The sequence below is a fragment of the Oncorhynchus clarkii genome, unplaced genomic scaffold (genome assembly GCF_045791955.1).
Source record: "Oncorhynchus clarkii lewisi isolate Uvic-CL-2024 unplaced genomic scaffold, UVic_Ocla_1.0 unplaced_contig_6721_pilon_pilon, whole genome shotgun sequence".
Lineage (NCBI taxonomy): Eukaryota > Metazoa > Chordata > Actinopteri > Salmoniformes > Salmonidae > Oncorhynchus > Oncorhynchus clarkii.
Genome location: NW_027260976.1, coordinates 741,706 through 808,821, shown reverse-complemented (window position 1 = coordinate 808,821; position 67,116 = coordinate 741,706). Strand labels below are relative to the sequence as shown.

The following is a 67,116-nucleotide window of genomic DNA, read 5'->3' as shown; positions in this document are numbered from 1 at the left end:
CGACAGAGAGACTGCGATAGAGAGAGAGACAGAGAGACTGCGATAGAGAGAGCGACAGAGAGACTGCGATAGAGAGAGCGACAGAGAGACTGCGATAGACAGAGAGACAAAGAGACTGCGATAGAGAGAGCGACAGAGAGACTGCGATAGAGAGAGAGACAGAGAGGCTGCGATAGAGAGAGAGACAGAGAGACTGCGATAGAGAGAGCGACAGAGAGACTGCGACAGAGAGAGAGACAGAGAGACTGCGATAGAGAGAGCGACAGAGAGACTGCAATAGAGAGAGCGACAGAGAGACTGCGATAGAGAGAGAGACAGAGAGACTGCGATAGAGAGAGCGACAGAGAGACTGCGATAGAGAGAGCGACAGAGAGACTGCGATAGAGAGAGCGACAGAGAGACTGCGATAGAGAGAGCGACAGAGAGACTGCGATAGAGAGAGCGACAGAGAGACTGCGATAGAGAGAGAGACAGAGAGACTGCGATAGAGAGAGCGACAGAGAGACTGCGATAGAGAGAGCGACAGAGAGACTGCGATAGAGAGAGCGACAGAGAGACTGCGATAGAGAGAGCAACAGAGAGACTGCGATAGAGAGAGAGACAGAGAGACTGCGATAGAGAGAGCGACAGAGAGACTGCGATAGAGAGAGCGACAGAGAGACTGCGATAGAGAGAGAGACAGAGAGACTGCGATAGAGAGAGCGACAGAGAGACTGCGATAGAGAGAGCGACAGAGAGACTGCGATAGAGAGAGCGACAGAGAGACTGCGATAGACAGAGAGACAAAGAGACTGCGATAGAGAGAGCGACAGAGAGACTGCGATAGAGAGAGAGACAGAGAGGCTGCGATAGAGAGAGAGACAGAGAGACTGCGATAGAGAGAGCGACAGAGAGACTGCGACAGAGAGAGAGACAGAGAGACTGCGATAGAGAGAGCGACAGAGAGACTGCTATAGAGAGAGCGACAGAGAGACTGCGATAGAGAGAGAGACAGAGAGACTGCGATAGAGAGAGCGACAGAGAGACTGCGATAGAGAGAGCGACAGAGAGACTGCGATAGAGAGAGCGACAGAGAGACTGCGATAGAGAGAGCGACAGAGAGACTGCGATAGAGAGAGCGACAGAGAGACTGCGATAGAGAGAGAGACAGAGAGACTGCGATAGAGAGAGCGACAGAGAGACTGCGATAGAGAGAGCGACAGAGAGACTGCGATAGAGAGAGCGACAGAGAGACTGCGATAGACAGAGAGACAGAGAGACTGCGATAGAGAGAGCGACAGAGAGACTGCGATAGAGAGAGAGACAGAGAGGCTGCGATAGAGAGAGAGACAGAGAGACTGCGATAGAGAGAGCGACAGAGAGACTGCGACAGAGAGAGAGACAGAGAGACTGCGATAGAGAGAGCGACAGAGAGACTGCAATAGAGAGAGCGACAGAGAGACTGCGATAGAGAGAGAGACAGAGAGACTGCGATAGAGAGAGCGACAGAGAGACTGCGATAGAGAGAGCGACAGAGAGACTGCGATAGAGAGAGCGACAGAGAGACTGCGATAGAGAGAGCGACAGAGAGACTGCGATAGAGAGAGAGACAGAGAGACTGCGATAGAGAGAGACAGAGAGACTGCGAGACTAAGACAAAGAAACAGATTGTAAAACAGTGAAACAGAGAAGTTTTCTGTGGCTCCTCAGTGTATTCCCTGCCTCACTAAATCATTCTGTTTAATCTCTGTTCTTCATCCTCTCTGTTCTTCATCCTCTCTGTTCTTCTTCCTCTCTGTTCTTCTTCCTCTCTGTTCTTCTTCCTCTCTGTTCTTCTTCCTCTCTGTTCTTCTTCCTCTCTGTTCTTCATCCTTTCTTCATCCTCTCTGTTCTTCTTCCTCTCTGTTCTTCATCCTCTATGTTCTTCTTCCTCTCTGTTCTTCTTCCTCTCTGTTCTTCATCCTCTCTGTTCTTCATCCTCTCTAACGCAGGCAGCTTCTTCGGTGGGGGATTCTAACACCAATCAGGGGAAACTTCCTCCTACTCCAAAAACTCCAAATGCAGATGCGCACGGACACGCAAAAACACACACACACGCACACGCACACGCACGCACACGCACACGCACGCACACACACACACACACACATAACAATCAGCTTGGATCAGAAGCAGATCTCAGTGTCAGGAGGTTTTCCTTCTGTTCAATGAAATTCAAAACTTCTGTCACATCCCTTGGTTTCACCAAACGTAGGAAGCTCCACACGGACAGCAGGCTTTGAGGACATGCCGATCTCCTCCAGGGAGACCAATCACATCAGAGGAAATGACAGCAGAACGTTCTATTAGAGGATGAGGTGCTTGTGGGTTCACTTCAGAGATCTCCTAGCTCAGTCCTCACAGGCCCTGCCAGGAGGATACAGGCCCCGCCAGGAGGATACAGGCCCTGCCAGGAGGATACAGGCCCTGCCAGGAGGAAACAGGCCCTGCCAGGATGAAACAGGCCCTGTCAGGAGGAAACAGGTCCTGCCAGGAGGAAACAGGCCCTGCCAGAAGGAAACAGGCCCTGCCAGGAGGATACAGGCCCTGTCAGGAGGAAACAGGCGCTGTCAGGAGGAAACAGGCCCTGCCAGGAGGAAACAGGCCCTGCCAGGAGGAAACAGGCCCTGTCAGGAGGAAACAGGCCCTGCCAGGAGGATACAGGCCCTGTCAGGAGGTGATGGAAACAGATTACCTGACTGAAGTGGAATAACAGGTGAGAACCAACAGATTACCTGACTGAAGTGAAGAACAGGTGAGAACCAACAGATTACCTGATTGAAGTGGAATAACAGGTGAGAACCAAAAGATTACCTGAATGAAGTGGAATAACAGGTGAGAACTAACAGATTACCTGACTGAAGTGAAGAACAGGTGAGAACCAACAGATTACCTGATTGAAGTGGAATAACAGGTGAGAACCAACAGATTACCTGAATGAAGTGGAATAACAGGTGAGAACTAACAGATTACCTGACTGAAGTGAAGTGAGGTTGAGCACTGATGTTGGGCGATTAGGCGTTCAGGCTCTCAGTCGGCGTTCCAATTCATCCCAAAGGTGTTCGATGGGGTTGAGGTCAGGTCTCTGTGAATTCCAATCAAGTTCTTCCACACAAACCATTTCTGTATGGACCCCGCTTTGTGCATGGGGCATTGTCTACATACCTGTCTCCCTCTACCTACCTGTCTCCCCCTACCTACATGTCTCCCTCTACCTACCTGTCTCCCCCTACCTACCTGTCTCCCACTACCGACCTGTCTCCCTCTACCGACCTGTCTCCCTCTACCTACCTGTCTCCCCCTACCTACCTGTTTCCCTCTACATACCTGTCTCCCTCTACATACCTGTCTCCCTCTACCTACCTGTCTCCCTCTACCGACCGGTCTCCCTCTACCGACCTGTCTCCCTCTACCGACCTGTCTCCCTCTACCTACCTGTCTCCCCCTACCTACCTGTTTCCCTCTACATACCTGTCTCCCTCTACATACCTGTCTCCCTCTACCTACCTGTCTCCCTCTACCGACCGGTCTCCCTCTACCGACCTGTCTCCCTCTACCTACCTGTCTCCCTCTACCGACCTGTCTCCGTCTACCGACCTGTTTCCCTCTACATACCTGTCTCCCTCTACATACCTGTCTCCCTCTACCTACCGGTCTCCCTCTACCGACCGGTCTCCCTCTACCTACCTGTCTCCCTCTACATAACTGTCTCCCTCTACCTACCTGTCTCCCTCTACCTACCCGTCTCCCTCTACTTACCCGTCTCCCTCTACCTTCCTCTCCGTCTCCCTCTACCTACCTGTCTCCCTTCCTCTCTGTCTCCCTCTACCTACCTGTCTCCATTCATCTCTTTCTCCCTCTACCTACCTGTCTCCCTCTACCTACCTGTCTCTTTCTACATACCTGTCTCCCTCTACATACCTGTCTACCTCTACGTACCTGTCTCCCTCTACATACCTGTCTCCCTCTACCTACCTGTCTCTCTCTCAATACCTATCTCCCTCTACCGACCTGTCTCCCTCTACCAACCTGTCTCCCACTACCTACCTGTCTCCCTCTACCGACCTGTCTCCCTCTACTGACCCGTCTCCCTCTACCGACCCGTCTCCCTCTACCGACCCGTCTCCCTCTACCGACCCGTCTCCCTCTACCGACCCGTCTCCCTCTACCTACCTGTCTCCCTCTACCTACCTGTCTCCCTCTATATACCTGTCTCCCTCTACCGACCTGTCTCCCTCTACCGACCCGTCTCCCTCTACCGACCCGTCTCCCTCTACCAACCCGTCTCCCTCTACCTACCCGTCTCCCTCTACCTACCTGTCTCCCTTCCTCTCTGTCTCCCTCTACCTACCTGTCTCCTTCTACATACCTGTTTCTCTCTACCTACCTGTCTCCCTTCCTCTCTGTCTCCCTCTACCCACCTGTCTCCCTTCCTCTCTGTCTCCCTCTACCTACCTGTCTCCCTTCCTCTCCGTCTCCCTCTACCTACCTGTCTCCCTCTACCAACCTGTCTCCCTTCCTCTCTGTCTCCCTCTACCTACCTGTCTCCCTTCCTCTCTGTCTCCCTCTACCTACCTGTCTCCCTTCCTCTCTGTCTCCCTCTACCTACCTGTCTCCTTCTACATACCTGTCTCCCTCTACCGACCTGTCTCCCTCTACCTACCTGTCTCCCTTCCTCTCTGTCTCCCTCTACCTACCTGTCTCCCTTCCACTCTGTCTCCCTCTACCTACCTGTCTCCCTTCCTCTCTGTCTCCCTCTACCTACCTGTCTCCCTTCCTCTCTGTCTCCCTCTACCTACCTGTCTCCCTTCCTCTCTGTCTCCCTCTACCTACCTGTCTCCCTTCCTCTCCGTCTCGCTCTACCTACCTGTCTCCCTTCCTCTGTCTCCCTCTACCTACCTGTCTCCCTTCCTCTCTGTCTCCCTCTACCTACCTGTCTCCCTCTACGTACCTGTCTCCCTCTACCTACCTTTCTCCCTCTACCTACCTGTCTCTCTCTCAATAACTGTCTCCCTCTACCGACCTGTCTCCCTCTACCGACCTGTCTCCCACTACCGACCTGTCTCCCACTACCGACCTGTCTCCCTCTACATACCTGCCACTTTAATAATGGGAATTGATGGGAAATGATGTAAATATATCACTAGCCACTTTAAACAATGCTACCTTATATAAATGTTACTTACCCTACATTATTCATCTCATATGCATACGTATATACTGTACTCTATATCATCGACGGTATCCTTATGTAATACATGTATCACTAGCCACTTTATACTATACTATGCCACTTTGTTTACATACTCATCTCATTTGTACATACTGTACCCGATACCATCTACTGTATCTTGCCTATGCTGCTCTGTACCATCACTCATTCATACATCCTTATGTACATATTCTTTATCCCCTTACACTGTGTACAAGACAGTAGTTTTGGAATTGTTAGTTAGATTACTTGTTATTACTGCATTGTCGGAACTAGAAGCACAAGCATTTCGCTACACTCGCATTAACATCTGCTAACCATGTGTATGTGACAAATAAAATTTGATTTGATTTGATTTGATTTGTCTCCCTCTACATACCTGTCTCTCTCTCAATACCCGTCTCCCTCTACCTACCTGTCTTTCTCTCTCTCTCTCAATACCCGTCTCCCTCTACCTACCCGTCTCCCTCTACCTACCCGTCTCCCTCTACCTACCCGTCTCCCTTCCTCTCTGTCTCCCTCTACCTACCTGTCTCACTCTACCTACCTGTCTCCCTTCCTCTCTGTCTCCCTCTACCGACCTGTCTCCCTTCCTCTCTGTCTCCCTCTACCTACCTGTCTCCCTTCCTCTATGTCTCCCTCTACCTACCTGTCTCCTTCTACCTACCTGTCTCCCTCTACCTACCTGTCTCCCTCTACCTACCTGTCTCCCTCTACCTACCTGTCTCCCTCTACCTACCTGTCTCCCTCTACCTACCTGTCTCCTTCTACATACGTGTCTCCCTCTACCTACCTGTCTCCTTCTACATACCTGTCTCCCTCTACCTACCTGTCTCCTTCTACATACCTGTCTCCCTCTACCTACCTGTCTCCCTCTACCTACCTGTCTCCCTCTACCTACCTGTCTCCCTCTACCTACCTGTCTCCTTCTACATACATGTCTCCCTCTACATACCTGTCTCCTTCTACATACCTGTCTCCCTCTACCTACCTGTCTCCTTCTACATACGTGTCTCCCTCTACCTACCTGTCTCCCTCTACCTACCTGTCTCCTTCTACCTACCTGTCTCCCTCTACCTACCTGTCTCCCTCTACATACCTGTCTCCCTCTCCCGCAGAACCAGAAAGAAAAAACAAGTGTAGGTGTGATTGCAAGATGAAAGTCATCCAGACAGAAAGCTTTATTGCCTCGAAGGGGATGTGTGAGGAAAATAATCATGAAACAACTCATGTCATAAAACAAAACAGTCATTTGAGCGAGACACCTAACCTTAACCTCTAACCTCTAACCCTAATCTCTAACCTCTAACCCTAACCTCTAACCCCTAACCTCTAACCCCTAACCTCTAACCCTAACCTCTAACCCCTAACCTCTAACTCCTAACCCCTAACTACTATCCGTTAATCCTAACTCCTAACCCCAAACCCTAACTCCTAAACCCTAATCCTAACCCCTAATCCTAACTCCTAAACCCTAATCCTAACCCCTAACCCTAATGCCTAACTCCTAGCACCTAACCCCTAGCACCTAACTCCTAACCCTAATGCCTAACCCTAACTCATAAACCTAACTCCTAACCCTAACACCTAACCCCTAATCCTAACTTCTAACCCTAATGCCTAACCCTAACTCCTAACCCTAACGTCTAGCCCCTAACTCCTAGCCCCTAACTCCTAGCCCTAATGCCTAACTCCTAGCACCTAACCCCTAGCCCCTAACTCCTAACCCTAATGCCTAACTCTAACTCCTAAACCTAACTCCTAACCCTAACACCTAACCCCTAATCCTAACTTCTAACCCTAATGCCTAACCCTAACTCCTAACCCTAACTTCTAACCCCTAACTCCTAGCCCCTAACTCTAATGCCTAACCCTAATTGTAACTCTAAGCCTAAACCTAACCCCTAAGTGTAAAATAGCCATTGTCCTCGTGGGGACGTGGCAAATGTTAATTTGGGGATCATGAGGAAAGAACAACAAGACCACACACACACACCAACAGAAACATTTTCCCCTCCATCCTCTCAGTGTTTAACAGTGATGGTCTTCACCTCCGTAAAGAAGTGATAGCTATCCCTCCCTCCTTCCCTCCCCACCCCTGAGTTCTTCATGCCTCCGAACGGTAGGTTCAGGTCTCTGACCAGCCAACAGTTGGTCCAGACAAGCCCCGCCTCTAACCTCCTCGCCACCCGGTGCACTCGCCCGACATCACGCGTCCACACAGTCGCCGCCAGGCCATAGCGTACCCCGTTGCCCTTAGCGACAGCATCGTCTTCACCGTCGAAGGGGTTGACGCAGACGACGGGGCCGAAGATCTCGTCCTGCATCACACGGGACGACTCAGCTACGCCGGCGATGACGGTGGGACGCATGAAGTAGCCGCTGGTGTTACGTTGCGGGAGCACCAGCGGGTCCTCGCCTTCCCCACACAGCACCGTGGCACCCTCCGACCGAGCCAGGGTCACGAAGCTACGTACCTGGATGGGGGAGGGACAGGTTAGACAGGTGTATATGTTAATATAACCATAACACAGACCAGGGTCAGGAAGCTACGTACCTGGATGGGGGAGGGACAGGTTAGACAGGTGTATATGTTAATATAACCATAACACAGACCAGGGTCAGGAAGCTACGTACCTGGAGGGACAGGTTAGACAGGTGTATATGTTAATATAACCATAACACAGACCAGGGTCAGGAAGCTACGTACCTAGATGGGGGAGGGACAGGTTAGACAGGTGTATATGTTAATGTAACCATAACACAGACCAGGGTCAGGAAGCTACGTACCTGGAGGGACAGGTTAGACAGGTGTATATGTTAATATAACCATAACACAGACCAGGGTCAGGAAGCTACGTACCTGGATGGGGGAGGGACAGGTTAGACAGGTGTATATGTTAATATAACCATAACACAGACCAGGGTCAGGAAGCTACGTACCTGGAGGGACAGGTTAGACAGGTGTATATGTTAATATAACCATAACACAGACCAGGGTCAGGAAGCTACATACCTGGATGGGGGAGGGACAGGTTAGACAGGTGTATATGTTAATATAACCATAACACAGACCAGGGTCAGGAAGCTAAGTACCTGGATGGGGGAGGGACAGGTTAGACAGGTGTATATGTTAATATAACCATAACACAGACCAAGGTCAGGAAGCTACGTACCTGGATGGGGGAGGGACAGGTTAGACAGGTGTATATGTTAATATAACCATAACACAGACCAGGGTCAGGAAGCTACGTACCTAGATGGGGGAGGGACAGGTTAGACAGGTGTATATGTTAATATAACCATAACACAGACCAGGGTCAGGAAGCTACGTACCTGGATGGGGGAGGGACAGGTTAGACAGGTGTATATGTTAATATAACCATAACACAGACCAGGGTCAGGAAGCTACGTACCTGGAGGGACAGGTTAGACAGGTGTATATGTTAATATAACCATAACACAGACCAGGGTCAGGAAGCTACGTACCTGGATGGGGGAGGGACAGGTTAGACAGGTGTATATGTTAATATAACCATAACACAGACCAGGGTCAGGAAGCTACGTACCTGGATGGGGGAGGGACAGGTTAGACAGGTGTATATGTTAATATAACCATAACACAGACCAGGGTCAGGAAGCTACGTACCTGGAGGGACAGGTTAGACAAGTGTATATGTTAATATAACCATAACACAGACCAGGGTCAGGAAGCTACGTACCTGGATGGGGAGGGACAGGTTAGACAGGTGTATATGTTAATATAACCATAACACAGACCAGGGTCAGGAAGCTACGTACCTAGATGGGGGAGGGACAGGTTAGACAGGTGTATATGTTAATATAACCATAACACAGACCAGGGTCAGGAAGCTACGTACCTGGAGGGACAGGTTAGACAGGTGTATATGTTAATATAACCATAACACAGACCAGGGTCAGGAAGCTACGTACCTGGATGGGGGAGGGACAGGTTAGACAGGTGTATATGTTAATATAACCATAACACAGACCAGGGTCAGGAAGCTACGTACCTAGATGGGGGAGGGACAGGTTAGACAGGTGTATATGTTAATATAACCATAACACAGACCAGGGTCAGGAAGCTACGTACCTGGATGGGGGAGGGACAGGTTAGACAGGTGTATATGTTAATATAACCATAACACAGACCAGGGTCAGGAAGCTACGTACCTGGATGGGGGAGGGACAGGTTAGACAGGTGTATATGTTAATATAACCATAACACAGACCAGGGTCAGGAAGCTACGTACCTGGATGGGGGAGGGACAGGTTAGACAGGTGTATATGTTAATATAACCATAACACAGACCAGGGTCAGGAAGCTACGTACCTGGATGGGGGAGGGACAGGTTAGACAGGTGTATATGTTAATATAACCATAACACAGACCAGGGTCAGGAAGCTACGTACCTGGATGGGGGAGGGACAGGTTAGACAGGTGTATATGTTAATATAACCATAACACAGACCAGGGTCAGGAAGCTACGTACCTGGATGGGGGAGGGACAGGTTAGACAGGTGTATATGTTAATATAACCATAACACAGACCAGGGTCAGGAAGCTACGTACCTGGAGGGACAGGTTAGACAGGTGTATATGTTAAATATAACCATAACACAGACCAGGGTCACAAAGATACGTACCTGGATGGGGGAGGGACAGGTTAGACAGGTGTATATGTTAATATAACCATAACACAGACCAGGGTCAGGAAGCTACGTACCTAGATGGGGGAGGGACAGGTTAGACAGGTGTATATGTTAATATAACCATAACACAGACCAGGGTCAGGAAGCTACGTACCTGGAGGGACAGGTTAGACAGGTGTATATGTTAATATAACCATAACACAGTCCAGGGTCAGGAAGCTACGTACCTGGATGGGGGAGGGACAGGTTAGACAGGTGTATATGTTAATATAACCATAACACAGACCAGGGTCAGGAAGCTACGTACCTGGATGGGGGAGGGACAGGTTAGACAGGTGTATATGTTAATATAACCATAACACAGACCAGGGTCAGGAAGCTACGTACCTGGATGGGGGAGGGACAGGTTAGACAGGTGTATATGTTAATATAACCATAACACAGACCAGGGTCAGGAAGCTACGTACCTGGATGGGGGAGGGACAGGTTAGACAGGTGTATATGTTAATATAACCATAACACAGACCAGGGTCAGGAAGCTACGTACCTGGATGGGGGAGGGACAGGTTAGACAGGTGTATATGTTAATATAACCATAACACAGACCAGGGTCAGGAAGCTACGTACCTGGATGGGGGAGGGACAGGTTAGACAGGTGTATATGTTAATATAACCATAACACAGACCAGGGTCAGGAAGCTACGTACCTAGATGGGGGAGGGACAGGTTAGACAGGTGTATATGTTAATATAACCATAACACAGACCAGGGTCAGGAAGCTACGTACCTAGATGGGGGAGGGACAGGTTAGACAGGTGTATTTGTTAATATAACCATAACACAGACCAGGGTCAGGAAGCTACGTACCTGGAGGGACAGGTTAGACAGGTGTATATGTTAATATAACCATAACACAGACCAGGGTCAGGAAGCTACGTACCTGGAGGGACAGGTTAGACAGGTGTATATGTTAATATAACCATAACACAGACCAGGGTCAGGAAGCTACGTACCTGGATGGGGGAGGGACAGGTTAGACAGGTGTATATGTTAATATAACCATAACACAGACCAGGGTCAGGAAGCTACGTACCTAGATGGGGGAGGGACAGGTTAGACAGGTGTATATGTTAATATAACCATAACACAGACCAGGGTCAGGAAGCTACGTACCTGGAGGGACAGGTTAGACAGGTGTATATGTTAATATAACCATAACACAGACCAGGGTCAGGAAGCTACGTACCTAGATGGGGAGGGACAGGTTAGACAGGTGTATATGTTAATATAACCATAACACAGACCAGGGTCAGGAAGCTACGTACCTAGATGGGGGAGGGACAGGTTAGACAGGTGTATATGTTAATATAACCATAACACAGACCAGGGTCAGGAAGCTACATACCTGGATGGGGAGGGACAGGTTAGACAGGTGTATATGTTAATATAACCATAACACAGACCAGGGTCAGGAAGCTACGTACCTAGATGGGGGAGGGACAGGTTAGACAGGTGTATATGTTAATATAACCATAACACAGACCAGGGTCAGGAAGCTACGTACCTAGATGGGGGAGGGACAGGTTAGACAGGTGTATATGTTAATATAACCATAACACAGACCAGGGTCAGGAAGCTACGTACCTGGAGGGACAGGTTAGACAGGTGTATATGTTAATATAACCATAACACAGACCAGGGTCAGGAAGCTACGTACCTAGATGGGGGAGGGACAGGTTAGACAGGTGTATATGTTAATATAACCATAACACAGACCAGGGTCAGGAAGCTACGTACCTGGATGGGGGAGGGACAGGTTAGACAGGTGTATATGTTAATATAACCATAACACAGACCAGGGTCAGGAAGCTACATACCTGGATGGGGAGGGACAGGTTAGACAGGTGTATATGTTAATATAACCATAACACAGACCAGGGTCAGGAAGCTACGTACCTGGAGGGACAGGTTAGACAAGTGTATATGTTAATATAACCATAACACAGACCAGGGTCAGGAAGCTACGTACCTGGATGGGGGAGGGACAGGTTAGACAGGTGTATATGTTAATATAACCATAACACAGACCAGGGTCAGGAAGCTACGTACCTAGATGGGGGAGGGACAGGTTAGACAGGTGTATATGTTAATATAACCATAACACAGACCAGGGTCAGGAAGCTACGTACCTGGATGGGGGAGGGACAGGTTAGACAGGTGTATATGTTAATATAACCATAACACAGACCAGGGTCAGGAAGCTACATACCTGGATGGGGAGGGACAGGTTAGACAGGTGTATATGTTAATATAACCATAACACAGACCAGGGTCAGGAAGCTACGTACCTGGAGGGACAGGTTAGACAGGTGTATATGTTAATATAACCATAACACAGTCCAGGGTCAGGAAGCTACGTACCTGGATGGGGGAGGGACAGGTTAGACAGGTGTATATGTTAATATAACCATAACACAGACCAGGGTCAGGAAGCTACGTACCTAGATGGGGGAGGGACAGGTTAGACAGGTGTATATGTTAATATAACCATAACACAGACCAGGGTCAGGAAGCTACGTACCTGGATGGGGGAGGGACAGGTTAGACAGGTGTATATGTTAATATAACCATAACACAGACCAGGGTCAGGAAGCTACGTACCTAGATGGGGGAGGGACAGGTTAGACAGGTGTATATGTTAATATAACCATAACACAGACCAGGGTCAGGAAGCTACGTACCTGGATGGGGGATGGACAGGTTAGACAGGTGTACAGTGCCTTGCGAAAGTATTCGGCCCCCTTGAACTTTGCGACCTTTTGCCACATTTCAGGTTTCAAACATAAAGATATAAAACTGTATTTTTTTGTGAAGAATCAACAACAAGTGGGACACAATCATGAAGTGGAACAACATTTATTGGATATTTAAAACTTTTTTAACAAATCAAAAACTGAAAAATTGGGCGTGCAAAATTATTCAGCCCCCTTAAGTTAATACTTTGTAGCGCCACCTTTTGCTGCGATTACAGCTGTAAGTCGCTTGGGGTATGTCTCTATCAGTTTTGCACATCGAGAGACTGAATTTTTTTCCCATTCCTTCTTGCAAAACAGCTCGAGCTCAGTGAGGTTGGATGGAGAGCATTTGTGAACAGCAGTTTTCAGTTCTTTCCACAGATTCTCGATTGGATTCAGGTCTGGACTTTGACTTGGCCATTCTAACACCTGGATATGTTTATTTTTGAACCATTCCATTGTAGATTTTGCTTTATGTTTTGGATCATTGTCTTGTTGGAAGACAAATCTCCGTCCCAGTCTCAGGTCTTTTGCAGACTCCATCAGGTTTTCTTCCAGAATGGTCCTGTATTTGGCTCCATCCATCTTCCCATCAATTTTAACCATTTTCCCTGTCCCTGCTGAAGAAAAGCAGGCCCAAACCATGATGCTGCCACCACCATGTTTGACAGTGGGCATGGTGTGTTCAGGGTGATGAGCTGTGTTGCTTTTACGCCAAACATAACGTTTTGCATTGTTGCCAAAAAGTTCAATTTTGGTTTCATCTGACCAGAGCACCTTCTTCCACATGTTTGGTGTGTCTCCCAGGTGGCTTGTGGCAAACTTTAAACGACACTTTTTATGGATATCTTTAAGAAATGGCTTTCTTCTTGCCACTCTTCCATAAAGGCCAGATTTGTGCAATATACGACTGATTGTTGTCCTATGGACAGAGTCTCCCACCTCAGCTGTAGATCTCTCCAGTTCATCCAGAGTGATCATGGGCCTCTTGGCTGCATCTCTGATCAGTCTTCTCCTTGTATGAGCTGAAAGTTTAGAGGGACGGCCAGTTCTTGGTAGATTTGCAGTGGTCTGATACTCCTTCCATTTCAATATTATCGCTTGCACAGTGCTCCTTGGGATGTTTAAAGCTTGGGAAATATTTTTGTATCCAAATGCGGCTTTAAACCTCTTCACAACAGTATCTCGGACCTGCCTGGTGTGTTCCTTGTTCTTCATGATGCTCTCTGCGTTTTTAACGGACCTCTGAGACTATCACAGTGCAGGTGCATTTATACGGAGACTTGATTACACACAGGTGGATTGTATTTATCATCATTAGTCATTTAGGTCAACATTGGATCATTCAGAGATCCTCACTGAACTTCTGGAGAGAGTTTGCTGCATTGAAAGTAAAGGGGCTGAATAATTTTGCACGCCCAATTTTTCAGTTTTTGATTTGTTAAAAAAGTTTGAAATATCCAATAAATGTTGTTCCACTTCATGATTGTGTCCCACTTGTTGTTGATTCTTCACAAAAAAAAATATATAATAAATAAAATTGTAGAATAATATTGAAAACATCAAAACTATGAAATAACACATATGGAATCATGTAGTAACCAACAAAGTGTTAAACAAATCAAAATATATTTTATATTTGAGATTCTTCAAAGTAGCCACCCTTTGCCTTGATGACAGCTTTGCACAGTCTAGGCATTATCTCAACCAGTTTCATGAGGTAGTCACCTGGAATGCATTTCAATTAACAAATGTGCCTTGGTAACTTTTTTAGGATAGGGGGCAGCATTCAGAATTTTGGATAAAAGGCGTGCCCAAAGTAAACTGCCTGCTACTCAGGCCCAGAAGCTAGGATATGCCAACTCTAAAGTTTCCAAAACTGTTAAAATCATGTCTGTGAGTATAACAGAACTGATATGGCAGGCGAAAATCTGAGGAAAATCCATCCAGGAAGTGCCATTATTTTGAAATGGCTGTTTTTCCAATGAAAGCCTATTCACCATTTAATTGGATAGGACCCAGATTCTGTTCCCTATGGCTTCCACCAGTTGTGAACAGTCTTTAGACATTGTTTCAGGCATTTTATTATGAAAAATGAGGGAGAATGACCACACTGAGTGGACCCTGGGATGTCCCCAGAGCTGTTTCCTGCACGCGACCGAGAGCCTTTCTTGTTTTTCTTTTATATTGACGACGATATTGTCCAGTTGAGATATTATAGATTATTTAGGCTAAAAACATTATAAACATCGTTTGACATGTTTCTACAAACTTTACGGATAGTATTTGGAATTTTCGTCTGCCTCGTGTGACCGCATTTGAGCCATTGGATTACTGAACAAAACAAGCCAACAAAATGGAGGTTTTTGGATATAAAGACTTTATGGAACAAAACAAACATTTATTGTGTAACTGGGAGTCTTGTGAGTGCAACCATACAAATATCATCAAAGGTAAGTGATTAATTTTATTGCTATTTCTGACTTTTGTGACTAATCTACTTGGCTGCTAACTGTTTGTAATGTTTTGTGTGCTGAGCGCTGTTCTAAGATAATCACATGGTTTGCTTTCGCCGTAAAGCTTTTTTGAAATCTGACAGCGGCTGGATTAACAATAAGTTAAGCTTTATTTTGATGTATTGCACTTGTGATTTCATGAAAGTTTAATATTTATAATAATTTTATTTGAATTTGGCACTCTGCAATTTCACCGGAAGTTGTACGCTAAATTAAAAGTTCATTTGTGTAATTTCTTTCCTTCTTAATGCGTTTGAGCCAATCAGTTGTGTTGTGACAAGGTAGGGGTGGTATACAGAAGATCGCCCTATTTGGTAAAAGACTAAGTCCATATTATGTCAAGAACAGCTCAAATAAGCAAAGAGAAATGACAGTCCATCATTACTTTAAGACATGAAGGTCAGTCATTCCGGAAAATTTCAAGAAAAACACTGGAATGAGTAGGTTTGTCCAAACTTTTGACTGGTACTGTATATATATATATATATATATATATATATATGAAGTAGCTTGACCACTGATTGGCCAGCTTATTTCTCTCAATTTCGGGAACAAATTTAAAAACACAGAGATAGCGTGACAAGATCCTGAGGCCCTTTCTCGTGCCATTCATCCGCCGCCATCACCTCTTGTTTCAGCATGATAACGCACGGCCCCATGTCGCAAGGATCTGTACACAATTCCTGGAATCTGAAAATGTCCCAGTTCTTCCATGGCCTGCATTCTCACCAGTCCCCCATTGAGCATGTTTGGGATGCTCTGGATTGATGTGTACAACAGTGCGTTCCAGTTCCCGCCAATATCGAGCAACTTCACACAGCCATTAAAGAGGAGTGGGACAACATTCCACAGGCCACAATCAACAGCCTGATCAACTCTGTGTGAAGGAGATGTGTCACGCTGCATGAGGCAAATGGTGGTCAAACCAGATACTGACTGGTTTTCTAATCCACGCCCCCCAAAACAATTTTTAAAGGTATCTTGTGACCAACAGATGCACATCTGTATTCCCAGTCATGTGAAATCAATAGATTAGGGCCTAATACATTTTTTTTCCAAATTGACTGATTTCCTTCTGTGAAGTATGTAGATAATGATTTTTTAATAACATGATCTTCGAGAACTAACAACCACTAGAATAAAATCCAGACAGTCAGGGAGAAGTAACAACGTCATGGCATTGGGCCATTGATTTTGGTTATAATGTTTGAGTCACTCAGATAGCATAAGAACACAGCAATAGCCATGGCAGAATGAGCTTTAAAGTAACTGTTCAGTATTTCCAGATTCATATTAAATGCATACCTTATAATCACTTACAATATTAGTCAAATAACAACAGAATGGTGTGGGCGTATATACCGGTCATTAAAAATATGAATACAAGTAGACCGCTGATTGGCCAGCTCATCCTCCTCTAGACCACTGATTGGCCAGCTCATCCTCCTCTAGTAGACCGCTGATTGGCCAGCTCATCCTCCTCTAGACCACTGATTGGCCAGCTCATCCTCCTCTAGACCACTGATTGGCCAGCTCATCGTCCTCTAGTAGACCGCTGATTGGCCAGCTCACCCCCCTCTAGACCGCTGATTGGCCAGCTCATCCCCCTCTAGACCGCTGATTGGCCAGCTCATCCCCGTCTAGACCGCTGATTGGCCAGCTCATCCCCCTCTAGACCGCTGATTGGCCAGCTCATCCCCGTCTAGACCGCTGATTGGCCAGCTCATCCCCCTCCAGACCACTGATTGGCCAGCTCATCCTCCTCTAGTAGACCGCTGATTGGCCAGCTCATCCCCCTCTAGACCACTGATTGGCCAGCTCATCCTCCTCTAGACCACTGATTGGCCAGCTCATCCCCCTCTAGACCACTGATTGGCCAGCTCATCCCCCTCTAGACCACTGATTGGCCAGCTCATCCTCCTATAGACCACTGATTGGCCAGCTCATCCTCATATAGACCACTGATTGGCCAGCTCATCCTCATATAGACCGCTGATTGGCTAGCTCATCCTCATATAGACCGCTGATTGGCCAGCTCATCCTCATATAGACCGCTGATTGGCCAGCTCATCCTCATATAGACCGCTGATTGGCCAGCTCATCCTCATATAGACCACTGTTTGGCCAGCTCATCCTCATATAGACCGCTGATTGGCCAGCTCATCCTCATATAGGCCGCTGATTGGCCAGCTCATCCTCATATAGACCGCTGATTGGCCAGCTCATCCTCATATAGAACGCTGATTGGCCAGCTCATCCTCATATAGACCGCTGATTGGCCAGCTCATCCTCATATAGACCGCTGATTGGCCAGCTCATCCTCATATAGACCGCTGATTGGCCAGCTCATCCTCATATAGACCGCTGATTGGCCAGCTCATCCTCATATAGACCGCTGATTGTCCAGCTCATCCTCATATAGACCGCTGATTGGCCAGCTCATCCTCATATAGACCACTGTTTGGCCAGCTCATCCTCATATAGACCGCTGATTGGCCAGCTCATCCTCATATAGACCGCTGATTGGCCAGCTCATCCTCATATAGACCGCTGATTGGCCAGCTCATCCTCATATAGACCGCTGATTGGCCAGCTCATACCCCTCTAGACCACTGATTGGCCAGCTCATCCTCCTCTAGTAGACCGCTGATTGGCCAGCTCATCCTCCTATAGACCACTGTTTGGCCAGCTCATCCTCATATAGACCGCTGATTGGCCAGCTCATCCTCATATAGACCACTGTTTGGCCAGCTCATCCTCATATAGACCGCTGATTGGCCAGCTCATCCTCCTATAGACCACTGTTTGGCCAGCTCATCCTCATATAGACCGCTGATTGGCCAGCTCATCCTCCTATAGACCACTGTTTGGCCAGCTCATCCTCATATAGACCACTGTTTGGCCAGCTCATCCTCATATAGACCGCTGATTGGCCAGCTCATCCTCCTATAGACCACTGTTTGGCCAGCTCATCCCCCTCTAGACCACTGTTTGGCCAGCTCATCCTCATATAGACCGCTGATTGGCCAGCTCATCCTCCTATAGACCACTGTTTGGCCAGCTCATCCTCATATAGACCGCTGATTGGCCAGCTCATCCTCCTATAGACCACTGTTTGGCCAGCTCATCCTCATATAGACCGCTGATTGGCCAGCTCATCCTCATATAGACCACTGTTTGGCCAGCTCATCCTCATATAGACCGCTGATTGGCTAGCTCATCCTCATATAGACCGCTGATTGGCCAGCTCATCCTCATATAGACCGCTGATTGGCCAGCTCATCCTCATATAGACCGCTGATTGGCCAGCTCATCCTCATATAGACCACTGTTTGGCCAGCTCATCCTCATATAGACCGCTGATTGGCCAGCTCATCCTCATATAGACCGCTGATTGGCCAGCTCATCCTCATATAGACCGCTGATTGGCCAGCTCATCCTCATATAGACCGCTGATTGGCCAGCTCATCCTCATATAGACCGCTGATTGGCCAGCTCATCCTCATATAGACCGCTGATTGGCCAGCTCATCCTCATATAGACCGCTGATTGGCCAGCTCATCCTCATATAGACCGCTGATTGGCCAGCTCATCCTCATATAGACCGCTGATTGGCCAGCTCATCCTCATATAGACCGCTGATTGGCCAGCTCATCCTCATATAGACCACTGTTTGGCCAGCTCATCCTCATATAGACCGCTGATTGGCCAGCTCATCCTCATATAGACCGCTGATTGGCCAGCTCATCCTCATATAGACCGCTGATTGGCCAGCTCATCCCCCTCTAGACCACTGATTGGCCAGCTCATCCTCCTCTAGTAGACCGCTGATTGGCCAGCTCATCCTCCTATAGACCACTGTTTGGCCAGCTCATCCTCATATAGACCGCTGATTGGCCAGCTCATCCTCATATAGACCACTGTTTGGCCAGCTCATCCTCATATAGACCGCTGATTGGCCAGCTCATCCTCCTATAGACCACTGTTTGGCCAGCTCATCCTCATATAGACCGCTGATTGGCCAGCTCATCCTCCTATAGACCACTGTTTGGCCAGCTCATCCTCATATAGACCACTGTTTGGCCAGCTCATCCTCATATAGACCGCTGATTGGCCAGCTCATCCTCCTATAGACCACTGTTTGGCCAGCTCATCCCCCTCTAGACCACTGTTTGGCCAGCTCATCCTCATATAGACCGCTGATTGGCCAGCTCATCCTCCTATAGACCACTGTTTGGCCAGCTCATCCTCATATAGACCGCTGATTGGCCAGCTCATCCTCCTATAGACCACTGTTTGGCCAGCTCATCCTCATATAGACCGCTGATTGGCCAGCTCATCCTCCTATAGACCGCTGATTGGCCAGCTCATCCTCATATAGACCGCTGATTGGCCAGCTCATCCTCCTATAGACCGCTGATTGGCCAGCTCATCCTCATATAGACCACTGATTGGCCAGCTCGTCCTCCTATAGACCACTGTTTGGCCAGCTCATCCTCATATAGACCGCTGATTGGCCAGCTCATCCTCATATAGACCGCTGATTGGCCAGCTCATCCTCATATAGACCGCTGTTTGGCCAGCTCATCCTCCTCTAGACCACTGATTGGCCAGCTCATCCCCCTCCAGACCACTGATTGGCCAGCTCATCCCCCTCCAGACCACTGATTGGCCAGCTCGTCCTCCTCAGAAGTATGACATCGTACTCTAGGAAATAGACAGCATTTTTCAAAACGGTCTGTTTGAGATACAAGATTGAGGTGGGATTGTTGAAGTATTTTGTTCTTTAATTTATGCTTTGGCCACAAATACGAGTATAGGATGAGTCAACAACATTATTTGGGTAACAGAGTTAACAGAATATTCACTTTTAAAAGTTACTTTAAAACCACACATTTTCTCTCTGCCCAAGGGGAAAATGTGTGGAATTGCAGGAAATTAGTTTTAAATTAGTTTTAAGGTCCAAATCAGCCATTTTTTTCCCTTCTCAATGTCAAATCATTTCTGGGTAATAATTAACTACCTTACTGTGATTGTTTTCAATTAAAATGGTCAAAAAAGAAACAGAAATGTTTCTTAGCAAAGAACAAGGCTTCTGCCAGGACTGTAACTTAGTGGGGAGAGGAAAACTGAAAACTAGCTGCTACTGGCAGACAGGTTTGGTCCTCCATCTTATTGGTGATGTCACAAGGCAGGCCAAAACTCCATCCCACCAGAAACTAAATCCTAGGGGAAACACTGTTAATACCCTGTATATTATGTGACGTCATACCTTCTCCAGGTGTTCCCTGCTGACCAGAGCTCCGTTATTGTTGTCGGGGTCGGAGGGAGCACCAGTTTTCCATTTCCGCGCGGCCGCCACAAACCTCTTCAGGAACTCTGGGTAAATACTCCTCTCTACGTAGATCCTACTGGTGCACAGACAGATCTCACCCTGGGGAGGAGGAGGAGGAAGAGGAGGAGGAAGAGGAAGAGGAAGAGGAGGATGAGAATGAGGAGGATGAGGATGAGGATGAGGAGGAGGAGGAGGGGGAGGAAGAGGAGGAGGAGGGTCACCTTACTGTCAGCTAGCAAAAATGTGAGAAATGTCACCACCATGTGGCCAACACATGAACTTGCAACATCTGTTATAGAGGGTCATTCAGAAGGGTTTCATGTATAAAACGGTCATGAACACAGCCGATATGATTCCTCATTCTACATGATAGAGAACATGACACTTCTACCAATGCATTTATTTTATCTAAGCATTCTATAATGTTTCATCATCTCACTCAACTGCAAACTCAATATTCCACGATTGGCCAGACTTTTATTTTTTACCTTTATTTAACTAGGCAAGTCAGTTAAGAACAAATTCTGATGATGCTCTCGTACTATTGGCCCATCCATCCTGAGTCCCCCTCTTACCCTATTGGCTCACCCTGAGTCCCCCTCTTACCCTATTGGCTCACCCTGAGTCCCCCTCTTACCCTATTGGCCCATCCTGAGTACCCCTCTTACCCTATTGGCCCATCCTGAGTACCCCTCTTAACCTATTGGCTCATCCTGAGTCCCTCTCTCACTCTATTGACCCATCCTGAGTACCCCTCTTACCCTATTGGCTCATCCTGAGTCCCTCTCTCACTCTATTGGCCCATCCTGAGTCCCCGTCTTACCCTATTGGCCCATCCTGAGTCCCTCTCTCACTCTATTGACCTATCCTGAGTCTTACTCTCACCTGATTGGAGAAGGAGGATCGTACGGTGGTGGTGACAGCTTGGTCTAGGTCAGCGTCTGAGAAGACGATGGCGGGGTTCTTCCCGCCCAGCTCCAGGCTCAGCTTCTTACAGAACGGAGCCGAGCGCTCTGTGATCCGCTGGGCCGTCGCCGTGGAGCCCGTGAAACTGACCAATGGGACGTCAGGGTGGCCCACGAGAGCATCGCCCGCCCGCGGGCCGGTGCCGAACACCATGTTGACCACACCCGGAGGAAACCCTGGGGGGAGAGGGAGGGGAGAAGAGGAGAAGAGGAGAAGAGGAGAGGAGGAGAAGAGAAGAGGAGAAGAAGAGAAGAGGAGAAGAGGAGAGGACAAGAGGAGAGGAGAAGGGATGGAGAAGAGAGAGAGAAATGGGGAGAGAAAGAGGAGTTTGCTTTCACCAGTCTAGTTTTTCACCAGTGTCATTGCTGATCAGTTGAAATGAAGTGAGGTGTCTTGCATTGTGGGTAGCGTAGTCCTACCGGCCTCCTCCAGTAGTTTGCACATCATCCAGGCGGTTACCGAGGTCATCTCGCTGGGCTTAGCAACCACCGTGTTGCCCGTAGCAACAGCCGGAGCGATCTTCCAGGTGAGCAGGTATAGAGGCAGGTTCCAGGGACTGATCAGACCAGCTACACACACACACACACACACACACACAGAGAATCAGAAAGAGTTGGTCAGTTAATAAAACCACCCCTATATAAACCTAGTAGTAGAGACCTTCACTCTCTATCTGTGTCTCAAATGGCACCCTATTCCCTATATAGTGCACTACTGTTGACCAGGGCTCTATGGAACCCTATTCCCTTCATAGTGCACTACTATTGACCAGGGCTCTATGGTACCCTATTCCCTTCATAGTGCACTACTGTTGACCAGGGCTCTATGGTAGCCTATTCCCTATATAGTGTACTACTGTTGACCAGGGCTCTATGGTACCCTATTCCCTTCATAGTGCACTACTGTTGACCAGGGCTCTATGGTACCGTATTCCCTTCATAGTGCACTACTGCCTTCCTGAAGACAAACAATGTATACGAAATGCTTCAGTCTGGTTTTAGACCCCATCATAGCACTGAGACGGCACTTGTGAAGGTGGTAAATTACCTTTTAATGGCATCGGACCGAGGCTCTGCATCTGTCCTCGTGCTCCTAGACCTTAGTGCTGCTTTTGATACCATCGATCACCACATTCTTTTGGAGAGATTGGAAACCCAAATTGGTCTACACGGACAAGTTCTGGCCTGGTTTAGATCTTATATCTGTCAGAAAGATAACAGTTTGTCTCTGTGAATGGTTTGTCCTCTGACAAATCAACTGTAAATTTCGGTGTTCCTCAAGGTTCCGTTTTAGGAACGTTTTATTTTACCTCTTGGGGATGTCATTCGAAAACATAATGTTAACTTTCACTGCTATGCAGATGACACACAGCTGTACATTTCAATGAAACATGGTGAAGCCCCAAAATTGCCCTTGCTAGAAGCCTGTGTTTCAGACATAAGGAAGTGGATGGCTGCAAACGTTCTACTTTTAAACTCGGACAAAACAGAGATGCTTGTTCTAGGTCCCAAGAAACAAAGAGATCTGTTGAATCTGACAATTAATCTTAATGGTTGTACAGTCGTCTCAAATAAAACTGTGAAGGACCTCGGCGTTACTCTGGACCCTGATCTCTCTTTTGAAGAACATATCAAGACCATTTCAAGGACAGCTTTTTTCCATCTACGTAACATTGCAAAAATCTGAAATGTTCTGTCCAAAAATGATACAGAAAAATTAATCCATGCTTTTGTCACTTCTAGGTTAGACTACCGTAATGCTCTACTTTCCGGCTACCCGGATAAAGCACTAAATAAACTTCAGTTAGTGCTAAATACGGCTGCTAGAATCCTGACTAGAACCAAAAAATTTGATCATATTACTCCAGTGCTAGCCTCTCTACACCGGCTTCCTGTCAAAGCAAGGGCTGATTTCAAGGTTTTACTGCTAACCTACAAAGCATTACATGGGCTTGCTCCTACCTATCTCTCTGATTTGGTCCTGCCGTACATACCTACACGGACGCTACGGTCACAAGATGCAGGCCTCCTAATTGTCCCTAGAATTTCTAAGCAAACAGCTGGAGGCAGGGCTTTCTTCTATAGAGCTCCATTATTATGGAACAGTCTGCCTACCCATGTCAGAGACGCAAACTCGGTCTCAACCTTTAAGTCCTTACTGAAGACTCATCTCTTCAGTGGGTCATATGATTGAGTGTAGTCTGGCCCAGGAGTGGGAAGGTGAACGGAAAGGCTCTGGAGCAACGAACCGCCCTTGATGTCTCTGCCTGGCCGGTTCCCCTCTTTCCACTGGGATTCTCTGCCTCTAACCCTATTACAGGGGCTGAGTCACTGGCTTACTGGGGCTCTCTCATACCGTCCCTGGAGGGGGTGCGTCACCTGAGTGGGTTGATTCACTGATGTGGTCGTCCTGTCTGGGTTGGCGCCCTCCCCTTGGGTTGTGCCGTGGCGGAGATCTTTGTGGGCTATACTCAGCCTTGTCTCAGGATGGTAAGTTGGTGGTTGAAGATATCCCTCTAGTGGTGTGGGCGCTGTGCTTTGGCAAAGTGGGTGGGGTTATATCCTTCCTGTTTGGCCCTGTCCGGGGGTGTCCTCGGATGGGGCCACAGTGTCTCCTGACCCCTCCTGTCTCAGCCTCCAGTATTTATGCTGCAGTAGTTTATGTGTCGGGGGCTAGGGTCAGTTTGTTATATCTGGAGTACTTCTCCTGTCCTATTCGGTGTCCTGTGTGAATTTAAGTGTGCTCTCTCTAATTCTCTCTTTCGCTCTCTCGGAGGACCTGAGCCCTAGGACCATGCCTCAGGACTACCTGACATGATGACTCCTTGCTGTCCCCAGTCCACCTGGCTGTGCTGCTGCTCCAGTTTCAACTGTTCTGCCTTATTATTATTCGACCATGCTGGTCATTTATGAACATTTGAACATCTTGGCCATTTTCTGTTATAATCTCCACCCGGCACAGCCAGAAGAGGACTGGCCACCCCACATAGCCTGGTTCCTCTCTAGGTTTCTTCCTAGGTTTTTGGCCTTTCTAGGGAGTTTTTTCTAGCCACCGTGCTTCTACACCTGCATTGCTTGCTGTTTGGGGTTTTAGGCTGGGTTTCTGTACAGCACTTTGAGATATCAGCTGATGTACGAAGGGCTATATAAATACATTTGATTTGATTTGATACTGTTGACCAGGGCTCTATGGTACCCTATTCCCTTCATAGTGCACTACTGTTGACCAGGGCTCTATGGCACCCTATTCCCTTTATAGTGCACTACTGTTGACCAGGGCTCTATGACACCCTATTCCCTTCATAGTGCACTACTGTTGACCAGGGCTCATAGGGTTCTGGTCTAAAGTAGTGCACCTATATAGGGAATAGGGTGCCATTTGAGAGATTCCCTGACTGCAATACCCATAACAAACAAGGCTCCTCTAACCTATAAACATTTCCCAGGCTTTAAACAGGACTGTAAAGGGTTTGCACACATTTCAGCGAATGTGGATGTCTGAGTCAAATACTGAGTCAATCACTATTGGTGTGTCTGAGTCAATCACTATTGGTGTGTCTGAGTCAATCACTATTGGTGTGTCTGAGTCAAACACTATTGGTGTGTCTGAGTCAAACACTATTGGTGTGTCTGAGTCAATCACTATTGGTGTGTCTGAGTCAATCACTATTGGTGTGTCTGAATCAATCACTATTGGTGTGTCTGAGTCAATCACTATTGGTGTGTCTGAGTCAATCACTATTGGTGTGTCTGAGTCAAACACTATTGGTGTGTCTGAATCAATCACTATTGGCGTGTCTGAGTCAATCACTATTGGTGTGTCTGAGTCAAACACTATTGGTGTGTCTGAATCAATCACTATTGGTGTGTCTGAGTCAATCACTATTGGTGTGTCTGAGTCAATCACTATTGGTGTGTCTGAGTCAATCACTATTGGTGTGTCTGAGTCAATCACTATTGGTGTGTCTGAGTCAAACACTATTGGTGTGTCTGAATCAATCACTATTGGTGTGTCTGAGTCAATCACTATTGGTGTGTCTGAGTCAATCACTATTGGTGTGTCTGAGTCAATCACTATTGGTGTGTCTGAGTCAATCACTATTGGTGTGTCTGAGTCAATCACTATTGGTGTGTCTGAGTCAATCACTATTGGTGTGTCTGAGTCAATCACTATTGGTGTGTCTGAGTCAATCACTATTGGTGTGTCTGAGTCTGGAGACAGCTTTATAACTTCAAAAGCTTTTAGTTCATCAAGGCCTGGTCTTACACACACACACACACACACACAGACCCCCCTCCCCCCCACACACACACACACAGACCTCCCCCCACACACACAGATCTCCCCCCACACACACACACAGACCCCCCCCCCACAGACAGCTAGGACTCACCCACTCCCACAGGACTACGGACAGTGTAGTTGACACAGCCCAGATGGTCCATGGTAGTACAGTCGGTGGTGTGGTGGAGAACAGAAGAGGCAAAGAACCGGAAGTTATCGACCGCCCGCGGGACATCCACCGTACGGGCGAACATTACGGTTTTACCTGGAACACAGACAGACACACAGGAGGAAACTGTTTTACCTGGAACACAGACAGATACACAGGAGGAAACTGTTTTACCTGGAACACAGTCAGACACACAGGAGGTAACGGTTTTACCTGGAACACAGACAGATACACAGGAGGAAACTGTTTTACCTGGAACACAGACAGACACACAGGAGGAAACTGTTTTACCTGGAACACAGACAGATACACAGGAGGAAACTGTTTTACCTGGAACACAGACAGACACACAGGAGGAAACTGTTTTACCTGGAACACAGACAGATACACAGGAGGTAACTGTTTTACCTGGAACACAGACAGATACACAGGAGGTAACTGTTTTACCTGGAACACAGTCAGACACACAGGAGGTAACGGTTTTACCTGGAACACAGACAGATACACAGGAGGAAACTGTTTTACCTGGAACACAGACAGACACACAGGAGGAAACTGTTTTACCTGGAACACAGACAGATACACAGGAGGAAACTGTTTTACCTGGAACACAGTCAGAAACACAGGAGGTAACGGTTTAACCTGGAACACAGACAGACAGACAGGAGGAAACTGTTTAACCTGGAACACAGACAGACACACAGGAGGTAACGGTTTTACCTGGAACACAGACAGATACACAGGAGGTAATGGTTTTACCTGGAACACAGACAGATACACGGGAGGTAACTGTTTTACCTGGAACACAGACAGATACACAGGAGGAAACTGTTTAACCTGGAACACAGTAATACAGTCGCAGGAGGAAACTGTTTAACCTGGAACACAGTAATACAGTCGCAGGAGGAAACTGTTTAACCTGGAACACAGTAATACAGTCGCAGGAGGAAACTTTTTAACCTGGAACACAGTAATACAGTCGCAGGAGGAAACTGTTTAATTTCAGCAAGGAAACAATGTTGTAATGTCAAGCACAATCAAAAGTTATGGTGTCTTTAAGAGTCAGAATGTATAGTCAAATAGTCTTGTTGTGGTCCAGACTTCCCAAGCCAAATTTCTATCAGATCAGGGGTTAGGGGTCAGCACCTTGGTCTCGTGACTCTGCCTGGGCCAACTCTTCCAGCTGAGCTTCCATCAGGTCAGCCAGTTTATTCATCACCTGACCTCTCTCAGCTGGGCTACGGGCTGACCAATCAGGGAATGCCTCTCTAGCGGCCTGCACCGCAGCCTCCACCTGCAACCAATCAGGACAGGGTTGGCGTGTGTGTGTGTGTCTGTCAAGCCAAACGTCATGTAACTGCAGTCCATAAACAGAGGTGGAAAAAGTACCCAATTGTCATACTTGAGTAAAAGTAAAGACTCCTTAATATAAAATGACTCTTATAAAAGTGAAGGTCATCCAGTAAAATACTACTTGAGTAAAAGTCTAAAAGTATTTGGTTTTAAATGTTCTTAAGTATCAAAAGTATAAGTATAAATCATTTAAAATGTCTTATATTAAGCAAACCAGACAGCACCATTTTCTTGTTTTTTTAAATGTCCAGATAACCATGGGCACAGTCCAACACTCAGACATAATTTATAAACGAAGCATTTGTGTTTAGTGAGTCCTCCAGATCAGAGGCAGTAGGGATGACCAGGGATGTTCTCTGTTTAGTGAGTCCTCCAGATCAGAGGCAGTAGGGATGACCAGGGATGTTCTCTGTTCAGTGAGTCCTCCAGATCAGAGACAGTAGGGATGACCAGGGATGTTCTCTGTTTAGTGAGTCCTCCAGATCAGAGGCAGTAGGGACGACCAGGGATGTTCTCTGTTTAGTGAGTCCTCCAGATCAGAGACAGTAGGGACGACCAGGGATGTTCTCTGTTTAGTGAGTCCTCCAGATCAGAGGCAGTAGGGATGACCAGGGATGTTCTCTGTTTAGTGAGTCCTCCAGATCAGAGGCAGTAGGGATGACCAGGGAGGTTCTCTGTTCAGTGAGTCCTCCAGATCAGAGACAGTAGGGATGACCAGGGATGTTCTCTGTTTAGTGAGTCCTTCAGATCAGAGGCAGTAGGGATGACCAGGGATGTTCTCTGTTTAGTGAGTCCTCCAGATCAGAGTCAGTAGGGACGACCAGGGATGTTCTCTGTTTAGTGAGTCTGCCAGATCAGAGGCAGTAGGGATGACCAGGGATGTTCTCTGTTTAGTGAGTCCTCCAGATCAGAGGCAGTAGGGATGACCAGGGATGTTCTCTGTTTAGTGAGTCCTCCAGATCAGAGGCAGTAGGGATGACCAGGGATGTTCTCTGTTTAGTGAGTCCTCCAGATCAGAGGCAGTAGGGATGACCAGGGGTGTTCTCTGTTTAGTGAGTCCACCAGATCAGAGGATGTAGGGATGACCAGGGATGTTCTCTGTTTAGTGAGTCCTCCAGATCAGAGACAGTAGGGACGACCAGGGATGTTCTCTGTTTAGTGAGTCCTCCAGATCAGAGGCAGTAGGGATGACCAGGGATGTTCTCTGTTTAGTGAGTCCTCCAGATCAGAGGCAGTAGGGATGACCAGGGAGGTTCTCTGTTCAGTGAGTCCTCCAGATCAGAGACAGTAGGGATGACCAGGGATGTTCTCTGTTTAGTGAGTCCTTCAGATCAGAGGCAGTAGGGATGACCAGGGATGTTCTCTGTTTAGTGAGTCCTCCAGATCAGAGTCAGTAGGGACGAACAGGGATGTTCTCTGTTTAGTGAGTCTGCCAGATCAGAGGCAGTAGGGATGACCAGGGATGTTCTCTGTTTAGTGAATCCTCCAGATCAGAGGCAGTAGGGATGACCAGGGATGTTCTCTGTTTAGTGAGTCCTCCAGATCAGAGGCAGTAGGGATGACCAGGGATGTTCTCTGTTTAGTGAGTCTGCCAGATCAGAGGCAGTAGGGATGACCAGGGATGTTCTCTGTTTAGTGAGTCCTCCAGATCAGAGGCAGTAGGGATGACCAGGGATGTTCTCTGTTTAGTGAGTCCTCCAGATCAGAGGCAGTAGGGATGACCAGGGATGTTCTCTGTTTAGTGAGTCCACCAGATCAGAGGCAGTAGGGATGACCAGGGATGTTCTCTGTTTAGTGAGTCCACCAGATCAGAGGCAGTAGGGATGACCAGGGATGTTCTCTGTTTAGTGAGTCCTCCAGATCAGAGGCAGTAGGGACGACCAGGGATGTTCTCTGTTTAGTGAGTCTGCCAGATCAGAGGCAGTAGGGATGACCAGGGATGTTCTCTGTTTAGTGAGTCCTCCAGATCAGAGGCAGTAGGGATGACCAGGGATGTTCTCTGTTTAGTGAGTCCTCCAGATCAGAGGCAGTAGGGATGACCAGGGATGTTCTCTGTTTAGTGAGTCCTCCAGATCAGAGGCAGTAGGGATGACCAGGGATGTTCTCTGTTTAGTGAGTCCACCAGATCAGAGGCAGTAGGGATGACCAGGGATGTTCTCTGTTTAGTGAGTCCACCAGATCAGAGGCAGTAGGGATGACCAGGGATGTTCTCTGTTTAGTGAGTCCTCCAGATCAGAGGCAGTAGGGACGACCAGGGATGTTCTCTGTTTAGTGAGTCCTCCAGATCAGAGGCAGTAGTGATGACCAGGGATGTTCTCTGTTTAGTGAGTCTGCCAGATCAGAGGCAGTAGAGATGACCAGGGATGTTCTCTGTTTAGTGAGTCTGCCAGATCAGAGGCAGTAGGGATGACCAGGGATGCTCTCTGTTTAGTGAGTCTGCCAGATCAGAGACAGAAGGGATGACCAGGGATGTTCTCTGTTTAGTGAGTCTGCCAGATCAGAGGCAGTAGGGATGACCAGGGATGCTCTCTGTTTAGTGAGTCCTCCAGATCAGAGGCAGTAGGGATGACCAGGGAGGTTCTCTGTTCAGTGAGTCCTCCAGATCAGAGACAGTAGGGATGACCAGGGATGTTCTCTGTTTAGTGAGTCCTTCAGATCAGAGGCAGTAGGGATGACCAGGGATGTTCTCTGTTTAGTGAGTCCTCCAGATCAGAGGCAGTAGGGACGACCAGGGATGTTCTCTGTTTAGTGAGTCTGCCAGATCAGAGGCAGTAGGGATGACCAGGGATGTTCTCTGTTTAGTGAGTCCTCCAGATCAGAGGCAGTAGGGATGACCAGGGATGTTCTCTGTTTAGTGAGTCCTCCAGATCAGAGGCAGTAGGGATGACCAGGGATGTTCTCTGTTTAGTGAGTCTGCCAGATCAGAGGCAGTAGGGATGACCAGGGATGTTCTCTGTTTAGTGAGTCCTCCAGATCAGAGGCAGTAGGGATGACCAGGGATGTTCTCTGTTTAGTGAGTCCTCCAGATCAGAGGCAGTAGGGATGACCAGGGATGTTCTCTGTTTAGTGAGTCCTCCAGATCAGAGGCAGTAGGGATGACCAGGGATGTTCTCTGTTTAGTGAGTCCACCAGATCAGAGGCAGTAGGGATGACCAGGGATGTTCTCTGTTTAGTGAGTCCACCAGATCAGAGGCAGTAGGGATGACCAGGGATGTTCTCTGTTTAGTGAGTCCTCCAGATCAGAGGCAGTAGGGACGACCAGGGATGTTCTCTGTTTAGTGAGTCTGCCAGATCAGAGGCAGTAGGGATGACCAGGGATGTTCTCTGTTTAGTGAGTCCCCCAGATCACAGACAGTAGGGATGACCAGGGATGTTCTCTGTTTAGTGAGTCCTCCAGATCAGAGGCAGTAGGGATGACCAGGGATGTTCTCTGTTTAGTGAGTCCTCCAGATCAGAGACAGTAGGGATGACCAGGGATGTTCTCTGTTTAGTGAGTCCTCCAGATCAGAGGCAGTAGTGATGACCAGGGATGTTCTCTGTTTAGTGAGTCTGCCAGATCAGAGGCAGTAGAGATGACCAGGGATGTTCTCTGTTTAGTGAGTCTGCCAGATCAGAGGCAGTAGGGATGACCAGGGATGCTCTCTGTTTAGTGAGTCTGCCAGATCAGAGACAGTAGGGATGACCAGGGATGTTCTCTGTTTAGTGAGTCTGCCAGATCAGAGGCAGTAGGGATGACCAGGGATGCTCTCTGTTTAGTGAGTCCTCCAGATCAGAGGCAGTAGGGATGACCAGGGAGGTTCTCTGTTCAGTGAGTCCTCCAGATCAGAGACAGTAGGGATGACCAGGGATGTTCTCTGTTTAGTGAGTCCTTCAGATCAGAGGCAGTAGGGATGACCAGGGATGTTCTCTGTTTAGTGAGTCCTCCAGATCAGAGGCAGTAGGGAAGACCAGGGATGTTCTCTGTTTAGTGAGTCTGCCAGATCAGAGGCAGTAGGGATGACCAGGGATGTTCTCTGTTTAGTGAGTCCTCCAGATCAGAGACAGTAGGGATGACCAGGGATGTTCTCTGTTTAGTGAGTCCTTCAGATCAGAGGCAGTAGGGATGACCAGGGATGTTCTCTGTTTAGTGAGTCCTCCAGATCAGAGGCAGTAGGGACGACCAGGGATGTTCTCTGTTTAGTGAGTCTGCCAGATCAGAGGCAGTAGGGATGACCAGGGATGTTCTCTGTTTAGTGAGTCCTCCAGATCAGAGGCAGTAGGGATGACCAGGGATGTTCTCTGTTTAGTGAGTCCTCCAGATCAGAGGCAGTAGGGATGACCAGGGATGTTCTCTGTTTAGTGAGTCTGCCAGATCAGAGGCAGTAGGGATGACCAGGGATGTTCTCTGTTTAGTGAGTCCTCCAGATTAGAGGCAGTAGGGATGACCAGGGATGTTCTCTGTTTAGTGAGTCCTCCAGATCAGAGGCAGTAGGGATGACCCGGGATGTTCTCTGTTTAGTGAGTCCACCAGATCAGAGGCAGTAGGGATGACCAGGGATGTTCTCTGTTTAGTGAGTCCACCAGATCAGAGGCAGTAGGGATGACCAGGGATGTTCTCTGTTTAGTGAGTCCTCCAGATCAGAGGCAGTAGGGACGACCAGGGATGTTCTCTGTTTAGTGAGTCTGCCAGATCAGAGGCAGTAGGGATGACCAGGGATGTTCTCTGTTTAGTGAGTCCCCCAGATCAGAGGCAGTAGAGATGACCAGGGATGTTCTCTGTTTAGTGAGTCCTCCAGATCAGAGGCAGTAGGGATGACCAGGGATGTTCTCTGTTTAGTGAGTCCTCCAGATCAGAGACAGTAGGGATGACCAGGGATGTTCTCTGTTTAGTGAGTCCTCCAGATCAGAGGCAGTAGTGATGACCAGGGATGCTCTCTGTTTAGTGAGTCCTCCAGATCAGAGGCAGTAGGGATGACCAGGGAGGTTCTCTGTTCAGTGAGTCCTCCAGATCAGAGACAGTAGGGATGACCAGGGATGTTCTCTGTTTAGTGAGTCCTTCAGATCAGAGGCAGTAGGGATGACCAGGGATGTTCTCTGTTTAGTGAGTCCTCCAGATCAGAGGCAGTAGGGACGACCAGGGATGTTCTCTGTTTAGTGAGTCTGCCAGATCAGAGGCAGTAGGGATGACCAGGGATGTTCTCTGTTTAGTGAGTCCTCCAGATCAGAGGCAGTAGGGATGACCAGGGATGTTCTCTGTTTAGTGAGTCCTCCAGATCAGAGGCAGTAGGGATGACCAGGGATGTTCTCTGTTTAGTGAGTCTGCCAGATCAGAGGCAGTAGGGATGACCAGGGATGTTCTCTGTTTAGTGAGTCCTCCAGATCAGAGGCAGTAGGGACGACCAGGGATGTTCTCTGTTTAGTGAGTCTGCCAGATCAGAGGCAGTAGGGATGACCAGGGATGTTCTCTGTTTAGTGAGTCCTCCAGATCAGAGGCAGTAGGGATGACCAGGGATGTTCTCTGTTTAGTGAGTCCTCCAGATCAGAGGCAGTAGGGATGACCAGGGATGTTCTCTGTTTAGTGAGTCTGCCAGATCAGAGGCAGTAGGGATGACCAGGGATGTTCTCTGTTTAGTGAGTCCTCCAGATCAGAGGCAGTAGGGATGACCAGGGATGTTCTCTGTTTAGTGAGTCCTCCAGATCAGAGGCAGTAGGGATGACCCGGGATGTTCTCTGTTTAGTGAGTCCACCAGATCAGAGGCAGTAGGGATGACCAGGGATGTTCTCTGTTTAGTGAGTCCACCAGATCAGAGGCAGTAGGGATGACCAGGGATGTTCTCTGTTTAGTGAGTCCTCCAGATCAGAGGCAGTAGGGACGACCAGGGATGTTCTCTGTTTAGTGAGTCTGCCAGATCAGAGGCAGTAGGGATGACCAGGGATGTTCTCTGTTTAGTGAGTCCCCCAGATCAGAGACAGTAGGGATGACCAGGGATGTTCTCTGTTTAGTGAGTCCTCCAGATCAGAGGCAGTAGGGATGACCAGGGATGTTCTCTGTTTAGTGAGTCCTCCAGATCAGAGACAGTAGGGATGACCAGGGATGTTCTCTGTTTAGTGAGTCCTCCAGATCAGAGGCAGTAGTGATGACCAGGGATGTTCTCTGTTTAGTGAGTCCTCCAGATCAGAGGCAGTAGGGATGACCAGGGATGTTCTCTGTTTAGTGAGTCTGCCAGATCAGAGGCAGTAGAGATGACCAGGGATGTTCTCTGTTTAGTGAGTCTGCCAGATCAGAGGCAGTAGGGATGACCAGGGATGCTCTCTGTTTAGTGAGTCCTCCAGATCAGAGACAGTAGGGATGACCAGGGATGTTCTCTGTTTAGTGAGTCTGCCAGATCAGAGGCAGTAGGGATGACCAGGGATGCTCTCTGTTTAGTGAGTCCTCCAGATCAGAGACAGTAGGGATGACCAGGGATGTTCTCTGTTTAGTGAGTCCACCAGATCAGAGGCAGTAGGGATGACCAGGGATGTTCTCTGTTTAGTGAGTCCTCCAGATCAGAGGCAGTAGGGATGACCAGGGATGTTCTCTGTTTAGTGAGTCTGCCAGATCAGAGGCAGTAGGGAGGACAAGGGATGTTCTCTGTTTAGTGAGTCTGCCAGATCAGAGGCAGTAGGGATGACCAGGGATGTTCTCTGTTTAGTGAGTCCTCCAGATCAGAGGCAGTAGTGATGACCAGGGATGTTCTCTGTTTAGTGAGTCCTCCAGATCAGAGGCAGTAGGGATGACCAGGGATGTTCTCTGTTTAGTGAGTCTGCCAGATCAGAGGCAGTAGGGATGACCAGGGATGTTCTCTGTTTAGTGAGTCCTCCATATCAGAGGCAGTAGGGATGACCAGGGATGTTCTCTGTTTAGTGAGTCTGCCAGATCAGAGGCAGTAGGGATGACCAGGGGTGTTCTCTGTTTAGTGAGTCTGCCAGATCAGAGGCAGTAGGGATGACCAGGGATGTTCTCTGTTTAGTGAGTCCTCCAGATCAGAGGCAGTAGGGATGACCAGGGATGTTCTCTGTTTAGTGAGTCTGCCAGATCAGAGGCAGTAGGGATGACCAGGGATGCTCTCTGTTTAGTGAGTCCTCCAGATCAGAGACAGTAGGGATGACCAGGGATGTTCTCTGTTTAGTCAGTCCTCCAGATCAGAGGCAGTAGGGATGACCAGGGATGTTCTTTGTTTAGTGAGTCCTCCAGATCAGAGACAGTAGGGATGACCAGGGATGTTCTCTGTTTAGTGAGTCCTCCAGATCAGAGGCAGTAGGGATGACCAGGGATGTTCTCTGTTTAGTGAGTCCTCCAGATCAGAGGCAGTAGGGATGACCAGGGATGTTCTCTGTTTAGTGAGTCTGCCAGATCAGAGGCAGTAGGGAGGACAAGGGATGTTCTCTGTTTAGTGAGTCTGCCAGATCAGAGGCAGTAGGGATGACCAGGGATGTTCTCTGTTTAGTGAGTCCTCCAGATCAGAGGCAGTAGTGATGACCAGGGATGTTCTCTGTTTAGTGAGTCCTCCAGATCAGAGGCAGTAGGGATGACCAGGGATGTTCTCTGTTTAGTGAGTCCTCCAGATCAGAGGCAGTAGGGATGACCAGGGATGTTCTCTGTTTAGTGAGTCCTCCAGATCAGAGACAGTAGGGATGACCAGGGATGTTCTCTGTTTAGTGAGTCTGCCAGATCAGAGGCAGTAGTGATGACCAGGGATGTTCTCTTGATAAGTGTGTGAATTAGACCATTTTCCTGTCCTGCTAGCCATTCAAAAATGGAACGAGTACTTTTGGGTTTCAGGGAAAATGTATGGAGTAAAAAATACATTATTTAAGTACTTTACACCACTGTCCATAAAGTAGCCTAGCAGAAAAATATTTAACCACATCATAGTATACTATAGAACACACCCATCCCAAACTACTATGTTGAGAAACACCAGACACATCCAACCCAAACTACTATGTTGAGAAACACCAGACACTCCAACCCAAACTACTATGTTGAGAAACACCAGACACATCCAACCCAAACTACTATGTTGAGAAACACCAGACACTCCAACCCAAACTACTATGTTGAGAAACACCAGACACATCCAACCCAAACTACTATGTTGAGAAACACCAGACACATCCAACCCAAACTACTATGTTGAGAAACACCAGACACTCCAACCCAAACTACTATGTTGAGAAACACCAGACACATCCAACCCAAACTACTATGTTGAGAAACACCAGACACTCCAACCCAAACTACTATGTTGAGAAACACCAGACACATCCAACCCAAACTACTATGTTGAGAAACACCAGACACATCCAACCCAAACTACTATGTTGAGAAACACCAGACACATCCAACCCAAACTACTACAGCGCCTTCGCAAAGTATTCAGACTCCTTGACTTTTTCCACATTTTGTTACATTACAGCCTTATTCTAAAATGGGTTCAATTGTTATACAATCAACACACAATACCCCATAATGACATCACAATACCCCATAATGACATCACAATACCCCATAATGACATCACAATACCCCATAATGACATCACAATATCCCATAATGACATCACAATACCCCATAATGACATCACAATACCCCATAATGACATCACAATACCCCATAATGACATCACAATACCCCATAATGACAAAGGAAAAACTGGTTTAATGAAATGTTATATAAAAAAAATGTCATATCATATTTACATAAGTATTACATTGTCACATGAGCATGTCATGTCACGCTGGAGAGAGGAAGCAGGTACGGGGAGTCAAACATCGAATTATAACGGACAGAGACGAGACAGGAACAGAGCCAGAAACACATTCTAAAGACAAAAACAATCAATGCACCAGGGGAGAACAGAGCAGGGAACTGACACATATAGTGGAGGAAATGAACAGGTGATGAGTGAGTCCAGGTGAACAGAGCAGGGAACTGACACATATAGTGGAGGAAATGAACAGGTGATGAGTGAGTCCAGGTGAACAGACCAGGGAACTGACACATATAGTGGAGGAAATGAACAGGTGATGAGTGAGTCCAGGTGAACAGAGCAGGGAACTGACACATATAGTGGAGGAAATGAACAGGTGATGAGTGAGTCCAGGTGAACAGACCAGGGAACTGACACATATAGTGGAGGAAATGAACAGGTGATGAGTGAGTCCAGGTGAACAGACCAGGGAACTGACACATATAGTGGAGGAAATGAACAGGTGATGAGTGAGTTCAGGGGAACAGACCAGGGAACTGACACATATAGTGGAGGAAATGAACAGGTGATGAGTGAGTCCAGGTGAACAGACCAGGGAACTGACACATATAGTGGAGGAAATGAACAGGTGATGAGTGAGTCCAGGTGAACAGAGCAGGGAACTGACACATATAGTGGAGGAAATGAACAGGTGATGAGTGAGTCCAGGTGAACAGAGCAGGGAACTGACACATATAGTGGAGGAAATGAACAGGTGATGAGTGAGTCCAGGTGAACAGAGCAGGGAACTGACACATATAGTGGAGGAAATGAACAGGTGATGAGTGAGTCCAGGTGAACAGACCAGGGAACTGACACATATAGTGGAGGAAATGAACAGGTGATGAGTGAGTCCAGGTGAACAGAGCAGGGAACTGACACATATAGTGGAGGAAATGAACAGGTGATGAGTGAGTCCAGGTGAACAGACCAGGGAACTGACACATATAGTGGAGGAAATGAACAGGTGATGAGTGAGTCCAGGTGAACAGAGCAGGGAACTGACACATATAGTGGAGGAAATGAACAGGTGATGAGTGAGTCCAGGTGAACAGAGCAGGGAACTGACACATATAGTGGAGGAAATGAACAGGTGATGAGTGAGTCCAGGTGAACAGACCAGGGAACTGACACATATAGTGGAGGAAATGAACAGGTGATGAGTGAGTCCAGGTGAACAGACCAGGGAACTGACACATATAGTGGAGGAAATGAACAGGTGATGAGTGAGTCCAGGGGAACAGAGCAGGGAACTGACACATATAGTGGAGGAAATGAACAGGTGATGAGTGAGTCCAGGTGAACAGACCAGGGAACTGACACATATAGTGGAGGAAATGAACAGGTGATGAGTGAGTCCAGGTGAACAGACCAGGGAACTGACACATATAGTGGAGGAAATGAACAGGTGATGAGTGAGTCCAGGTGAACAGAGCAGGGAACTGACACATATAGTGGAGGAAATGAACAGGTGATGAGTGAGTTCAGGGGAACAGAGCAGGGAACTGACAAATATAGTGGAGGAAATGAACAGGTGATGAGTGAGTCCAGGTGAACAGACCAGGGAACTGACACATATAGTGGAGGAAATGAACAGGTGATGAGTGAGTTCAGGGGAACAGAGCAGGGAACTGACACATATAGTGGAGGAAATGAACAGGTGATGAGTGAGTCCAGGTGAACAGAGCAGGGAACTGACACATATAGTGGAGGAAATGAACAGGTGATGAGTGAGTCCAGGTGAACAGAGCAGGGAACTGACACATATAGTGGAGGAAATGAACAGGTGATGAGTGAGTCCAGGGGAACAGAGCAGGGAACTGACACATATAGTGGAGGAAATGAACAGGTGATGAGTGAGTCCAGGTGAACAGAGCAGGGAACTGACAAATATAGTGGAGGAAATGAACAGGTGATGAGTGAGTCCAGGTGAACAGAGCAGGGAACTGACAAATATAGTGGAGGAAATGAACAGGTGATGAGTGAGTCCAGGTGAACAGACCAGGGAACTGACAAATATAGTGGAGGAAATGAACAGGTGATGAGTGAGTCCAGGTGAACAGAGCAGGGGAACTGACAAATATAGTGGAGGAAATGAACAGGTGATGAGTGAGTCCAGGTGAACAGACCAGGGAACTGAAACATATAGTGGAGGAAATGAACAGGTGATGAGTGAGTCCAGGGGAACAGAGCAGGGAACTGACACATATAGTGGAGGAAATGAACAGGTGATGAGTGAGTCCAGGTGAACAGACCAGGGAACTGACACATATAGTGGAGGAAATGAACAGGTGATGAGTGAGTCCAGGTGAACAGAGCAGGGAACTGACACATATAGTGGAGGAAATGAACAGGTGATGAGTGAGTCCAGGTGATCAGAGCAGGGAACTGACACATATAGTGGAGGAAATGAACAGGTGATGAGTGAGTCCAGGTGAACAGACCAGGGAACTGACACATATAGTGGAGGAAATGAACAGGTGATGAGTGAGTCCAGGTGAACAGACCAGGGAACTGACACATATAGTGGAGGAAATGAACAGGTGATGAGTGAGTTCAGGTGAACAGAGCAGGGAACTGACACATATAGTGGAGGAAATGAACAGGTGATGAGTGAGTTCAGGGGAACAGACCAGGGAACTGACACATATAGTGGAGGAAATGAACAGGTGATGAGTGAGTTCAGGTGAACAGACCAGGGAACTGACACATATAGTGGAGGAAATGAACAGGTGATGAGTGAGTTCAGGTGAACAGACCAGGGAACTGACACATATAGTGGAGGAAATGAACAGGTGATGAGTGAGTTCAGGTGAACAGAGCAGGGAACTGACACATATAGTGGAGGAAATGAACAGGTGATGAGTGAGTTCAGGTGAACAGAGCAGGGAACTGACACATATAGTGGAGGAAATGAACAGGTGATGAGTGAGTTCAGGTGAACAGAGCAGGGAACTGACACATATAGTGGAGGAAATGAACAGGTGATGAGTGAGTTCAGGGGAACAGACCAGGGAACTGACACATATAGTGGAGGAAATGAACAGGTGATGAGTGAGTCCAGGTGAACAGAGCAGGGAACTGACACATATAGTGGAGGAAATGAACAGGTGATGAGTGAGTTCAGGGGAACAGACCAGGGAACTGACACATATAGTGGAGGAAATGAACAGGTGATGAGTGAGTCCAGGTGAACAGAGCAGGGGAACTGACACATATAGTGGAGGAAGAGAACAGGTGATGAGTGAGTCCAGGTGAACAGAGCAGGGGAACTGACACATATAGTGGAGGAAATGAACAGGTGATGAGTGAGTCCAGGTGAACAGAGCAGGGAACTGACACATATAGTGGAGGAAATGAACAGGTGATGAGTGAGTTCAGGGGAACAGAGCAGGGGAACTGACAAATATAGTGGAGGAAATGAACAGGTGATGAGTGAGTTCAGGGGAACAGAGCAGGGAACTGACACATATAGTGGAGGAAATGAACAGGTGATGAGTGAGTTCAGGGGAACAGAGCAGGGAACTGACACATATAGTGGAGGAAATGAACAGGTGATGAGTGAGTCCAGGGGAACAGAGCAGGGAACTGACACATATAGTGGAGGAAATGAACAGGTGATGAGTGAGTCCAGGGGAACAGAGCAGGGAACTGACACATATAGTGGAGGAAATGAACAGGTGATGAGTGAGTCCAGGTGAACAGACCAGGGGAACTGACACATATAGTGGAGGAAATGAACAGGTGATGAGTGAGTCCAGGTGAACAGAGCAGGGAACTGACACATATAGTGGAGGAAATGAACAGGTGATGAGTGAGTCCAGGTGAACAGAGCAGGGAACTGACACATATAGTGGAGGAAATGAACAGGTGATGAGTGAGTTCAGGGGAACAGAGCAGGGAACTGACACATATAGTGGAGGAAATGAACAGGTGATGAGTGAGTCCAGGGGAACAGACCAGGGAACTGACACATATAGTGGAGGAAATGAACAGGTGATGAGTGAGTTCAGGGGAACAGAGCAGGGAACTGACACATATAGTGGAGGAAATGAACAGGTGATGAGTGAGTCCAGGTGAACAGACCAGGGAACTGACACATATAGTGGAGGAAATGAACAGGTGATGAGTGAGTCCAGGTGAACAGACCAGGGAACTGACACATATAGTGGAGGAAATGAACAGGTGATGAGTGAGTCCAGGGGAACAGAGCAGGGAACTGACACATATAGTGGAGGAAATGAACAGGTGATGAGTGAGTCCAGGGGAACAGACCAGGGAACTGACACATATAGTGGAGGAAATGAACAGGTGATGAGTGAGTCCAGGTGAACAGAGCAGGGAACTGACACATATAGTGGAGGAAATGAACAGGTGATGAGTGAGTCCAGGTGAACAGACCAGGGAACTGACACATATAGTGGAGGAAATGAACAGGTGATGAGTGAGTCCAGGGGAACAGAGCAGGGAACTGACAAATATAGTGGAGGAAATGAACAGGTGATGAGTGAGTCCAGGTGAACAGACCAGGGAACTGACACATATAGTGGAGGAAATGAACAGGTGATGAGTGAGTCCAGGTGAACAGACCAGGGAACTGACACATATAGTGGAGGAAATGAACAGGTGATGAGTGAGTCCAGGTGAACAGAGCAGGGAACTGACAAATATAGTGGAGGAAATGAACAGGTGATGAGTGAGTCCAGGGGAACAGAGCAGGGAACTGACACATATAGTGGAGGAAATGAACAGGTGATGAGTGAGTCCAGGTGAACAGAGCAGGGAACTGACACATATAGTGGAGGAAATGAACAGGTGATGAGTGAGTCCAGGTGAACAGACCAGGGAACTGACACATATAGTGGAGGAAATGAACAGGTGATGAGTGAGTCCAGGTGAACAGAGCAGGGAACTGACACATATAGTGGAGGAAATGAACAGGTGATGAGTGAGTCCAGGGGAACAGAGCAGGGAACTGACACATATAGTGGAGGAAATGAACAGGTGATGAGTGAGTCCAGGGGAACAGAGCAGGGAACTGACACATATAGTGGAGGAAATGAACAGGTGATGAGTGAGTTCAGGGGAACAGAGCAGGGAACTGACACATATAGTGGAGGAAATGAACAGGTGATGAGTGAGTCCAGGGGAACAGAGCAGGGAACTGACACATATAGTGGAGGAAATGAACAGGTGATGAGTGAGTCCAGGTGAACAGAGCAGGGAACTGACACATATAGTGGAGGAAATGAACAGGTGATGAGTGAGTCCAGGTGAACAGACCAGGGAACTGACACATATAGTGGAGGAAATAAACAGGTGATGAGTGAGTCCAGGTGAACAGAGCAGGGAACTGACACATATAGTGGAGGAAATGAACAGGTGATGAGTGAGTCCAGGGGAACAGAGCAGGGAACTGACACATATAGTGGAGGAAATGAACAGGTGATGAGTGAGTCCAGGGGAACAGAGCAGGGAACTGACACATATAGTGGAGGAAATGAACAGGTGATGAGTGAGTTCAGGGGAACAGAGCAGGGAACTGACACATATAGTGGAGGAAATGAACAGGTGATGAGTGAGTCCAGGGGAACAGAGCAGGGAACTGACACATATAGTGGAGGAAATGAACAGGTGATGAGTGAGTTCAGGGGAACAGAGCAGGGAACTGACACATATAGTGGAGGAAATGAACAGGTGATGAGTGAGTCCAGGTGAACAGACCAGGGAACTGACACATATAGTGGAGGAAATGAACAGGTGATGAGTGAGTCCAGGTGAACAGAGCAGGGAACTGACACATATAGTGGAGGAAATGAACAGGTGATGAGTGAGTCCAGGTGAACAGAGCAGGGAACTGACACATATAGTGGAGGAAATGAACAGGTGATGAGTGAGTCCAGGTGAACAGAGCAGGGAACTGACAAATATAGTGGAGGAAATGAACAGGTGATGAGTGAGTCCAGGTGAACAGAGCAGGGAACTGACAAATATAGTGGAGGAAATGAACAGGTGATGAGTGAGTCCAGGTGAACAGAGCAGGGAACTGACACATATAGTGGAGGAAATGAACAGGTGATGAGTGAGTCCAGGTGAACAGAGCAGGGAACTGACACATATAGTGGAGGAAATGAACAGGTGATGAGTGAGTCCAGGGGAACAGACCAGGGAACTGACACATATAGTGGAGGAAATGAACAGGTGATGAGTGAGTTCAGGGGAACAGAGCAGGGAACTGACACATATAGTGGAGGAAATGAACAGGTGATGAGTGAGTCCAGGTGATCAGAGCAGGGAACTGACACATATAGTGGAGGAAATGAACAGGTGATGAGTGAGTCCAGGTGAACAGACCAGGGAACTGACACATATAGTGGAGGAAATGAACAGGTGATGAGTGAGTTCAGGGGAACAGAGCAGGGAACTGACACATATAGTGGAGGAAATGAACAGGTGATGAGTGAGTCCAGGTGAACAGAGCAGGGAACTGACACATATAGTGGAGGAAATGAACAGGTGATGAGTGAGTTCAGGGGAACAGAGCAGGGAACTGACACATATAGTGGAGGAAATGAACAGGTGATGAGTGAGTCCAGGTGATCAGAGCAGGGAACTGACACATATAGTGGAGGAAATGAACAGGTGATGAGTGAGTCCAGGTGAACAGACCAGGGAACTGACACATATAGTGGAGGAAATGAACAGGTGATGAGTGAGTCCAGGTGATCAGAGCAGGGAACTGACAAATATAGTGGAGGAAATGAACAGGTGATGAGTGAGTCCAGGTGAACAGAGCAGGGAACTGACACATATAGTGGAGGAAATGAACAGGTGATGAGTGAGTCCAGGTGAACAGACCAGGGAACTGACACATATAGTGGAGGAAATGAACAGGTGATGAGTGAGTCCAGGTGATCAGAGCAGGGAACTGACAAATATAGTGGAGGAAATGAACAGGTGATGAGTGAGTCCAGGTGAACAGACCAGGGAACTGACAAATATAGTGGAGGAAATGAACAGGTGATGAGTGAGTCCAGGGGAACAGAGCAGGGAACTGACAAATATAGTGGAGGAAATGAACAGGTGATGAGTGAGTCCAGGGGAACAGAGCAGGGAACTGACAAATATAGTGGAGGAAATGAACAGGTGATGAGTGAGTCCAGGTGAACAGACCAGGGAACTGACAAATATAGTGGAGGAAATGAACAGGTGATGAGTGAGTCCAGGTGAACAGACCAGGGAACTGACACATATAGTGGAGGAAATGAACAGGTGATGAGTGAGTTCAGGGGAACAGACCAGGGAACTGACAAATATAGTGGAGGAAATGAACAGGTGATGAGTGAGTCCAGGGGAACAGAGCAGGGAACTGACAAATATAGTGGAGGAAATGAACAGGTGATGAGTGAGTCCAGGGGAACAGAGCAGGGAACTGACAAATATAGTGGAGGAAATGAACAGGTGATGAGTGAGTCCAGGTGAACAGACCAGGGAACTGACAAATATAGTGGAGGAAATGAACAGGTGATGAGTGAGTCCAGGTGAACAGACCAGGGAACTGACACATATAGTGGAGGAAATGAACAGGTGATGAGTGAGTCCAGGTGAACAGAGCAGGGAACTGACAAATATAGTGGAGGAAATGAACAGGTGATGAGTGAGTCCAGGTGAACAGAGCAGGGAACTGACAAATATAGTGGAGGAAATGAACAGGTGATGAGTGAGTTCAGGTGAACAGAGCAGGGAACTGACAAATATAGTGGAGGAAATGAACAGGTGATGAGTGAGTTCAGGGGAACAGAGCAGGGAACTGACAAATATAGTGGAGGAAATGAACAGGTGATGAGTGAGTTCAGGGGAACAGAGCAGGGAACTGACACATATAGTGGAGGAAATGAACAGGTGATGAGTGAGTTCAGGGGAACAGAGCAGGGAACTGACACATATAGTGGAGGAAATGAACAGGTGATGAGTGAGTCCAGGTGAACAGACCAGGGAACTGACACATATAGTGGAGGAAATGAACAGGTGATGAGTGAGTCCAGGTGAACAGAGCAGGGAACTGACACATATAGTGGAGGAAATGAACAGGTGATGAGTGAGTCCAGGTGAACAGACCAGGGAACTGACACATATAGTGGAGGAAATGAACAGGTGATGAGTGAGTCCAGGGGAACAGAGCAGGGAACTGACAAATATAGTGGAGGAAATGAACAGGTGATGAGTGAGTCCAGGTGAACAGACCAGGGAACTGACACATATAGTGGAGGAAATGAACAGGTGATGAGTGAGTCCAGGTGAACAGAGCAGGGAACTGACACATATAGTGGAGGAAATGAACAGGTGATGAGTGAGTCCAGGTGAACAGACCAGGGAACTGACAAATATAGTGGAGGAAATGAACAGGTGATGAGTGAGTCCAGGTGAACAGACCAGGGAACTGACAAATATAGTGGAGGAAATGAACAGGTGATGAGTGAGTCCAGGGGAACAGAGCAGGGAACTGACACATATAGTGGAGGAAATGAACAGGTGATGAGTGAGTCCAGGTGAACAGAGCAGGGAACTGACACATATAGTGGAGGAAATGAACAGGTGATGAGTGAGTCCAGGTGAACAGACCAGGGAACTGACACATATAGTGGAGGAAATGAACAGGTGATGAGTGAGTCCAGGTGAACAGACCAGGGAACTGACAAATATAGTGGAGGAAATGAACAGGTGATGAGTGAGTCCAGGGGAACAGAGCAGGGAACTGACACATATAGTGGAGGAAATGAACAGGTGATGAGTGAGTCCAGGTGAACAGAGCAGGGAACTGACAAATATAGTGGAGGAAATGAACAGGTGATGAGTGAGTTCAGGAGAACAGAGCAGGGAACTGACACATATAGTGGAGGAAATGAACAGGTGATGAGTGAGTCCAGGGGAACAGAGCAGGGAACTGACACATATAGTGGAGGAAATGAACAGGTGATGAGTGAGTCCAGGTGAACAGAGCAGGGAACTGACACATATAGTGGAGGAAATGAACAGGTGATGAGTGAGTCCAGGTGAACAGACCAGGGAACTGACACATATAGTGGAGGAAATGAACAGGTGATGAGTGAGTCCAGGTGAACAGAGCAGGGAACTGACACATATAGTGGAGGAAATGAACAGGTGATGAGTGAGTCCAGGTGAACAGAGCAGGGAACTGACACATATAGTGGAGGAAATGAACAGGTGATGAGTGAGTCCAGGTGAACAGAGCAGGGAACTGACACATATAGTGGAGGAAATGAACAGGTGATGAGTGAGTCCAGGGGAACAGACCAGGGAACTGACACATATAGTGGAGGAAATGAACAGGTGATGAGTGAGTTCAGGGGAACAGAGCAGGGAACTGACACATATAGTGGAGGAAATGAACAGGTGATGAGTGAGTCCAGGTGATCAGAGCAGGGAACTGACACATATAGTGGAGGAAATGAACAGGTGATGAGTGAGTCCAGGTGAACAGACCAGGGAACTGACACATATAGTGGAGGAAATGAACAGGTGATGAGTGAGTTCAGGGGAACAGAGCAGGGAACTGACACATATAGTGGAGGAAATGAACAGGTGATGAGTGAGTCCAGGTGAACAGAGCAGGGAACTGACACATATAGTGGAGGAAATGAACAGGTGATGAGTGAGTTCAGGGGAACAGAGCAGGGAACTGACACATATAGTGGAGGAAATGAACAGGTGATGAGTGAGTCCAGGTGATCAGAGCAGGGAACTGACACATATAGTGGAGGAAATGAACAGGTGATGAGTGAGTCCAGGTGAACAGACCAGGGAACTGACACATATAGTGGAGGAAATGAACAGGTGATGAGTGAGTCCAGGTGAACAGAGCAGGGAACTGACACATATAGTGGAGGAAATGAACAGGTGATGAGTGAGTCCAGGTGAACAGACCAGGGAACTGACACATATAGTGGAGGAAATGAACAGGTGATGAGTGAGTCCAGGTGATCAGAGCAGGGAACTGACAAATATAGTGGAGGAAATGAACAGGTGATGAGTGAGTCCAGGTGAACAGAGCAGGGAACTGACACATATAGTGGAGGAAATGAACAGGTGATGAGTGAGTCCAGGTGAACAGACCAGGGAACTGACACATATAGTGGAGGAAATGAACAGGTGATGAGTGAGTCCAGGTGATCAGAGCAGGGAACTGACAAATATAGTGGAGGAAATGAACAGGTGATGAGTGAGTCCAGGTGAACAGACCAGGGAACTGACAAATATAGTGGAGGAAATGAACAGGTGATGAGTGAGTCCAGGGGAACAGAGCAGGGAACTGACAAATATAGTGGAGGAAATGAACAGGTGATGAGTGAGTCCAGGGGAACAGAGCAGGGAACTGACAAATATAGTGGAGGAAATGAACAGGTGATGAGTGAGTCCAGGTGAACAGACCAGGGAACTGACAAATATAGTGGAGGAAATGAACAGGTGATGAGTGAGTCCAGGTGAACAGACCAGGGAACTGACACATATAGTGGAGGAAATGAACAGGTGATGAGTGAGTTCAGGGGAACAGACCAGGGAACTGACAAATATAGTGGAGGAAATGAACAGGTGATGAGTGAGTCCAGGGGAACAGAGCAGGGAACTGACAAATATAGTGGAGGAAATGAACAGGTGATGAGTGAGTCCAGGGGAACAGAGCAGGGAACTGACAAATATAGTGGAGGAAATGAACAGGTGATGAGTGAGTCCAGGTGAACAGACCAGGGAACTGACAAATATAGTGGAGGAAATGAACAGGTGATGAGTGAGTCCAGGTGAACAGACCAGGGAACTGACACATATAGTGGAGGAAATGAACAGGTGATGAGTGAGTCCAGGTGAACAGACCAGGGAACTGACAAATATAGTGGAGGAAATGAACAGGTGATGAGTGAGTCCAGGTGAACAGAGCAGGGAACTGACAAATATAGTGGAGGAAATGAACAGGTGATGAGTGAGTCCAGGTGAACAGAGCAGGGAACTGACAAATATAGTGGAGGAAATGAACAGGTGATGAGTGAGTTCAGGTGAACAGAGCAGGGAACTGACAAATATAGTGGAGGAAATGAACAGGTGATGAGTGAGTTCAGGGGAACAGAGCAGGGAACTGACAAATATAGTGGAGGAAATGAACAGGTGATGAGTGAGTTCAGGGGAACAGAGCAGGGAACTGACACATATAGTGGAGGAAATGAACAGGTGATGAGTGAGTTCAGGGGAACAGAGCAGGGAACTGACACATATAGTGGAGGAAATGAACAGGTGATGAGTGAGTCCAGGTGAACAGACCAGGGAACTGACACATATAGTGGAGGAAATGAACAGGTGATGAGTGAGTCCAGGTGAACAGAGCAGGGAACTGACACATATAGTGGAGGAAATGAACAGGTGATGAGTGAGTCCAGGTGAACAGACCAGGGAACTGACACATATAGTGGAGGAAATGAACAGGTGATGAGTGAGTCCAGGGGAACAGAGCAGGGAACTGACAAATATAGTGGAGGAAATGAACAGGTGATGAGTGAGTCCAGGTGAACAGACCAGGGAACTGACACATATAGTGGAGGAAATGAACAGGTGATGAGTGAGTCCAGGTGAACAGAGCAGGGAACTGACACATATAGTGGAGGAAATGAACAGGTGATGAGTGAGTCCAGGTGAACAGACCAGGGAACTGACAAATATAGTGGAGGAAATGAACAGGTGATGAGTGAGTCCAGGTGAACAGACCAGGGAACTGACAAATATAGTGGAGGAAATGAACAGGTGATGAGTGAGTCCAGGGGAACAGAGCAGGGAACTGACACATATAGTGGAGGAAATGAACAGGTGATGAGTGAGTCCAGGTGAACAGAGCAGGGAACTGACACATATAGTGGAGGAAATGAACAGGTGATGAGTGAGTCCAGGTGAACAGACCAGGGAACTGACACATATAGTGGAGGAAATGAACATGTGATGAGTGAGTCCAGGTGAACAGACCAGGGAACTGACAAATATAGTGGAGGAAATGAACAGGTGATGAGTGAGTCCAGGGGAACAGAGCAGGGAACTGACACATATAGTGGAGGAAATGAACAGGTGATGAGTGAGTCCAGGTGAACAGAGCAGGGAACTGACAAATATAGTGGAGGAAATGAACAGGTGATGAGTGAGTTCAGGAGAACAGAGCAGGGAACTGACACATATAGTGGAGGAAATGAACAGGTGATGAGTGAGTCCAGGGGAACAGAGCAGGGAACTGACACATATAGTGGAGGAAATGAACAGGTGATGAGTGAGTCCAGGTGAACAGAGCAGGGAACTGACAAATATAGTGGAGGAAATGAACAGGTGATGAGTGAGTCCAGGGGAACAGAGCAGGGAACTGACACATATAGTGGAGGAAATGAACAGGTGATGAGTGAGTCCAGGTGAACAGAGCAGGGAACTGACACATATAGTGGAGGAAATGAACAGGTGATGAGTGAGTCCAGGTGAACAGAGCAGGGGAACTGACACATATAGTGGAGGAAATGAACAGGTGATGAGTGAGTCCAGGTGAACAGACCAGGGAACTGACACATATAGTGGAGGAAATGAACAGGTGATGAGTGAGTCCAGGTGAACAGAGCAGGGAACTGACACATATAGTGGAGGAAATGAACAGGTGATGAGTGAGTTCAGGGGAACAGAGCAGGGAACTGACACATATAGTGGAGGAAATGAACAGGTGATGAGTGAGTCCAGGGGAACAGAGCAGGGAACTGACACATATAGTGGAGGAAATGAACAGGTGATGAGTGAGTCCAGGTGAACAGACCAGGGAACTGACACATATAGTGGAGGAAATGAACAGGTGATGAGTGAGTTCAGGGGAACAGAGCAGGGAACTGACAAATATAGTGGAGGAAATGAACAGGTGATGAGTGAGTTCAGGGGAACAGAGCAGGGAACTGACACATATAGTGGAGGAAATGAACAGGTGATGAGTGAGTTCAGGGGAACAGAGCAGGGAACTGACACATATAGTGGAGGAAATGAACAGGTGATGAGTGAGTCCAGGTGAACAGAGCAGGGAACTGACAAATATAGTGGAGGAAATGAACAGGTGATGAGTGAGTTCAGGGGAACAGAGCAGGGAACTGACAAATATAGTGGAGGAAATGAACAGGTGATGAGTGAGTCCAGGTGAACAGAGCAGGGAACTGACAAATATAGTGGAGGAAATGAACAGGTGATGAGTGAGTTCAGGGGAACAGAGCAGGGAACTGACAAATATAGTGGAGGAAATGAACATGTGATGAGTGAGTCCAGGTGAACAGAGCAGGGAACTGACAAATATAGTGGAGGAAATGAACAGGTGATGAGTGAGTTCAGGGGAACAGAGCAGGGAACTGACAAATATAGTGGAGGAAATGAACAGGTGATGAGTGAGTTCAGGGGAACAGAGCAGGGAACTGACAAATATAGTGGAGGAAATGAACAGGTGATGAGTGAGTTCAGGGGAACAGAGCAGGGAACTGACACATATAGTGGAGGAAATGAACAGGTGATGAGTGAGTTCAGGGGAACAGAGCAGGGAACTGACACATATAGTGGAGGAAATGAACAGGTGATGAGTGAGTCCAGGTGAACAGACCAGGGAACTGACACATATAGTGGAGGAAATGAACAGGTGATGAGTGAGTCCAGGTGAACAGAGCAGGGAACTGACACATATAGTGGAGGAAATGAACAGGTGATGAGTGAGTCCAGGTGAACAGACCAGGGAACTGACACATATAGTGGAGGAAATGAACAGGTGCTGAGTGAGTCCAGGTGAACAGAGCAGGGAACTGACACATATAGTGGAGGAAATGAACAGGTGATGAGTGAGTCCAGGTGAACAGACCAGGGAACTGACACATATAGTGGAGGAAATGAACAGGTGATGAGTGAGTTCAGGGGAACAGAGCAGGGAACTGACACATATAGTGGAGGAAATGAACAGGTGATGAGTGAGTCCAGGTGATCAGAGCAGGGAACTGACACATATAGTGGAGGAAATGAACAGGTGATGAGTGAGTCCAGGTGAACAGACCAGGGAACTGACACATATAGTGGAGGAAATGAACAGGTGATGAGTGAGTCCAGGTGAACAGAGCAGGGAACTGACACATATAGTGGAGGAAATGAACAGGTGATGAGTGAGTCCAGGTGAACAGACCAGGGAACTGACACATATAGTGGAGGAAATGAACAGGTGATGAGTGAGTCCAGGTGATCAGAGCAGGGAACTGACAAATATAGTGGAGGAAATGAACAGGTGATGAGTGAGTCCAGGTGAACAGAGCAGGGAACTGACACATATAGTGGAGGAAATGAACAGGTGATGAGTGAGTCCAGGTGAACAGACCAGGGAACTGACACATATAGTGGAGGAAATGAACAGGTGATGAGTGAGTCCAGGTGATCAGAGCAGGGAACTGACAAATATAGTGGAGGAAATGAACAGGTGATGAGTGAGTCCAGGTGAACAGACCAGGGAACTGACAAATATAGTGGAGGAAATGAACAGGTGATGAGTGAGTCCAGGGGAACAGAGCAGGGAACTGACAAATATAGTGGAGGAAATGAACAGGTGATGAGTGAGTCCAGGGGAACAGAGCAGGGAACTGACAAATATAGTGGAGGAAATGAACAGGTGATGAGTGAGTCCAGGTGAACAGACCAGGGAACTGACAAATATAGTGGAGGAAATGAACAGGTGATGAGTGAGTCCAGGTGAACAGACCAGGGAACTGACACATATAGTGGAGGAAATGAACAGGTGATGAGTGAGTTCAGGGGAACAGACCAGGGAACTGACAAATATAGTGGAGGAAATGAACAGGTGATGAGTGAGTCCAGGGGAACAGAGCAGGGAACTGACAAATATAGTGGAGGAAATGAACAGGTGATGAGTGAGTCCAGGGGAACAGAGCAGGGAACTGACAAATATAGTGGAGGAAATGAACAGGTGATGAGTGAGTCCAGGTGAACAGACCAGGGAACTGACAAATATAGTGGAGGAAATGAACAGGTGATGAGTGAGTCCAGGTGAACAGACCAGGGAACTGACACATATAGTGGAGGAAATGAACAGGTGATGAGTGAGTCCAGGTGAACAGACCAGGGAACTGACAAATATAGTGGAGGAAATGAACAGGTGATGAGTGAGTCCAGGTGAACAGAGCAGGGAACTGACAAATATAGTGGAGGAAATGAACAGGTGATGAGTGAGTCCAGGTGAACAGAGCAGGGAACTGACAAATATAGTGGAGGAAATGAACAGGTGATGAGTGAGTTCAGGTGAACAGAGCAGGGAACTGACAAATATAGTGGAGGAAATGAACAGGTGATGAGTGAGTTCAGGGGAACAGAGCAGGGAACTGACAAATATAGTGGAGGAAATGAACAGGTGATGAGTGAGTTCAGGGGAACAGAGCAGGGAACTGACACATATAGTGGAGGAAATGAACAGGTGATGAGTGAGTTCAGGGGAACAGAGCAGGGAACTGACACATATAGTGGAGGAAATGAACAGGTGATGAGTGAGTCCAGGTGAACAGACCAGGGAACTGACACATATAGTGGAGGAAATGAACAGGTGATGAGTGAGTCCAGGTGAACAGAGCAGGGAACTGACACATATAGTGGAGGAAATGAACAGGTGATGAGTGAGTCCAGGTGAACAGACCAGGGAACTGACACATATAGTGGAGGAAATGAACAGGTGATGAGTGAGTCCAGGGGAACAGAGCAGGGAACTGACAAATATAGTGGAGGAAATGAACAGGTGATGAGTGAGTCCAGGTGAACAGACCAGGGAACTGACACATATAGTGGAGGAAATGAACAGGTGATGAGTGAGTCCAGGTGAACAGAGCAGGGAACTGACACATATAGTGGAGGAAATGAACAGGTGATGAGTGAGTCCAGGTGAACAGACCAGGGAACTGACAAATATAGTGGAGGAAATGAACAGGTGATGAGTGAGTCCAGGTGAACAGACCAGGGAACTGACAAATATAGTGGAGGAAATGAACAGGTGATGAGTGAGTCCAGGGGAACAGAGCAGGGAACTGACACATATAGTGGAGGAAATGAACAGGTGATGAGTGAGTCCAGGTGAACAGAGCAGGGAACTGACACATATAGTGGAGGAAATGAACAGGTGATGAGTGAGTCCAGGTGAACAGACCAGGGAACTGACACATATAGTGGAGGAAATGAACATGTGATGAGTGAGTCCAGGTGAACAGACCAGGGAACTGACAAATATAGTGGAGGAAATGAACAGGTGATGAGTGAGTCCAGGGGAACAGAGCAGGGAACTGACACATATAGTGGAGGAAATGAACAGGTGATGAGTGAGTCCAGGTGAACAGAGCAGGGAACTGACAAATATAGTGGAGGAAATGAACAGGTGATGAGTGAGTTCAGGAGAACAGAGCAGGGAACTGACACATATAGTGGAGGAAATGAACAGGTGATGAGTGAGTCCAGGGGAACAGAGCAGGGAACTGACACATATAGTGGAGGAAATGAACAGGTGATGAGTGAGTCCAGGTGAACAGAGCAGGGAACTGACAAATATAGTGGAGGAAATGAACAGGTGATGAGTGAGTCCAGGGGAACAGAGCAGGGAACTGACACATATAGTGGAGGAAATGAACAGGTGATGAGTGAGTCCAGGTGAACAGAGCAGGGAACTGACACATATAGTGGAGGAAATGAACAGGTGATGAGTGAGTCCAGGTGAACAGAGCAGGGGAACTGACACATATAGTGGAGGAAATGAACAGGTGATGAGTGAGTCCAGGTGAACAGACCAGGGAACTGACACATATAGTGGAGGAAATGAACAGGTGATGAGTGAGTCCAGGTGAACAGAGCAGGGAACTGACACATATAGTGGAGGAAATGAACAGGTGATGAGTGAGTTCAGGGGAACAGAGCAGGGAACTGACACATATAGTGGAGGAAATGAACAGGTGATGAGTGAGTCCAGGGGAACAGAGCAGGGAACTGACACATATAGTGGAGGAAATGAACAGGTGATGAGTGAGTCCAGGTGAACAGACCAGGGAACTGACACATATAGTGGAGGAAATGAACAGGTGATGAGTGAGTTCAGGGGAACAGAGCAGGGAACTGACAAATATAGTGGAGGAAATGAACAGGTGATGAGTGAGTTCAGGGGAACAGAGCAGGGAACTGACACATATAGTGGAGGAAATGAACAGGTGATGAGTGAGTTCAGGGGAACAGAGCAGGGAACTGACACATATAGTGGAGGAAATGAACAGGTGATGAGTGAGTCCAGGTGAACAGAGCAGGGAACTGACAAATATAGTGGAGGAAATGAACAGGTGATGAGTGAGTTCAGGGGAACAGAGCAGGGAACTGACAAATATAGTGGAGGAAATGAACAGGTGATGAGTGAGTCCAGGTGAACAGAGCAGGGAACTGACAAATATAGTGGAGGAAATGAACAGGTGATGAGTGAGTTCAGGGGAACAGAGCAGGGAACTGACAAATATAGTGGAGGAAATGAACATGTGATGAGTGAGTCCAGGTGAACAGAGCAGGGAACTGACAAATATAGTGGAGGAAATGAACAGGTGATGAGTGAGTTCAGGGGAACAGAGCAGGGAACTGACAAATATAGTGGAGGAAATGAACAGGTGATGAGTGAGTTCAGGGGAACAGAGCAGGGAACTGACAAATATAGTGGAGGAAATGAACAGGTGATGAGTGAGTTCAGGGGAACAGAGCAGGGAACTGACACATATAGTGGAGGAAATGAACAGGTGATGAGTGAGTTCAGGGGAACAGAGCAGGGAACTGACACATATAGTGGAGGAAATGAACAGGTGATGAGTGAGTCCAGGTGAACAGACCAGGGAACTGACACATATAGTGGAGGAAATGAACAGGTGATGAGTGAGTCCAGGTGAACAGAGCAGGGAACTGACACATATAGTGGAGGAAATGAACAGGTGATGAGTGAGTCCAGGTGAACAGACCAGGGAACTGACACATATAGTGGAGGAAATGAACAGGTGCTGAGTGAGTCCAGGTGAACAGAGCAGGGAACTGACACATATAGTGGAGGAAATGAACAGGTGATGAGTGAGTCCAGGTGAACAGACCAGGGAACTGACACATATAGTGGAGGAAATGAACAGGTGATGAGTGAGTCCAGGGGAACAGAGCAGGGAACTGACAAATATAGTGGAGGAAATGAACAGGTGATGAGTGAGTCCAGGTGAACAGACCAGGGAACTGACACATATAGTGGAGGAAATGAACAGGTGATGAGTGAGTCCAGGTGAACAGACCAGGGAACTGACACATATAGTGGAGGAAATGAACAGGTGATGAGTGAGTCCAGGTGAACAGACCAGGGAACTGACAAATATAGTGGAGGAAATGAACAGGTGATGAGTGAGTCCAGGTGAACAGACCAGGGAACTGACAAATATAGTGGAGGAAATGAACAGGTGATGAGTGAGTCCAGGGGAACAGAGCAGGGAACTGACACATATAGTGGAGGAAATGAACAGGTGATGAGTGAGTCCAGGTGAACAGAGCAGGGAACTGACAAATATAGTGGAGGAAATGAACAGGTGATGAGTGAGTTCAGGGGAACAGAGCAGGGAACTGACAAATATAGTGGAGGAAATGAACATGTGATGAGTGAGTCCAGGTGAACAGAGCAGGGAACTGACAAATATAGTGGAGGAAATGAACAGGTGATGAGTGAGTCCAGGTGAACAGACCAGGGAACTGACACATATAGTGGAGGAAATGAACAGGTGATGAGTGAGTCCAGGTGAACAGAGCAGGGGAACTGACACATATAGTGGAGGAAATGAACAGGTGATGAGTGAGTCCAGGTGAACAGACCAGGGAACTGACACATATAGTGGAGGAAATGAACAGGTGATGAGTGAGTCCAGGTGAACAGAGCAGGGAACTGACACATATAGTGGAGGAAATGAACAGGTGATGAGTGAGTTCAGGGGAACAGAGCAGGGAACTGACACATATAGTGGAGGAAATGAACAGGTGATGAGTGAGTCCAGGGGAACAGAGCAGGGAACTGACACATATAGTGGAGGAAATGAACAGGTGATGAGTGAGTCCAGGTGAACAGACCAGGGAACTGACACATATAGTGGAGGAAATGAACAGGTGATGAGTGAGTTCAGGGGAACAGAGCAGGGAACTGACAAATATAGTGGAGGAAATGAACAGGTGATGAGTGAGTTCAGGGGAACTGAGCAGGGAACTGACACATATAGTGGAGGAAATGAACAGGTGATGAGTGAGTTCAGGGGAACAGAGCAGGGAACTGACACATATAGTGGAGGAAATGAACAGGTGATGAGTGAGTCCAGGTGAACAGAGCAGGGAACTGACAAATATAGTGGAGGAAATGAACAGGTGATGAGTGAGTTCAGGGGAACAGAGCAGGGAACTGACAAATATAGTGGAGGAAATGAACAGGTGATGAGTGAGTCCAGGTGAACAGAGCAGGGAACTGACAAATATAGTGGAGGAAATGAACAGGTGATGAGTGAGTTCAGGGGAACAGAGCAGGGAACTGACAAATATAGTGGAGGAAATGAACATGTGATGAGTGAGTCCAGGTGAACAGAGCAGGGAACTGACAAATATAGTGGAGGAAATGAACAGGTGATGAGTGAGTTCAGGGGAACAGAGCAGGGAACTGACAAATATAGTGGAGGAAATGAACAGGTGATGAGTGAGTTCAGGGGAACAGAGCAGGGAACTGACAAATATAGTGGAGGAAATGAACAGGTGATGAGTGAGTTCAGGGGAACAGAGCAGGGAACTGACAAATATAGTGGAGGAAATGAACAGGTGATGAGTGAGTCCAGGTGAACAGAGCAGGGAACTGACAAATATAGTGGAGGAAATGAACAGGTGATGAGTGAGTTCAGGGGAACAGAGCAGGGAACTGACAAATATAGTGGAGGAAATGAACAGGTGATGAGTGAGTCCAGGTGAACAGAGCAGGGGAACTGACACATATAGTGGAGGAAATGAACAGGTGATGAGTGAGTCCAGGTGAACAGAGCAGGGAACTGACAAATATAGTGGAGGAAATGAACAGGTGATGAGTGAGTCCAGGTGAACAGACCAGGGAACTGACACATATAGTGGAGGAAATGAACATGTGATGAGTGAGTCCAGGTGAACAGACCAGGGAACTGACACATATAGTGGAGGAAATGAACAGGTGATGAGTGAGTCCAGGTGAACAGAGCAGGGGAACTGACACATATAGTGGAGGAAATGAACAGGTGATGAGTGAGTCCAGGTGAACAGACCAGGGAACTGACACATATAGTGGAGGAAATGAACAGGTGATGAGTGAGTCCAGGTGAACAGACCAGGGAACTGACACATATAGTGGAGGAAATGAACAGGTGATGAGTGAGTCCAGGTGAACAGAGCAGGGGAACTGACACATATAGTGGAGGAAATGAACAGGTGATGAGTGAGTCCAGGTGAACAGAGCAGGGAACTGACACATATAGTGGAGGAAATGAACAGGTGATGAGTGAGTCCAGGTGAACAGACCAGGGAACTGACACATATAGTGGAGGAAATGAACAGGTGATGAGTGAGTCCAGGTGAACAGACCAGGGAACTGACACATATAGTGGAGGAAATGAACAGGTGATGAGTGAGTCCAGGTGAACAGAGCAGGGGAACTGACACATATAGTGGAGGAAATGAACAGGTGATGAGTGAGTCCAGGTGAACAGAGCAGGGAACTGACACATATAGTGGAGGAAATGAACAGGTGATGAGTGAGTCCAGGTGAACAGAGCAGGGAACTGACACATATAGTGGAGGAAATGAACAGGTGATGAGTGAGTCCAGGTGAACAGACCAGGGGAACTGACACATATAGTGGAGGAAATGAACAGGTGATGAGTGAGTCCAGGTGAACAGACCAGGGAACTGACACATATAGTGGAGGAAATGAACAGGTGATGAGTGAGTCCAGGTGAACAGACCAGGGAACTGACACATATAGTGGAGGAAATGAACAGGTGATGAGTGAGTCCAGGTGAACAGAGCAGGGGAACTGACACATATAGTGGAGGAAATGAACAGGTGATGAGTGAGTCCAGGTGAACAGAGCAGGGAACTGACACATATAGTGGAGGAAATGAACAGGTGATGAGTGAGTCCAGGTGAACAGACCAGGGAACTGACACATATAGTGGAGGAAATGAACAGGTGATGAGTGAGTCCAGGTGAACAGACCAGGGAACTGACACATATAGTGGAGGAAATGAACAGGTGATGAGTGAGTCCAGGTGAACAGAGCAGGGGAACTGACACATATAGTGGAGGAAATGAACAGGTGATGAGTGAGTCCAGGTGAACAGAGCAGGGAACTGACACATATAGTGGAGGAAATGAACAGGTGATGAGTGAGTCCAGGTGAACAGAGCAGGGAACTGACACATATAGTGGAGGAAATGAACAGGTGATGAGTGAGTCCAGGTGAACAGAGCAGGGAACTGACACATATAGTGGAGGAAATGAGCATGTGATGAGTGAGTCCAGGTGAACAGAGCAGGGAACTGACACATATAGTGGAGGAAATGAACATGTGATGAGTGAGTCCAGGTGATCAGAGCAGGGAACTGACACATATAGTGGAGGAAATGAACATGTGATGAGTGAGTCCAGGTGATCAGAGCAGGGAACTGACACATATAGTGGAGGAAATGAACATGTGATGAGTGAGTCCAGGTGAACAGAGCATGGAACTGACACATATAGTGGAGGAAATGAACAGGTGATGAGTGAGTCCAGGTGAACAGAGCAGGGAACTGACACATATAGTGGAGGAAATGAACAGGTGATGAGTGAGTCCAGGTGAGTCCAATAACGCTGATGCGAGTGACGAGGGAGCGCAGGTGTGAATGATGGATGGCAGGGGTGAGTGATGGAGGGCAGGTGTGAGTGATGGAGGGCAGGTGTGAGTGATGGAGGGCAGGTGTGAGTGATGGAGGGCAGGAGTGTGTGATGCAGGGTAATCTGGCGCTAGAAGTAAGATCCTTTACCTCAGTACTTTGATGAAGCACCTTTGGCAGCGATTACAGCCTCCAGTCTTCTTGGGTATGATGCTACAAGCTTGGCACACCTGTATTTGGGGAGTTTCTCCCATTCTTCTCTGCAGATCCTCTCAAGCTCTGTCAGGTTGGATGGGGAGCGTCGCTGCACAGCAACATTCAGGTCTCTCCAGAGATGTTCGTATGGGTTCAAGTCTAGGCTCTGGCTGGGCCACTCAAGGACATTCAGAGACTTGTCCCGAAGCCATTCCTGCGTTGTCTTGGTTGTGTGCTTAGGGTTGTTGCCCTGTTGGAAGGTGAACCTTGGGCCCAGTTTTAGGTCCTGAGCTCTGGAGCAGATCAAGGATCTCTCTGTACTTTACTGCATTCATTCATTTATTTATTTATTTAATTTAACCAGGTTTCACATTTATTTAACCAGGTAGGCTAGTTGAGAACACCTTTATTTAACCAGGTAGGCTAGTTGAGAACACCTTTATTTAACCAGGTAGGCTAGTTGAGAACAATTTCTCATTTACAACTGCGACCTGGCCAAGATAAAGCATAGCAGTACGACACATACAACGACACAGAGTTACACATGGAGTAAAACAAACATACAGTCAATAGTACAGTAGAAAAAATTATATATACAGTGAGTGCAAATGAGGTAAGATAAGGGAGGTAAGGCAATAAATAGGCCATAGTGGCAAAGTAACTACAATATACCAATCAACTGGAGTGATAGATGTGCAGAAGATGGATGTGCAAGTAGAGATACTGGAGTGCAAAGGAGCAAAATAAATAAATAAATACCAGTATGGGGATGAGGTAGATAGATGGGCTGTTAACAGATGGGCTGTTAACAGATGGGCTATGTACAGGTGCAGTGATCTGTGAGCTGCTTTGACAGCTGGGGCTTAATGCTAGTGAGGGAGATATGAGTCTCCAGCTTCAGAGATTTTTGCAGTTCGTTCCAGTCATTGGCAGCAGAAAACTAGAAAGAAAGGTGGCCAAAGGAGGAATTGGCTTTAGGGGTGACCAGTGAAATATACCTGCTGGAGTGCGTGCTACGGGTGGGTGCTGCTATGGTCACCAATGAGCTGAGATAAGGAGGGGCTTTACCTAGCAAAGACTTGTAGATGACCTGGAGCCAGTGGGTTTGGCGATGAGTATGAAGCGAGGGCCAGCCAACGAGAGCGTACAGGTCGCAGTGGTGGGTAGTATATGGGGCTTTGGTGACAAAACGGATGGCACTGTGATAGACAACATCCAATTTGTTGAGTAGAGTGTTGGAGGCTATTTTGTAAATGACATTGCCGAAGTCGAGGATCGGTAGGATGGTCAGTTTTACGAGGGTATGTTTGGCAGCGTGAGTGAAGGATGCTTTGTTACGTTCATCTTTCCCTCGATCCTGACTAGTCTCCCAGTCCCTGCCACAGAAAAACATCCCCACAGCATGATGCTGCCACCACTATGCTTCACCATAGGGATGGTGCCAGGTTTCCTCCAGACGGAACGCTTGGCATTCAGGCTAAGAATTCAATCTTGGTTTCATCAGACCAGAAAATCTTGTTTCTCATGATCTGAGAGTCTTTAGGTGCCTTTTGGCAAACTCCAAGCGGGCTGTCATGTGCCTTTTACTGAGGAGTGTCTTCCGTCTAGCACTCTACTGTAAAGACCTGATTGGTGGAGTGCTGCAGAGATGGTTGTCCTTCTGGAAGGTTCTCACATTTCCACAGAGGAACTCTGGAGCTCTGTCAGATTGACCATCGGGTTCTTGGTTACCTCCCTGACCAAGGCCCATCTCCCTTGATTGTTCAGTTTGGCAGGGCGGCCAGCTCTAGCAAGAGTCTCAGTGGTTCCAAACTTATTCCATTTAAGAATGATGGAGGCCACTGTGTTCTTGGGGATCTTCAATGTTGCAGAAATGTTTTGGTATCCTTCCCCAGATCTGTGCCTCGGCACAATCCTGTCTCTGAGCTCTACGGACAATTCCTTCCACCTCATGGCTTGGTTTTTGCTCTGACATGCACTGTCAACTGTGAGACCTTATATAGACAGGTGTGTGCCTTTCCAAATCATGTCCAATCAATTGAATTTACCTCAGGTGGACTCCAATTAAGTTGTACAAACATCTCAAGGATGATCAATGGAAGAACGATGCACTTGAAATACATTTTGAGTCTCATAGCAAAGGGTCTGAATACTTACGTAAATAAGGTATTTCATTTTTTTTATGTTTTAATACAACTGCAAACATTTCTAAAAACCTGTTTTCACTTTGTCATTATTGGGTATTGTGTGTAGATTGCTGAAGAAACAAATATATTTTATCATATTTAGAATAAGGCTTTAACGTAACAAAATGTGGGAAAAAGTCAAGGGGTCTGAATACTATCTGAAGGCTCTTTATGTTGAGAAACACCAGACACTCCAACCCAAACTAGACAGTGAGAAACACCAGACACTCCAACCCAAACTAGACAGTGAGAAACACCAGACACTCCAACCCAAACTAGACAGTGAGAAACACCAGACACTCCAACCCAAACTAGACAGTGAGAAACACCAGACACTCCAACCCAAACTAGGCAGTGAGAAACACCAGACACTCCAACCCAAACTAAACAGTGAGAAACACCAGACACTCCAACCCAAACTAGACAGTGAGAAACACCAGACACTCCAACCCAAACTAGACAGTGAGAAACACCAGACACTCCAACCCAAACTAGACAGTGAGAAACACCAGACACTCCAACCCAAACTAGACAGTGAAAACACCAGACACTCCAACCCAAACTAGACAGTGAGAAACACCAGACACTCCAACCCAAACTAGACAGTGAGAAACACCAGACACTCCAACCCAAACTAGACAGTGAGAAACACCAGACACTCCAACCCAAACTAGACAGTGAGAAACACCAGACACTCCAACCCAAACTAGACAGTGAGAAACACCAGACACTCCAACCCAAACTAGACAGTGAGAAACACCAGACACTCCAACCCAAACTAGACAGTGAGAAACACCAGACACTCCAACCCAAACTAGACAGTGAGAAACACCAGACACTCCAACCCAAACTAGACAGTGAAAAACAACAAAGGTATTCTAGTTGCCAGAACGTCTTGGCTTTCCAGCTTTTAACCAACCTAACTTCTTACTTGAACATGTTGTGTGAGTTTAATAGAACGACTAGACCCGGGTCCATTGATCTAGCAGTTGGTTAATCATTAGCTGTCCGTCTGTTGACTTTGCACAGAGCAAAGGTACATCTCTGTGACTCAGCAGAATAATTTAAGGTATAGGTACATCTCTGTGACTCAGCAGGAGGACATAGGCAGAATCATTTAAGGTATAGGTACATCTCTGTGACTCAGCAGAATCATTTAAAGTATAGGTACATCTCTGTGACTCAGCAGAATCATTGAAGGTATAGGTACATCTCTGTGACTCAGCAGAATCATTTAAGGTATAGGTACATCTCTGTGACTCAGCAGGAGGACATAGGCAGAATCATTTAAGGTATACACTTGTCAGAATATCAGAATATCATGCATTACGTCAGCTCATATCATGCATTATGTCAGCAAATAGCATGCATTATGTCAGCAAATATCATGCATTATGTCAGCAAATAGCATGCATTATGTCAGCAAATATCATGCATTATGTCAGCAAATATCATGCATTATGTCAGCAAATAGCATGCATTATGTTAGCTCATATCAAACATTATGTCATGTCATGCATTATGTCAACTCATACCATGCATTATGTCAGCTCATATCATGCATTATGTCAGCAAATAGCATGTATTATGTCAGCAAATATCATGCATTATGTTAGCTCATATCAAACATTATGTCATGTCATGCATTATGTCAGCTCATACCATGCATTATGTCAGTTCATATCATGCATTATGTCAGGTCATACCATGCATTACGACAGCTCATACCATGCATTATGTCAGGTCATACCATGCATTACGACAGCTCATACCATGCATTATGTCAGGTCATACCATGCATTACGACAGCTCATACCATGCATTATGTCAGGTCATATCATGCATTACGACAGCTCATATCATGCATTATGTCAGGTCATACCATGCATTATGTCAGGTCATACCATGCATTATGTCAGCTCATATCATGCTGTCTTCTACTTTCTCCAGTATGTATGGGGTTGCCTATAGGCCTTCAGTACTTAGTGTGTCAAATCACACAACGTGATAGATTGGCCCACTTAGTGTAAGTACATGATAGATACATTGTATCGTAATAGCATTACTACTACACTATATTGTAGCGACACTTGAACACGTAGGCTATCGGGGTTAACTACACGGCCAATGCACAGCTAAGGAATAAATGAACATTTCATGTCTGCAGCAACAAAATGCAAAACGACAGACAGATTCATCTGAGGACGACCATAGGATCACGCGTCGCTCCTAACCCCACCTCATCCGTTCCGCTGTCGGGCACTTTGCAGTAGACCTCCCCGGTGGAAGGGTCGTAGGAGTCGATGTGTCGGGAGCACGGGACGAACTTTCCTCCGATGTAGTTCTCAAGAACGAGGTGTGTTCGGTGGTCAGCGGTCTTCGACATGGCTCGGCTGGCAAATAGTGTTATTATGAAGACTATACTGTTAAAATAATGGCGAGTTGAGGTGGAGACCAGGATGAGAAAATATGAATCACCTGTGGAGACACTCGGCTCGCAGGTACAGATGTTCTCACTTCTCACGGCTCAATTAAAACGCGTGAAGTAACGGGACCCTGGAGTCCCTCCCACTTTACAACCAGCGTCGGGTCAACGTACCAAAAGACAGCCTATTCCCTACTTGATGCACTACTTTAGAACAGAACTCATAGGGCTCTGGTCCCAAAATAGGGAACTATAAAGGGAAAAAGGGAGGTCTTTAGGAAGCATTGTTGTCAGTGTTGTCATTCGGGTCATATGGTCCAAAGGTATTGTAGTTATTGCCATGGACCAATAGAAACTTCTAAAATTGTTATTGACGGGACAAGGCACCAATCGTTGTGGAGTGGAGGCGGGACGTTGATAGTATACGATTTTCAATAACTTACATAGCATACATAAAATAAACTAGATCCCCTTTTCTAGATCCCCTACAATACAGCCCCACAGTGGAGGTGTCATAATACCCATAAAACCTAGCAGTCAAATAGGGAAATGGTTCCAATAATTTTCCCACCATTCATTTCTCTCATAGGGGCCCTAAAATTTGACAAAGACACCAGCCACCCCAGTCATAGACTGTCCTCTCTGCTACCAGAGCTCCGAGTCTAGGTCCAAAACGCTTCTTAACAGCTTCCACCCCCAAGCCATAAGACTCCCGAACAGCTAATGAATTGGCTACCCAGACATGTCGCCCCCCCCAATCTCACTTTAACTCTACCTACATGTACACAACCGTTCAAAAGTTTGGGGTCACTTAGACATGTCCTTATTTTCTAAAGAAAAGCACAGTTTTTGTCCATTAAAATAACATTAAATTGATCAGAAATACAGTGTAAACATTGTTAATGTTGTAAATGACTATTGTAGCTGGAAGCGGCAGATGTTTAATGGAATATCTACATAGGTGTACAGAGGCCCATTATCAGCAACCATCACTCCTGTGTTCCAATGGCACGTTGTGTTAGCTAATCCAAGTTTATCATTTTAAAAGGCTAATTGATCATTAGAAAAACCACTTCTGCGGCTGTGCTTGTGTAGCGTGGTTCGTTCTGCGTTGTGTACTTTTAATTAGGACGCTGCCACAACTGGAGGTCTGCTGGTTAAATTATTTTTTTTTGCCCTGCACACGAAGAGACAACACACATGATGTTTACCCTTGGCGCAGTCTTAGCTCGTCTGGCACCTTGCTAGCCGAAGGTCAGGCAAAAGTATGGAGATATGGAAATACAGAAAAACCGCGATGGACCAAACCAAAATATACAAAACTTTTACAATCACATGTATGTACAATATTGATATGAAAAAGTGTTTGTACACCAAAGAAAAACGTTAGCTATGGAGCTGTAATTAAATAAAAACATACACTGAATTATTATTATTATTATCAAATTATTAACATCCCCTCTTGACCTGGCCTATTTGAATTGGTCCTTGTTTGCAACTTGGTGCATAATCTAGGGGAACAACATCACACTGCTACATTAGCACAGCTGAAAACTGTTGTTCTGATTAAAGAAGCAATAAAACTGGCCTTCTTTAGACTAGTTGAGTATCTGGAGCATCAGCATTTGTGGGTTCGATTACAGGCTCAAAATGGCCAGAAACAAAGACCTTGATTCCGAAACTTGTCAGTCTGTGTACGCTGTGTACTACTCCCTTCACAGAACAGCGCAAACTGGCGCTAACCGTGGACCGTCTCAGGAGGTTCCGGACCGTGGGCCGTCTCAGGAGGTTCTGGACCGTGGACCGTCTCTGGAGGTTCTGGACTGGGAACTATCGCCGGAAACCTGGTGCGTGGGGCCGGCACTGATGGTACCGGACTGGTGACACGCACCTCAGGGAGAGTGCTGGAGAAGCGCACTTGAGGCCAGAAGCGTGGACCCGGCACAGGTGGCACCAGACTGCTAACCGGATTCTCGGGTCAGATGTTGAGCAGAACAAACTTGCACAACATCTCTCTCATCTCACTCTCTCCCAACTTCGCCATTGCCTCCCAGACAGTCTCTGGCTCTTCCCGCTATATCTGCCCCTTCCCCCCAAAATAATCTTGGGGTTTCTGTGGCCGTGGTCTGACGACACGCTCCTCCAGAGTTTGCCATTCGGGCTCTGGCACTCTCCTCGACCGGCCACCCCTTGTGCCCCCCCCCAAAAAAAATCTTGGGGTTGTCCTTGGGCTTTCTGTGGCCGCGAACCCTGTCGTCGTCGCCGTCCTCCATTATCTCCTTCCGTCTGTCTCCAAGGAAGGCGATCCTGTCCTGCCAGGATTTCCTCCCAAGTCCAGGATATTTTCTCTTTAATCTCCTCCTGGACACGCCGCTTGGTCCTTTGTAGATGGGATATTCTGTCACGTTCGCTGGAATAAATAATATAATATCTACAAAGGACCAAGCAGCGTGTGTAGAGTTACACATTATTTATTAGAAAGTGAAACTTAGCAAAGATAAAAATAAATAAACAAACTAACAACGAACCGTGACAACAGAGATGCTACGTGCACTAACTCAAAACAAATATCCCACAAACACAGGCGGGAAAAAAACACTACTTAAATATGACAACGAATACCAGCGGCCTCTAATTGGGAATCATACTAAAACACCAACATAGAAAAAAACAACTAGAACCCCACGTAGAAAATATAAACTAGACTAAACCCCTAGTCACGCCCTGACCTACTCTACCATAGAATATAAAGGCTTTCTATGGTCAGGACGTGACTAGAAGATTTGACTATGTACAGACTCAGTGAGCATAGCCTTGCTATTGAGAAAGGCCGCCGTAGGCAGACATGGCTCTCAAGAGAAGACCGGCTATGTGCTCACTGCCCACAAAATGAGGAGGAAACTGAGCTGCACTTCCTAACCTCCTGCCCAATATATGACCATATTAGAGAGACATATTTCCCTCAGATTACACAGATACACAAAGAATTCGAAAACAAATCCAATTTTGATAAACTCCCATATCTACTGGGTGAAATTCCACAGTGTACCATCACAGCAGCAAGATTTGTGACCTGTTGCCACAAGAAAAGGGCAACCAGTGAAGAACAAACACCATTGTAAATACAACCCATATTTATGTTGATTTATTTTCCATTTTATACTTTAACTATTTTCACATCATTACAACACTGTATATATATAATATGACATTTGAAATGTATTTATTATTGAGTGTTATGTTTTCTGTTCATTTTTATTGTTTATTTCACTTTTGTTTATCTATTTCACTTGCTTTGGCAATGTTAACATATGTTTCCCATGCCAATAAAGCCCTTTGAATTAGAAATGAATTGAGAGAGAGAGAGACAGAGAGACATAGAGAGAGAGAGAGAGGAGAGAGAGTGAGATACAGAGAGAGAGAGAGGAGAGAGAGTGAGAGAAAGAGAGAGAGAGAGAGCAAGAGAGAGAGAGACAGAGAGAGAAAGCAAGAGAGAGAAAGCGAGAGAGAGAGAGAGAGAGCGAAAGAGAGTGAGGGAAAGGAGAGAGAGTGAGAGAAAAAGAGAGAGAGAGACAGAGAGAGAAAGCAAGAGAGAGAGAGAGACAGAGAGAGAGAGAGAGAGAGAGAGAGAGACAGAGAGAGAGAGAGAGAGAGAGAGAGAGAATATTTCGCATTCTTTCAAATAACACAAGGTGGCAGTGTTGTACCATTAAAACACAGTAACTTTGAACAGTGCATGTCTTGTTGGGTGTGGGGGGGGGGGGGGGGGCAGTCTAAGATAGCGCAAAGCCCTGTGTGGTGGGGACTTTTATATTGAAAAGCATAAATCTGGCCCTGAAGCAGGAACACAATCTGATTGGCTCCTTGATATCACAGAACACACAACCCACACTAGAGGAGACTCATTAACATCACAGTACAGGGTTAATATAGACACTAGAGAAGACTCATTAACATCACAGTACAGGGTTAATATAGACACTAGAGAAGACTCATTAACATCACAGTACAGACACTAGAGGAGACTCATTAACGTCACAGTACAGGGTTAATATAGACACTAGAGAAGACTCATTAACATCACAGTACAGGGTTAATATAGACACTGGAGGAGACTCATTAACATTAATATAGACACTAGAGAAGACTCATTAACATTAATATAGACACTAGAGGAGACTCATTAACATCACAATACAGG

General features: G+C 47.1%; 1 protein-coding gene and 2 long non-coding RNA genes across 6 annotated transcripts; 2 read left to right on the top strand and 1 right to left on the bottom strand.

Annotated features, from left to right (window-relative positions):
* Positions 1–6,370: 6,370 nt before the first annotated feature.
* LOC139402756 (2-aminomuconic semialdehyde dehydrogenase-like) lies at positions 6,371–63,135 on the bottom strand. 4 transcript variants are annotated; one of them, XR_011633266.1, is made up of 8 exons: positions 62,969–63,135; positions 27,116–27,263; positions 25,910–26,065; positions 21,936–22,085; positions 21,436–21,692; positions 20,488–20,649; positions 6,932–7,707; positions 6,371–6,890 (listed from the first exon to the last, which is right to left on the bottom strand). XR_011633266.1 is itself a non-coding variant. In XM_071146673.1 (7 exons), exons 1-7 carry the CDS (start codon positions 62,874–62,876, stop codon positions 7,255–7,257), a joined length of 1,473 nt encoding a protein of 490 aa, XP_071002774.1. In that variant the 5' UTR covers positions 62,877–63,031; the 3' UTR covers positions 6,371–7,254. The 4 variants fall into 4 exon arrangements, 2 of the variants coding, with proteins under 2 accessions (XP_071002774.1, XP_071002775.1); XR_011633265.1 differs by having other exon boundaries at positions 62,730–63,032; XM_071146673.1 differs by having other exon boundaries at positions 6,371–7,707; positions 62,730–63,031.
* On the top strand, positions 55,999–56,495 carry LOC139402754 (uncharacterized). Its single transcript, XR_011633264.1, has 3 exons — positions 55,999–56,094; positions 56,158–56,238; positions 56,428–56,495. It is a non-coding gene; the product is annotated as an uncharacterized lncRNA (long non-coding RNA).
* Positions 61,179–62,078, top strand: LOC139402758 (uncharacterized). The gene is made up of 3 exons (XR_011633267.1): positions 61,179–61,565; positions 61,619–61,657; positions 61,736–62,078. It is a non-coding gene; the product is annotated as an uncharacterized lncRNA (long non-coding RNA).
* Positions 63,136–67,116: the final 3,981 nt, after the last annotated feature.

Coding starts and splice junctions, on each gene's coding strand:
- LOC139402756 (XM_071146673.1), bottom strand. CDS start 62,876: ATGTCGAAGACCGCTGACCACCGAACACACCTCGTTCTTGAGAACTAC. Junction 21,693..21,935: donor CAAACTACTGGAGGAGGCCG/GTAGGACTACGC, acceptor CTCTCCCCCCAG/GGTTTCCTCCGGGTGTGGTC. Junction 20,650..21,435: donor GATCCTCCTTCTCCAATCAG/GTGAGAGTAAGA, acceptor CCTCCTCCCCAG/GGTGAGATCTGTCTGTGCAC.